This window comes from Salvelinus sp. IW2-2015, linkage group LG19 (genome assembly GCF_002910315.2).
Source record: "Salvelinus sp. IW2-2015 linkage group LG19, ASM291031v2, whole genome shotgun sequence".
Lineage (NCBI taxonomy): Eukaryota > Metazoa > Chordata > Actinopteri > Salmoniformes > Salmonidae > Salvelinus > Salvelinus sp. IW2-2015.
The window spans coordinates 25,747,853-25,819,941 of record NC_036859.1 but is presented as its reverse complement, the minus strand read 5'-3'; the positions used below and the strand labels follow the sequence as shown (position 1 = coordinate 25,819,941).

At 42.3% G+C, this 72,089-nt stretch overlaps 1 protein-coding gene, 2 long non-coding RNA genes and 1 pseudogene across 3 annotated transcripts; 3 read left to right on the top strand and 1 right to left on the bottom strand.

Moving 5' to 3' along the window:
• The first annotated feature begins 12,312 nt into the window (after window positions 1-12,312).
• Window positions 12,313-33,459, top strand: LOC111979050 (zonadhesin-like). The gene is made up of 24 exons (XM_070449032.1): window positions 12,313-12,480; window positions 13,106-13,146; window positions 13,514-13,770; window positions 16,668-17,220; window positions 17,430-17,626; window positions 17,915-18,295; window positions 22,167-22,468; window positions 22,646-22,911; window positions 23,314-23,367; window positions 23,485-23,622; window positions 23,911-24,173; window positions 24,284-24,368; window positions 24,478-24,549; window positions 24,661-24,798; window positions 25,394-25,656; window positions 25,852-25,936; window positions 26,017-26,485; window positions 27,466-27,818; window positions 28,023-28,231; window positions 28,336-28,492; window positions 28,744-29,123; window positions 30,263-30,392; window positions 32,425-32,593; window positions 32,882-33,459. The coding sequence occupies exons 1-23, from the start codon at window positions 12,404-12,406 to the stop codon at window positions 32,556-32,558; spliced, it is 5,004 nt and encodes a 1,667-aa protein (XP_070305133.1). The 5' UTR covers window positions 12,313-12,403; the 3' UTR covers window positions 32,559-32,593; window positions 32,882-33,459.
• A 243-nt stretch (window positions 33,460-33,702) lies between these two features.
• Window positions 33,703-37,173, top strand: LOC139029352 (uncharacterized). Its single transcript, XR_011481666.1, has 4 exons — window positions 33,703-34,032; window positions 36,351-36,608; window positions 36,760-36,894; window positions 37,047-37,173. It is a non-coding gene; the product is annotated as an uncharacterized lncRNA (long non-coding RNA).
• A 1,220-nt stretch (window positions 37,174-38,393) lies between these two features.
• On the top strand, window positions 38,394-40,531 carry LOC111979796 (uncharacterized). Its single transcript, XR_002879371.2, has 4 exons — window positions 38,394-38,589; window positions 39,440-39,634; window positions 39,780-39,868; window positions 40,048-40,531. It is a non-coding gene; the product is annotated as an uncharacterized lncRNA (long non-coding RNA).
• A 20,824-nt stretch (window positions 40,532-61,355) lies between these two features.
• LOC111979364 (paired box protein Pax-3-like) overlaps window positions 61,356-72,089 on the bottom strand; it is a 43,868-nt pseudogene continuing 33,134 nt past the window's right edge.

Below are 72,089 nucleotides of genomic sequence, written 5' to 3'. Positions count from 1 at the left end.
ATCAACCATGTGCAGTTAACTAGTGATTATATTAAGATTGATTGTTTTTTATAAGAAACGTTTAATGCTAGCTAGTACCTTACCTTGGCTCCTTGCTGCACTTGCATAACAGGTAAGCAGCCTGCTACGCAGTCTCCTCGTGGAGTGCAATGTAATCGGCCATGATCGGTGTCCAAAAATGCCGATTAGGACCAGTTTAAAAAGAAGGGTTGGGGGGGGGGAACACAATGCAAATAGTCCAGGTAGCCATTTGGTTACCTGTTCAGGAGTCTTATGGCCTTTTTGTCCAAGACTTTGCACTCCGGTACCGCTTGCCATGCGGTAGTGGAGAGAACAGCCTATGACTGGGGTGGCTGGGGTCTTTGACAATTTTTGGGGCCTTCCTCTGACACCGCCTGGTGTAGAGGTCCTGGATGGTAGGCAGCTTAACCCCAGTGATGTACTGGGCTGTACGCACTACCCTCTGTAGTGCCTTGCGGTCAGAGACCGAGCAATTTCCGTACCAGGCAGTGATGCAACCAGTCAGGATGCTCTCAATGTTGCAGCTGTAGAACCTTTTGAGGATCTCAGGACCCATGCTAAATCTTTCTTAGTTTCCTCAGGGGGAATAGGCTTTGTCGTGCCCTCTGCACGACTGTGTTGGTGTGTTTGGACCATTCTAGTTTGTTGTTGATGTGGACACCAAGGAACTTGAAGCTCTCAACCTGCTCCACTACAACCCCGTCGATGAGAATGGGGGCATGCTCGGTTCTCCTTTTCCTGTAGTCCACTATCATCTCCTTAGTCTTGGTTACGTTAAGGGATAGGTTGTTATTCTGGCACCACCCGGCCAGGTCTCTGACCTCCTCCCTATAGGCTGTCTTGTCGTCGTCGGTGATCAGGCCTACCACTGTTGTGTCGTCTGCAAACTTAATAATGGTGTTGGAGTCGTGCCTTGCCATACAGTCGTGGGTGAACAGGGAGTACAGGAGGGGACTGAGCACGCACCCCTGTGGAGCTCCAGTGTTGAGGATCAGCGTGGCAGATGTGTTGCTACCTACCCTCACCACCTGGGTGCGGCCCGTCAGGAAGTCCAGGATCCAGTTGCAGAGGGAGGTGTTTAGAGAGCTGTAGTTGCAGAGGGAGCTGTAGTCAATGAATAGCATTCTCACATAAGTGTTCCTTTTGTCCAGGTGGGAAAGGGCAGTGTGGAGTACAATAGAGATTGCATCATCTGTGGATCTGTTTGGGCGGTATGCAAATTGGAGTGGGTCTAGGGTTTATGGGATAATGGTGTTGATGTGAGCCATTACCAACCTTTCAAAGCACTTCATGGCTACGGACATGAGTGCTACGGGTTTGTAGTCATTTAGGCAGGTTGCCTTTGTGTTCTTGGGAACAGGGACTATGGGGGTCTGCTTGAAACATGTTGGTATTACAGACTCAATTACGGACATGCTGAAAATGTCAGTGAAGACACCTCCCAGTTGGTCAGCACAGGCCTGGAGCACACGTCCTGGTAATCCGTCTGGCCCCGCAGCCTTGTGTATGTTGACCTGTTTAAACGTCTTACTCACGTTGGCTACGGAGAGCATGATCACACAGTCATCTGGYACAGCTGATGCTCTCATGCATGCCTCAGTGTTGCTTCCCTTTGTAGTCTGTAATAGTTTGCAAGCCCTGTCACATAAGACGTGCGTCGGAGCCGGTGTAGTGTGATTCAATCTTTGCCTGTTTGATGGTTCTTCGCAGGGCATAGCAGGATTTCTTGTAAGCTTTCGGGTTAGAGTCCCGGACCTTGAAAGCGGCAGCTCTACCCTTTAGCGCAGTGCGAATGTTGCCTGTAATCCATGGCTTCTGGTTGGGGTATGTACGTACAGTCACTGTGGGGACAACATCCTCTATGCACTTATTGATAAAGCCAGTGACTGATGTGCTGTACTCCTCAATGCCTACGGAAGAATCCTGGAACATGTTCCAGTCTGTGATAGCAAAACAGTCCTGTAGTTTAGCATCTGCTTCATCTGACCACTTTTTTTTAGACCGAGTCACTGGTGCTTCCTGCATTAATTTTAGCTTGTAAGCCGGAATCAGGAGGATAGAGTTGTGGTCGGATTTACCAAATGGAGGGCGAGGGAGAGCTTTGTACGCGTCTCTGTGTGTGGAGTACAGGTGATCTAGAATTTGTTTCCCTCTGGTTGCACATTTAACATGTTGATAGAAATTTGGTAGAAATGATTTAAGTTTCCCTGCATTAAAGTCTCCGGCCACTAGGAGCACCGCCTCTGGGTGAGTGGTTTCCTGTTTGCTTATTTCCTTATACAGCTGACTGTGTGCGGTCTTAGTGCCAGCATCTGTCTGTGGTGGTAAATAAACAGCCACGAAAGTATAGCTGAAAACTCTAGGCAAGTAGTGGCCTGCAATTTATCACAATATACTCTACTTCAGGCGAGCAAGATTTGTTTAGATTTGTTTAGATTTCGTACACCAGCTGTTGTTTACAAATATGCACAGACCCCCCCTTCCCATCTTACTGGAGTGCACTGCTCTATCTTTTGACATCACATTGTTGTTTTGCATTTTGAATGTTTTCAGTATTTTGAATGTTTTCAGACAATGAGATTAATCACGATTAAGGGCTGGATTCAATCCGTATTGCAGAAATATTGCAGAGGATCCACGTTAAAATGTATCGGTATTTTCCGATTGAGCATGCAGTGTTAACCGTGAATGAACGCCATTGCCATTACATTTCTATTGAGTTGTAACGCGGATATTCCTCGATACTTCTGCTATATGGATTGAATCCAGCCCTAATACAAAATAATCCACTAAAATTACACAATGTTAACGTAAATTAACTGATCAACTCTGACAGCCCTAATTCAATATGATCATGATGAGACATCATTTTAGGGTATCAATTGATTTGATATTCAGTTTCACACTTATATAACAGTAATTGTCTGTTAAACATTTTTATTCAGATGAATAGATTCAGATTAATGGGCAGAATCATTTGTAAGATATTATAAAAATAGTATATACTTGTGTAACGCTCGTCGGAAGAAGTGGACCAAGGTGCAGCGTGGTACGTGTTCATGATTCTTTATTTAATCAGAAACACCAAACAAAACAACAAAAGAATAACGAACGTCACGTTCTGTAGGCTTCACAGAGCTAACAAAAAAACAACATCCCACAAAACTAAGGTGGCAAAACAGGCTAGCTAAGTATGATTCCCAATCAGAGACGATAGACAGCTGTCCCTGATTGAGAACCATACCCGGCCAAAACATAGAAACACAAAACATAGAATGCCCACCCCACATCACACCCTGACCTAACCAAATAGAGAAATAAAACGGCTCTCTAAGGTCAGGGCGTGACAACTTGTGAGCTTTCATTTACTTAATATCAGAAACTATGAATGTTTGGACTAATTAATCAGAGACAGTATAATTAATACAAATAATTTTGGTACGCATACCTCACAATTATATTTCAAAGACTCTAGCCCCATCTAAAACCGTACCACGCAGCGGAAACATACTGTATGTGTACAGTCAGTGCTTTAGTTACATTTCTGTGCTGCACCAATTAGTAATGGATAAGAAATGTAGTTCACATTGGTGGCTCACTTCCTGACACCAATAACAATAATAATAATACCAATAATCAATTATCCTTATTTCCAGTCTGGTCCACACTTCATGCATGAGAATTTGCGTCATACAGTCATCAGAGCGCCCTCCACCTGATTTGCTAGGTCGACTTTATAACTTGATAAAGAGACTGAGAAGACGGTGCAAGGCAGTGCTTGTCATGACTATTTGGTCACTCAGACCCATATCGATTGACAGCCAACACCCTTCCAAGGCATTAAGACTGGGCAAAGGGCAAGATTTGGCCGTTTTACCATCAATCCATGGCACAAATCCAATGGTAAAATATATTGATAATATCATAATTACAAAATAGAAACTAAATTGTTACGTGGTTCCAATGACCAACAGATCTAAGTGGTCTCATGCAGGTAGAACCCAGTCAAAAGAGAATGTTCTAGATTTAAAATATCATGCTCTCTTGCTGTACTATTTTAACATGCTACTGTTCCTTACAACCAACAATGTGTTGGCATGCCTTAGCAACCATTAGGCTCCAAACTACAGCCAGGCCCCATTAAGATGCTGGAATGTATTCTGATAAATTCCTGAAGAGGACACACCTAAAATGGATGTGAAGATAATCTGTGATCCATCTGTTGAGAACCATTATAGATTTCATTGATTCTTATACTGTACATACAGTAAAATCAGACACTCTCTCTGAGACGCCAACACACACATGTTATCAACGGAGCAGTTAAAAACAGTGTTAATATTTGTTTGTATTGACAGAGAGAGAGAGAGAGAGAGAGAGAGAGAGAGAGAGAGAGAGAGAGAGAGAGAGAGAGAGAGAGAGAGAATAATTAGAGGGAGCACACTTAAGTTGACACAGGACACCAGATAAAACAGGAGAATTTCACCAGATATATCAGATAGACCCAAGCCCCCAGGCAACTAGACAGCATTGATAGTGGAGGCTGAGGGGGGGCCAACAGGGAGGATATTACCCTGCCCACTTTGCCATAGCACAGCCCCCGCAACTACAGGGATATCAACAGACCACCAACTTACTACCCTGAGACATGGCTGAGTATAGCCCACGAAGATCTCTGTCACCGCACGAGCGTGAGGGAGGGGGCGCAAAACAGAACAGGAAGATCACGTCAGTGATTCAACCCACTCAAGTCGAGTGCAGCGGAAAAGCCTGGCACGACGTGACCCCTCCTAGGGACGGCATGGAAGAGCACTAGTAAGCCAGCCCCCGTGATAGGGTCAGAGGCAAAGAATCCCAGTGGAGACAGGGGAGAGACGGGAGCCTTTCAGGCAGAGACAGCAAGGGCGTTTCGTCACTCCAGTGTCTTGCCATTCACCTTCACACCCCTGGGCCAGACTACACTAAATCCTAGGACCTACTGAAGAGATTAATCTTCAGTAAAGTCTTAAAAATAGAGACTTTTAAGTCTTTACTGAATGTTGCTCTGTAGGAGAAAGCCCTGCCTCCAGCTGTTTGCTTTAGGGACAATAAGGAGGCCTGCGTATTGTGACCGTAGCGTACGTGTAGGTATGTACGGCAGGACCAAATCGCATAGATAGGTAGGAGAAAGTCCATGTTAAGCTTTGTAGGTTAGCAGTTAAACCTTGAAATCAGCCCTAGCCTTAACAGGAAGCCAGTGTAGAGAGGCTAGGACTGGAGTAATATGTTCAAATTTTTTGCTTCTGGTCAAGACTCTAGCAGCCGAATTTTAGCACTAACTGAAGTTTATTTAGTTTTTTATCCGGGTAGCCAGAGAGTAGAGAATTTAAGTAGTCTAATCTAGAAGTGACAAAAGCACAGATTAGCTTTTCTGCATCATTTTTGGACAAAAAGTTTTTGATTTTTGCAATGTTACGAAGATGAAAAAAAGCTGCCCTTGCAATATCCTTGATACTGTATGTTTGTTAAAAGAGATATCAGGGTCCAGAGTAAGGCCGAGGTGCTTCACAGTATTAGTTGAGACGACTGAGACAACCATCTAGTGTATTGTCAGATCAAACAGCAGATATCTTTGTTTATTGGGACCTAGAACTATCATATCTTGTTTTGTCAGCGTTTAAAAGTTTAAAAAATGTGCCGCACCCCACTTCCTTATGTCTGAAACACAAACTTGCAGGGTAGGAKATTTTGGGGCTTCACCATGTTTCATTGAAATGTATAGCTGTGTGTCGTCCGCATAGCAGTGAAAGTTGACATTATGTTTCCAAATGACATCACCAAGAGGTAGAATATATAGTGAAAACAATAGTGGTCCTAAAACGAAACCTCGAGGAACACCGAAACTTACCATTGATTTGTCGGAGGACAAACCATCCACAGAGACAAACTGATATCTTTCGGACAGATAAGATCTAAACCAGGCAAGAACTTGTCCGTGTAGACCAATTAGGGTTTCCAATCTCTCCAAAAGAATGTGGTGATCGATGGTGTCGAAAGCGGCACTAAGGTRWAGGAGCARGAGGACAGATGCAGAGCCTTGGTCTGACGCCATRAAAAGGTCATTTACCACAGTACAGTCTCAGTACCTATGATGGGGTATAAAACCAGACTGGAGCGTTTTGTATACATCATTTGTATTCAGGAAGGCAATGAGTTACTGCACAACAGCTTTCTCTAAAATATTTGAGATGAATAGGCCGATAGTTCGATATAGGCCGATAGTTTTTTTAATTTTCTGTGTCAAGGTTTGGCTTTTTCAGGAGAGGCTTTCTAACTGCCACTTTTAGTGAGTTTGGTGCACATAGGAGGGCCAAGCACAGAAGTAGCTCTTTCAGTAATTAAGCTGGAATAGGGTCCAGTAGGCAGCTGGAAGGTTTAGAGGCCATGACTATTTTAGTGAATGTGTCGAGAGATACAGGATTAAAAAAAACATTGATGCCATAATTTGTTTTCTAATGATCATGATCTTTTTGTCTAAGAAGTTAATGAATTCATCACTGCTGAAGTGAAGGCCATCCTCACTTGGGGAATGATGCTTTTTAGTTAGCTTTGCGACAGTATCAAAAACACATTTAGAATTGTTTTTCTTCTCCTCAAATCAGGTTGTAAACATTTAGATCCCCGATATTTATTCCACGGGACAAAACTAGATCCAAGGTATGACTGTGGCAAAACCCACCCGAGTCAATGATGGCTCCGAAAGCCTTTTGGAGTGGGTCTGTGGACTTTTCCATGTGAATATTGAAGTCACCAAAAATGTGAACGTTATCTGCCATGACTACGAGGTCCGATAGGAATTCAGGGAACTCAGTGAGGAATGCTGTATATGGCCCAGGAGGCCTGTAAACAGTAGCTATAAAAAGTGATTGAGTAGGCTGCAAAGATTTTATGACTAGAAGCTCAAAAGATGAAATTGCAGTCTTTTTTTTGTAAATTGAAATGTGCTATTGTAAATGTTAGAAACACCTCTTCCTTTGTGGAATTTGCGGGGGATATGGTCACTAGTGTAACCAGGAGGAGAGGCCTCATTTAACAAAGTAAATTCATCAGTCTCGAGCCATGTTTCAGTCAAGCCAATCACAATAWGGTTATGATCAATCATTAGTTATTTGACTATGACTGCCTTGGAAGTGAGGGATCTAACATTAAGTAGTCCTATTTTGAGATGTGAGATATTATCACAGTCTATTTTAATAATGACAGGAATGGAGGAGGTCTTTATTCCAGAGAGCTTGTTAAGGCGAACACCGGCATGTTTAGTTTTGCCCGAACTAGATCGAGACACAGACACAGTCTCAATGGGGATAGCTGAGCTGACTACACTGACTGTGCTAGTGGCAGACTCCACTAAGCTGGCAGGCTGGCTAACAGCCTGCTGCCTGGCCTGCACCCTATTTCATTGTAGAGCTAGAGGAGTTAGAGCCCTGTGTATGGTGATAGATAAGATGAGAGCACCCCTCCAGATGGATGGAGTCTGTCTCTCCTCAGTAGGTCAGGCTTGGTCCTGTTTGTGGGGGAGTCCCAGAAAGAGGGCCAGTTATCTATAAATTCTATATTTTGGGAGGGACAGAAAACAGTTTTCAACCACCGATTGAGTCYTGTAAATCTGATGGAGAGCTCATCACTCCCTAACTGGGAGGGGGCCAAAGACAATTGCTCGATGCCAACACATCTTTCTTGCTAAGTTGAAGGCTTTGCATGGTCAATCCGACATCTGCATTGGCCGTGCAACATTTACGGTGATATGGCCTCTAGAGAAGTCAGGGCATTCATACTTCTTGCGCTTCGCAAAGCAGCGCAGAGCTGCTGTGAAGGAAGTTGTCAAGGAAGTGAGTTTGTGTTTACACAGGACCTCCCACAACATCCTTATACCATCTACACTCGCCAGTTTTAGCCTCAGCCAGCACCATCTTCAGATGAGCTTTTACGTCAGTAGCCCTGCTCCCTGGTAAACAATGTATGATCGCTGGATGATTCTTTTTAAGCCTAATATTGCGGGTAAAACAGTCGCCAATGACTAGGGTTTTCAATTTGTCAGAGCTAATGGTAGGAGGCTTCAGTGGCTCAGACCCTTTACCTAATGTTCCCTCTAAGTTGCGCGTTGGCGGGCATCTCCCCCGGGAATGCCAGCAGAAGAAATATGAGCCCCCACAGAGAAGAACGAGATTGAACTTCACTCAACTTTCTAAAGTTTTCCCCGTTAGTTAACACTATCAACATTTCCTTTTACTGTGGGAATTGTGATCGAATCAACGCAATATTAGCCACTTTTAGTGCAACATACCAAAACAAAACAAACTATGCAAGACTAACTATGGAAGCGATTTTGTTGTAGGTAGAATGCATCAGAGTAGGAGTCTATTGCATTGACATGCACGACTCAGGCCCGTACTCTACACAGACCGGTGCGCCATAACCAATCAGAGCTGCAGTAGGTCTACTGTATATGCAAATAGACCACTGCCAAATATAGATCTGTGCCATTCACTTTGAACTGGACTGTGTATACAGCATGAGCGGTCATGAGCGTAGAGGTGCATGTTTTGAGCTACATGTAGCCACGTGTGCACATTTGTTCATATCCTTTGCTGGTTAGTGAGTTATTAGTCCAGTTATAGATCATTTGTTGTCGGCAATGGGGGAGTGATTGCTTCCTACATGAGCACAAAACGTGCATTTCTAGAKATTTTTGAAAAGCCAGTCAGGTAAAGAGCTTTTTTTTGTCTTAAAGGGGCAGTGTTGTATTTTGAGACAAGCTTGAATAAACTAAGTAGTCAATAGGCAGAGGTTGCATAATTTGATAAACAGGGTAATGTTAAGCCCTGTGTATTTCTTTCAAAAAGTCTCATGGAACTCATGGAGTTTACATACACCTTAGCCAAATACATTTAAACTCAGTTTTCACAATTTCTGACATTTAATCCTAGTGGAAATTCCCTGTCTTAGGTCAGTTAGGAACACCACTTTATTTTAAAAACGTGAAATGTCAGAATAATAGTAGAGAGAATGATTTATTTCAGCTTTTATTAATTTCATCACATTCCCAGTGGGTCAGAAGTTTACATACACTCAATTAGTATTTGGCAGCATTGCCTTTAAATTGTTTAACTTGGGTCAAACGTTTCGGGTAGCCTTCCACAAGCTTCCCACAATAAGTTGGGTGGATTTTGGCCCATTCCTCCTGACAAAGCTGGTGTAACTGAGTCAGGTTTGTAGGCCTCCATGTTTCGCACACGCTTTTCAGTTCTGCCCACAAATTTTCTATAGGATTGAGGTCAGGGCTTTGTGATGGCCACTCCAATACCTTGACTTTGTTGTCCTGAAGCCATTTGGCCACAACTTTAGAAGTTTGCTTGGGGTCAATGTCCATTTGGAAGACCCATTTGAGACCAAGCTTTAACTTCCTGACTGATGTCTTGAGATGTCGCTTCAATATATCACATAATCTATTTTGTGAAGTGCACCAGTCCCTCCTGCAGCAAAGCACCCCCACAACATGATGCTGCCACCCCCATGCTTCCCGGTTGGGATGGTGTTCTTCGGCTTGCAAGCCTCCCCCTTTTTCCTCCTAACATAATGATGGTCATAATGGCCAAGCAGTTCTATTTTTGTTTCATCAGACCAGAGGACATTTCTCCAAAAAGTATGATATTTGTCCCCATGTGCTGTTGCAAACTGTTGTCTGGCTATTTTATGGCGGTTTTGGAGCAGTGGCTTCTTCCTTTCTGAGTGGCCTTTCAGGTTATGTCGATATAGGACTCGTTTTACTGTGAATATAGATACTTTTGTACCTGTTTCCTCCAGCATCTTCACAAGGTCCTTTGCTGTTGTTCTGGGATTGATTTGCACTTTTCGCACCAAAGTACGTTCATCTCTAGGAGGCAGAACGCGTCTACTTCCTGAGCGGTATGACGGCTGCGTGGTCCCATGGTGTTTATAATTGCTTACTATTGTTTGTAAAATAAACGTGGTACCTTCAGCGTTTGGAAATTGCTCCCAAGGATGAACCAGACTTGTGGAGGTCTACGATTTTTTTCTGAAGTCTTGGCTGATTTCTTTTGATTTTCCCATGATGTCAAGCAAAGAGGCACTGAGTTTGAAGGTAGGCCTTGAAATACATCCACAGGTACACCTCCAATTGACTCAAATAATGTCAATTAGCTTATCAGAAACTTCTAAAGCCGTGACATAATTTTCTGGAATTTTCCAAGCTGTTTAAATGGGAGCACAGTCAACTTAGTGTATGTAAACTTCTGACCCACTGGAATTGTGATACAGTGAATTATAAGTGAAATAATCTGTCTGTAAACAATTGTTGGAAAAATGACTTGTGTCATGCACAAACTCGATGTCCTAACCGACTTGCCGAAACTATAGTTTGTTAACAAGAAATGTGTGGACTGTTTGAAAAACGAGTTATAATGACTCCAACCTAAGTGTATGTAAACTTCCGACTTCAACTGTATGTGTGATGATTGTGAGGCGCTAAACATATTCGACAGTCACAAGACAGGGCTTCAAATAGGCCTGTAGCATGTCAAGGGAACTGTAACCTAGTGTTCAGATGGGTTAAATGGAAACTGAAATCTGGACACTGACTGTAGGTCTATAACCTCTCACACAGTTACAATAACTCCTGCAGAATTAAGCATTTCTTGTWGTAAATTGATACACCAAATGCAGGCAAAATGTGGATTTGGGAACAGGAGTGGAGAAATATGATTGATTTATTTCTGCATCTTGATAGAAGGTAATGCTCAGTTAGAAACCATCTGTAGAGGTTCAATCTTCATCATAAAAGCAACATAAAAGCTGATTGTATTTCAATCACATTTTTCCTACACATAAAATAAGAAATTGTTCTTAACTGACTTGCCTAGTTAAATAAAGGTTAAATTAAAAATAAATAAACATAAAATATTCGTCGAACTGAAATCTTATCAGAAACACGTTGGGTCGTTTTCAAAGCTTTCTTTTTRATTACAACCGATAAAACTGACTTTTGTTTGTTGCATTATTGTATTTTCTCCCCAGTCCTGAAACGCCTTTGCCCCGCGAAAGATGAGAGAGAAAACTGTCCCAAGGTCAACTAGATTAAAGCATTCATTCTATCGATCTATTACATTATTATGTGGATAAAGGGTTTATTTAGTCTTCCAGAGCAACATATAATGACAAAAGAGAAACTACATGAATCTAATTATAGACAAGTTTACTAACCAATATGTCGGGAATTAGAAGCAGAAACATCTGAATCGTTCTGCTGTCTTTGACTGTAGCATATAGCGCATGTTCTATATTTGCGTGTTAGGGTTGGGTACGGGCCTTCAGATTTTTTTGTGATTGCGGGCGAACAAACAGCTGACCCACGCACCACTATTGCACATAACCGGTGGAGAGACCTGCAAAGGCTCAGGCTCTGACTTCAACTCGTTGCTTAGTGGGGGAAATTGGCAGACAGTTTCTATCCGCTGAACGAGCTACACCGGTTGAGCGTGCAGACAGCATTTCTCTCCAGAAGCAATGAAAAAATTGTCCGACTTCAGGGACTGTGCACTACTACCTGTATTTACTGGTGTCACAGACGCTTTATCATCCTTTCCTACACTTAAATTGCCTTTGCCTAACGATTGCGTCTGAAGCTGAGCTTGCAACTCGGCTATCCTCACCATAAGGTGATAGTTCTGCTGTATACAGTGACTGCAATGGATCATGAGGTGTCCGAAATAAGCAAATAAACAAACTTTAGCAATGTCGTTTTCCAATAGAAAAATGTCTAAGCCAGGAGTGGAAATGGGGGGAAAATCACTCTGGGAACCCGATTCCCCTGAATTTTCCCCTCATTTCCACTCTTGATCTTATCAATAAATACATTTTAAATTCTCAGTGATTGTCCTCACTTTTTCCTTGTGCTTTTTATATGGTCCTAGCTCCTAAGAAGTGAAAAAAAGCATAATAAAACAGCATATTTTGATTATCATCAATCTCTAATCAGCGTGGCGTAGTCTACTAGCCATGCCATAGCTTTGATCCTATACTAAATCCCTGACCTGGAGACTGACACCCTTTATAGTAACTGTTTCTCAATCAATTCGGCAATTCAATGTCTGTTTGACGCCATACACCTGACCACCCCCATTTTCTACTTTACCCGCCCACTGCTCTGGGTTTTACCTTATCAGGTGTGTGCTTCCCCCTTATAAAAGCCTGCCTGCTCTCCTCTTCCCATTCAGAATCAGAGTGAGACCTGACAACACTCGGAGACTCAGTACTCTCCACTCTCTCTGTACAAAGAGTGTTTTATCTCTAGCCTCCATAAGGGACCACAGCAAAGAGAAGAGCCATGCTAGGAGGCACCTACACTGGGTTGGTGGCTACAGCAGCCCTCCTCTGCCTGCTACAGGCAGGAACCAACGCAAGGTGGGTCTCACTATCATACTGTATCTCTTGGTCTAATGTCTAGCATCTAGCATACTTTTAGTTACTCTCTCTCTATCACTTTCCCTTCTTCTCCAACACACTCCCTTCCTCGCTTCCTTCCACCCTCCCTCCATCCATCTGCCTTGGCATAGGTATCGGACACTGGGGCTCTATGTGTTTGTGTGTCTCTTTTCTGCCCCCTCTTCCCTCCCCTCTCTCTCTCTCTCTGGCTGCATCTCAGTCTTTCACTTCTATGATTACTGTCTAAGTCCTTATTATGTCCACATTAGTATTAATAATACTAATATGTGTATTAAAGTAGTAAAAAGTTTAGTATTTGGTCCCATATTCATAGCACACAATGACTTGTGACCACAAATTTGTTGGATTCATGTGCTGTTTGTTTTGGTTGGGTTTCAGATCATTTTAGATACTTTTAGATCATTTTAATAATAGTATTAATAATACTAATGCTGAACTTTTGTTTGCAACTTGTTCTCTGATAGCACCATGACATCGAGGTTATGATGTTGATGTATTGACAGGCAAACAAAGTGTTTTATTTTGATATCCATTTCTCTTCCAATGTTTTGATTTGATCCTGATGTTGTTTTTCTTCCTTCAGCATTGAAGGTGACGGCTCATCAGTTACCAGGACAGATGCAGGTGCGGAATAGTTTTAAAAACAAATAATGCTTTGCATTGTTTTGCTGTTTTTTTTCCAAACAACACAATGATTGCTAAAGGAGAAATGGGATTTGTCAGTAGAACTAGCAACCTATTCATCAGTCTGGCTTATAGGCTACACTTGTGTGCAGTTCACGTCCTTAATTCCACTGTCATCCACACCACCAATTTCTTGCTACAGTAACTTTGGAGAGAACACACCTTTATTAAAAGCCAAAACACAGAATAGTGTATTAAAATTTTTACATTTTCTCTCTCTCTCTCTCTCTCTCTCTCTCTCTCTCTCTCTCTCTCTCTCTCTCTCTCTCTCTCTCTCTCTCTCTCTCTCTCTCTCTCTCTCTCTCAGGGACCTGCACTGTCCACAGCAACCCCCACTACAGCACCTTTGACGGGGCCAACTTCCGCTTCGTGGGACCCTGTACCTACGTCCTGACCCGGGTGTGCTCGCCCTTTGCACCCTCTGAGACACCCCTGTCCCACTTCAGTGTGGAGGTGAAGAATGAGCTGAGAGGGAACTCCTCCGTGTCTGCTGTTCAGCAGGTCAAGGTGGAAGTGGAGAACCTCAGGGTCTCCCTGCACAAGAAACAAAACCATCGGGTCATGGTGAGTACCTTGTAGGTTGTTATTATGAAGTTTCTGCATTATAAAATGGGTTATAATGGTTTATTGGTTATAATCACTTTCACATGTGATTTAGTCTTGAAAATTCCAACTGACCACGTTAATGTTACATAATGTATCTTGAGGCAGAAAAATATCCTGACTTTAGTTGTGCTATTTGTAATTGAGTCACTGCATAATAGTGCTAAACAAAGTCACTGGGTCTAAACGTAGATATACAGTGAGCTCCAACATGTTTTGTGGTTGTTTTGCCTCTGTACTCCAGCACTTTGGATTTGAAATGATACAATGACTACGGGGTTAAAGTGCAGACTCTTAGCTTTAATTAGAGGGTATTTTCATKTTTTTGTACATAGTCCCCCCATTTTAGGGGAACAAAAGTATTGGGACAAATTCACTTATATGTGTATTAAAGTAGTAAAAAGTTTAGTATTTGGTCCCATATTCATAGCACACAATGACTTGTGACCACAAATTTGTTGGATGCATGTGCTGTTTGTTTTGGTTGGGTTTCAGATAATTTTGTGCCCAATAGAAATGAATGGTAAATAATGTATTGTGTCCTTTTGGAGTCACTTTTATTGTAAATAAGAGTATAACAGGTTTCTAAACACTTCTACATTAATGTGGATGCTACCATGATTACAGATAATCCTGAATGAATCGTGATTAATGATGAGTGAGAAAGTTACAGATGCACAAATAGCATACCCCCAAGACATGCTAACCCTCTCACCATTACAATAACAGGGTTGTAGGTTGGTGGAAATCCCCATCGACTGAGGATGAGTGGTCACCATTATGTAGATGTATAAAAATTATCCAACCATTAAGTAGAAATTATGTTTAATATTACTAAACTACAGTCATCAATCTGACTCCAATATGATGTGAATGAATGCAACAGGCCCTGTGGGTRRCTGGAGGATCTAGCAAGATAGCGAATCATTGCATCACCGACTCAGTATGACTATAATGTCTAACTTGCAACGTTATGCAATTATTAAGACTAGATTCAAATAGCTAATCCTGGCAACCAATGTTCTAGCATTAAGTTATTGAGGCCAGCAGATCAGGGATGTCAAGGTGGTACCCAAGCATGTGATATGTGTTTAGTGTATATAACCACTATCAATAGACCTATTACATTATAGGCTTATAGTCAATCAAATAATTACTCTGTAAAACGAGGAATGCATTTACMCAATTCAACAATTTGAATTTATTAGTCACAAAATAACTGACAATCAAACAATTACAGTGTACATGAAATACATGATACATTAGAGAATAACACAGAGTAAGTAACTATCACCAATAGGTTAAGACTTAAAGTTGTTACGCGTGTCTTCAGGTCAGAATAACCTATAAGAGAAGAAACGATGTGTGTCTGATACACACAGGAGCTTGGTAGCAAGTTCTCAAAGTATGAGCGAATTCACTGCCCTTTTAACCAAATTCAAGCGGGAACCCATCCCCAACCTGAATTAACATTTCTGAGCTCTTTGCTAGTGAAAACAAAAGGCAGGAACAACACACCCAGATTCTAATCTAATCAACTGAATTGGAATGTTCTGACCAGACAACAGGAATGTGCCTGATAACCAATCAACCCAACATACAATTTCAAACCAGTCACTTTAAAAATGCATCAACCAGAAAACATACAATGCAGTTAGACATATCCAAATGTGCAGCCCTTTATGAGCTCTTGAAACAAACCAAACACGACAATTTAATTCACACAGTAACATTCATTTAGTCAATTCACATTTTCATCAGTCATCACACGTCTCCTTGTGTCAGTGACCTCAGGACTTCTGGGGGAACATCTCTTCATTGAGATTGCCACAGATAAGGTGTGTTTCTCTCCTGTGAAATGCAAATATGCAGCCATTTATGCAGACAATGCCAATGACCCTCTGTAACTTTCTCAATCATCATTATTCACGATTCATTCAGGATTACCTGTAATCATGGTAGCATCCACAATGTAGAAATGTTTAGAAACATATTCTATTATTATTTACAATAATAAGGTGTGTTTCTCTCCTGTGAAATGCAAATATGCAGCCATTTATGCAGACAATGCCAATGACCCTCTGTAACTTTCTCAATCATCATTATTCACGATTCATTCAGGATTACCTGTAATCATGGTAGCATCCACAATGTAGAAATGTTTAGAAACATATTCTATTATTATTTACAATAATAACTCCAAAATAACACAATACAGTATTTACCATTCATTTCTATTGGGAACAAAATCGTCTGAAACACAATCAAAACAAACAGCAAATGCATCCCACAAATGTGTACAGTCACAAGCTTGATGTAGTCATTGTGTGCTATGAATATAGGACCAAATACTTCACTTTTTACTACTTTAAAATACATAGAAGTGAATTTGTCCCAATACTTTTGGTCCCCTAAAATATGGGGACTATGTACAAAAAGTGCTGTAATTTCTAAACAGTTAATCCGATATTGATGAAATACCCTCATAATCATTATATTATTGCAAATCCAAACTGCTGAAGTACAGTGCCAAAACAATAAAACATTTTTCACTGTCCCAATTCTTTTGGAGCTCACTGTATCTGCTGTTTCCATGAACTGATATCTTAAAAAGTATTTACAATACAACTAAGTTCAGATGAGTTCAAAGTTCTGTTACACAATAATGTACAATAATATGAAACCTTATCAGGTTTTTCAAAGTTTTATGGGCCATTAGGGCATTAGTATTTTGTCCCCTATTCCAAAGTATTGAACACCTTGAGCCAGTAAATATTTACTACATACTACCATAGATGTGCGAACGGCAAAGAAAGACCAAAGTCTTTCAAGCACACTAATCTGTATCATGTTTTCAGGTCAACGGTATTTGGAGGAAACTCCCTCTGAGCCTCAATGGTGGCACTGTCAACATCCAAGGCACCGCCGCTTCCATCGTTGTGGAGACAAACTTCAGCCTGTTTGTATCCTACAACGACGCCGGTGCTGTCCATATCACCGTTCCCGTATCGTACTCCGATAAAGTCTGTGGCATGTGTGGGAACTTCAACCACCTGAGAGACGATGATTACCGCACACCTGGCAGTTCCGAGGCCGAAGACTCTGCCACATTCGGACAGAACTGGCAGAGCGAGGCCTGTGACTTGACCGTCGTCCCCATTGAGTGTCAACCAACTGATGAGGCGGAGTATGTCAGCGAGCCATACTGTGGGTCCCTGATCTCCAGGCATGGGCCTTTCTCTGGCTGCCAGTCTGTTCTGGGAGCAGAGAGCTACTTCCGGAGCTGTGTGGCGGGGATGTGTGGAGCGGATGGTGACCCAGAGGTGCTGTGTGAAGCCCTGCAGTCCTACTCCGATATGTGTCTCAAGGCCGGGGTGCTGGTACCAGCCTGGAGGAACTCGACTATGTGTCGTAAGTTGTTTTATGGTTTCCTCTTTCAACCTTCTTGTTGTAGAAAACAGTTTGCTCTTATTAACTGGTGAAGTTGGAGAGAACTTGATGATGATGATGACGATGATGATGATGATGATGATGTTGGTGGTGGTGATGAGGATGATGATAGCCCTCTTTTACACCATGACCAGACTTTTGTCTCATCTCTCTCTCTCTTCCTCCCCCAGCCCTGGAGTGTGGTGCGAACAGCCACTACAATGCCTGTGCTAAGGGCTGCCCTGAGGTCTGCTCCAGCATGGATAATCAAGGGGCGTGTGGGAGGTGTGAGGAGAGGTGTGTGTGTGACCCAGGCTTCAAGCTCAGCGGGGGGAGTTGTGTACCTGCAGAGGACTGCGGCTGCTGGATAAAGGGAGAACACTATGAAGTAGGGAATGGTAACACGCAGACAGACAGACAGACAGACAGACAGACAGACAGACAGACAGACAGACAGACAGACAGACAGACAGACAGACAGACAGAAACACAGACAAAGACAGACAGACAGACAGACAGACCAGACAGACAGACAACAGACAGAACAGACAGACAGACAGACAGACAGACAGACAGACAGACAGACAGACAGACAGACAGACAGACAGACAGACAGACAGACAGACAGACAGAGAATGTTGGTGTTCATCAATCTCTTTTCTTCACCCTTTTCTAGAGAGGAGAGACGTTCATGGAAGGTGAGTGTGATCGTGTGTGCCAGTGTATGGGTGGGGACAGACTCCAGTGTGCTGCTTCCTCCTGCGCGGCCGACGAGGTGTGCAAGGTCAAGGAAGGGGTCAACGGTTGCTTCCTCTCCAGCCCGGCAACCTGCCACGTCTACGGAGACCCCCACTACATCACCTTTGACGGGAAGGCATACACCTTCCAGGGGGGCTGCAGCTATACCTTAGCCAAGACTTGCGGCGGACACACACCCGTCCAGTTCTCAGTGACGGGCCAGAACTGGAACCCCAGAAACGAGAGCAGTGCCAAGCTGGGCACAGTGGTTCTGGAGACAAGCGGTCTGCATGTGAAGATGCAAAACTACAGTGCCACAGTAAGCATGAAAACTACAAAATTCTGAATAATCTTTCTTTACTTGTTGTGATTACATTAGCATGCATTGCTGACCCACTGGATTCCCACTAGCCCTCCCCACTGTTCTGTATTGTTTTGGCATGACAGGTCAAATAAACTTGATGTAGACTAGTAGTACAGAATCTAACTATGCCTATCCATTATATGTCTTCATTTGTATTTGTGACAATTCAGTGTACTTTAGTATCTACCATTTGTCCTGTGAGATGGTGGAGACATACAGTGCCAGTCAAAAGTTTGGACACACCTACATTCTACATTGTAGAATAATAGTGAAGACATCAAAACTATGAAATAACACATATGGAGTCATGTAGTAACCAAAAAAGTGTTAAACAAGATTCTTCAATGTAGCCACCCTTTGTCTTGATGACAGCATTGCACAGTCTTTTTTTCTTATTATTTATAATTGTAAATATATATATATATATATATTTAGGGGGTGGATCGGCTTTAATATTGAGGATAGACTGTTTGATTTGATTTGGATCTCTTTTAGTCCCCATTTGGACTAATCTTCAAAGAGTCCTTAAACATTAAAATACAATTTATAATACGAACACATTTTCACATATAACACACTATTACAAACATACATAATATACTAACATAATGACCCAATAAATACTAAATCTAAAAAATATTGATTCTTCATCTACTATAGTCCCACAACATTTTTATGTATTATATTTAAATCGTTTTAAAATAATGTTTACATTTATATATTGAAAGGTTTCTAGTTTGCTCAGTTAATTTATTCAATTTCTTTATTGCTCTAAATCGAAATGTTCTTTTGCCTATTTCTCTTTTCTGTTGCTTCCATCAATGTAATTGTCTGCATCATTTCCAATCACCCATATATTTTTGGGGTAAATCTATATATATACGCATACATACACARATATATATACAGTTGAAGTCCGAAGTTTACATACACTTAGGTTTGAGTCATTTAAACTCGTTTTTCAACCACTCCACACATTTCTTGTTAACAAACTATAGTTTTTGCAAGTCGGTTAGGACATCTACTTTGTGCATGACACAAGTAATTTTTCCAACAATTGTTTACAGACAGATTATTTCACTTTGTGGGCAGAACTGAAAAAGCACATGCGAGCAAGGAGGCCTACAAACCTGACTAAGTTACACCAGCTCTGTCAGGAGGAATGGGCCAAAAGTCACCCAACTTATTGTGGGAAGCTTGTGGAAGGCTACCCGAAACGTTTGACCCAAGTCAACTTGGTGTGTGTAAACTTCTGACCCACTGGAGTTGTGATACAGTGAATTATATGTGAAATAATCTGTCTGTAAACAATTGTTGGAAAAATTACTTGTGTCATGCACAAAGTAGATGTCCTAATCGACTTGCCAAAACCATAGTTTAACAAGAAATATGTGGAGTGGCTGAAAAACGAGTTATAATGACTCCAGCCTAAGTGCATGTAAACTTCCCACTTCAACTGTATAAACATCCATACATATACACATATATACACATACACACGTACATATATACATATATACACATACATACGTACATACAGTATATACATATATACACATACACACGTACATATATACATATATACACATACACACGTACATATATACATATATACACATACACATACATATATACATACTCACTTTTTATAAGAATATACCTTCCTTTATTATTCCCCGCAAACCCTACCACCCCTCCCCCAACTGGAGTAAACTAATAAACAATAACACTTAGGCTTCTACTTCCAACTTATACATACTGTACACATTTTACAGACACAATCTATTTTACAGTAGTTATATTTTCTTTGTTTTTAGTCCTGACCTTCCTCTATTTCTGATGTCCATCCAGTTTGATTTCTATTTGCCATATATTTGTAACTGTGCTATTTCACAAAAGTTCTGAACCTATATACATTTTACAGACCCCGTATGTTTTACATTGGTTATCTTGTTGTTATTAGTCCCACCCATCAGCTCCATTCAGCCCCTCCCATATATCTCTTAAAACACCATCCATATTGGATTTATATTTGCCATATATTTTTCAACTGTGCTGTGATGCTTCACAAAAGTACTGAACATTTCTATTCTCATAGTTTCTACAGATTGTAAATTAAAGATAAACATTTTTGCTAAAATAATGATTATACTGTATTATTGATCGATTGACTATGACTTTTCAAACCACCCAGTATTGCTATCTGCAGCGTTAGCTCTAGGTAAATGTTGCAATTCTTCAGCCATTCCTGGACCTGTGACCAAAAACGAGCTACATATGGGCAGTACCAAAATAAATGATCTAATGACTCTGCATCCTCGCAGCAAAATCTGCAGACCTGGGAAGATTGTATCCCCCATATATAACACACTCTTGGCATTCTCTCAACCAGCTTKACCTGGAATGCTTTTCCAACAGTCTTGAAGGCGTTCCCACATATGCTGCATACTTGTTGGCTGCTTTTCCTTCACTCTGCGGTCCAACTCATCCCAAACCATCTCAATTGGGTTGAAGTCAGGTGATTGTGGAGGCCAGGTCATCTGATGCAGCACTCCACCACTCTCCTTCTTGGTCAAATAGCCATTACACAGCCTGGAGGTGTGTTGGGTCATTGTCCTGTTAAAAACAAATGATAGTCCCACTAAGCTCAAACCAGATGGGATGGCAAATCGCTGCAGAATACTGTGGTAGCCATGCTGGTTAAGTGTGCCTTGAATTCTAAATCAATCACTGACAGTGTCACCAGTAAAGCACCCCCACACCATCACACCTCCTCCATGCTTCACGGTGGGAACCACATATGCAGAGATCATKCGTTCACCTACTCTGCATCTCACAAAGACACGGCTGTTGGAACCAAAAATAGCAAATTTGGACTCATCAGACCAAAGGACAGATTTCCACCGGTCTAATGTCCTTTGCTCGTGTTTCTTGGCCCAAGCAAGTCTTTTCTTGTTATTGGTGTCGCTTATTAGTGGTTTCTTTGCAGCAATTCAACCATGAAGGCCTGATTCGCGCAGTCTCCTCTGAACAGTTGATGTTGAGATATGTCTGTTACTTGAACTCTATGAAGCATTTGTTTGGGCTGCAATTTCTGAGGCTGGTAACTCTAATGAACTTATCCTCTGCAGCACAGGTAACTCTGGGTCTTCCTTTCCTGTGGCGGTCCTCATGAGAGCCAGTTTCATCATAGCACTTGATAGTGTTTGCGACTGCACTTGAAGAAACTTTCAAAGTTCTTGAAATGTTATGGAATGAATGACCTTCATGCCTTGAAGTAATGATGAGCTGTTCTTGCCATATTTGAGCTGTTCTTGCCATAATATGGACTTGATCTTTTACCAAATAGGGCTATCTTCTGTATAACACCCCTACCTTGTCACAACACGACTGATTGTCCCAAACGCATTAATTAACTTTTAACAAGGCACACCTGTTAATTGAAATGCATTCCAAGTGACTACCTCATGAAGCTGGTTGAGAGAATGGCAATAGTGTGCAAAGCTGTCATCAAGGCAAATGGTGGCTGCTTTGAAGAATATAAAATATAAAATATATTTTGATTTGTTTAACACTTTTTGGGTTACTACATGATTCCATATGTGTTATTTCATAGTTTTGATGTCTTCACTATTTTTCTCCAATGTAGAAAATAGTAAAAATAAAGAAAAACCCTTGAATGAGTAGGTGTGTCCAAACTTTTGACTGGTAGTGTGCATTACTCCAACAACAATTCAATTTAATTCAGTTCAGTTCTACTGTCATCTATTTTACTTGGCTCCACTCCACCTTACTCTACTCTACCCTTCCCTACTCTCCACTGTAGGTGAACCATGTTTGGCAGCATCTTCCTGTTACAGTAAACGGCACATACGGCGAGGTGAAGCTGTATAAGAAGAAGCAGTACACTGTCATGGAGACGACTTTTGGCCTCCGGATGCTGCTGGACGACCAGAGCAGGCTTTTCCTGCAGCTGGACGAGCGCTACAAGGGTAAGATGTGCGGCCTTTGTGGTACCTACTCCGATGACCAGGGGGATGACTTCCTGACCCCTAACGGCACCAAACCCGAGACCAACGTGGTCACGTTCGCCAACAGCTGGAGAGTGAATAGTCCGGAAGACGATCGGTGAGTGTGTTAATTGTTTTAAACCATAACGGTAACGTACAATGGTCATTCGGTTTGTAGTTAATGACCATATCCGGTGCATAATCTGAAATGCGGAACCATGGTTGTGTCATCAACACTATTCTATGAACAAATCCAGTCCACCACTGATCTCCTCTCCTTTCCCTTCTACCCTAGATGTGTTGCCTCCCCCCCTGCCCCCCAACCATGTGACTCCCATTTGGATGAACAGGGCTACCGGGAGTGTTCCAAAATGCTGCGCGAAGCCTTCAAGCACTGCCACCCCTTCGTCCACCCCACACCCTACATCGACAGCTGTATGTCCGACCACTGTGCCTCCGGTGGGAACATGCATGTGACATGTGACTCCCTGAGGTCCTATGTGACCACCTGCGAAGTGGCCAATGTGACCCTGCCTCCCTGGTGGAACGACACCGCCTGTGGTGAGTGTTTTTTGATGGTGTTGTTTTGGTAATGATGATGATGATGATGATGTATTGGGTTTAGAGGCAATCTTTAGGTTTTAATCTAATTTATATTTGGTTATGGACGCACTACTACGGTGAGGCCATCCTAATATGAACACCGTACCATGATTGTATGGAGTTTGCTCACCCCATCCATCATCGTACACTTAGCTTTTTGCTGTAGTCTTCAACTTGGATCCTTCATTCCTTACTCCATTCTTCTTTTCCTTCCTCTCTTTCATCCCTAATTCCTGCCCTTTTTTTCCTCCTCCCCTTCACGCTACTTCTCTGACATTGCCCTCCCTCACATCCACCTGAACCTGAGGCTTGTCCAATGTGTTCCTGTGAAAAACCTTGCTGTCTGTCTTATCATTGTAGATAGTCTACCTGGACCTCCCACAATACCACCAGTTACTACACCTGACAAGGAACGTAAGAACCTTGACCACATTACTTTTGTATCAAATTGATCAATGGCAGCATTTCCATGCCTTTTATACCAGCTGGTTCATTTGATGACAGATTTTTCTATGGTTCTGCCTCCTACAGTTTGTCCTCTAGACTGCAACTTTGACAACAGCGAGTGTGGGTGGGAGCAAATTATTCAGGACAGTTTTGATTGGAGGAGACTGAGAGGCCCAACCCCATCTGACCTCACAGGGCCAACCCAAGACCATACCACAGGAGGTGAGAGGTTACATGGTTGTGACAAAAACATATCTGAAATGACCAATATCTTACACACCCAGATCCAATCTCAATGTTCAAATGTGTATCAGTCACTGTTTCTGAGATTGCACATTATTCAATGAATGCGTCAATACATGGTTGTAGCCTATCGACTTGTACAGATAGTGATATATAAATACCTGTCTACATAGAAGATACCATAGACACCATGGAAGCAAGTCATTTCAGAGCTAATATGCTGTGAGTCGTGATGTTAAAGAGTGTCTGTGTGTGTTTGTTGGTCAGGTGGCTCCTACATGTACATTGAGGGTGACGGTGTTTATCACGGAGACTCTGCTCGTATGATGAGCCCTAAGTGCCAAAACGGGCCGGGCCAATACTGCCTGCGCTTCTGGTACCACATGTACGGACAGGCCACAGCCATGGCTCTCAATGTCTACCAGCTTGACCAGCACAACGGAAACAAAAAACTGTGGTCCAAAGCCAACAACCAGGGCTCCACATGGTATCCGGCAGAAGTGGATATTATAATCGATGGGTCATTCAAMGTAGGAGAAGGTCACAGAGGTTTTAGAGGGTTAACTAGTGCGAAAAGATTGTGATTTTATAAAGAGAGGGGAGATTGTTTTTCATCCAACACAAAAGGTCTCTGTTTCAGATCATCATGGAGGGAATACGAGGCTCTGACCCTCGGTCTGATGTAGCATTTGATGACGTCTCCATCCACTATGAATCATGCTCAGGTGAGCTTTTAATTATCATAGGGACACATGCTTTATCTAATCCCTGAATGTCAGATAAGAAAACGTTCCGCCTTTATGACTAATGCCGTTCCTTTGCTTCCTCTGGCAGGTTCTTCAATTGGTGGTATTAGTGGAGCTTCAGTTCCTTCCTCAGTTGATGGAGGAGTGGCCCCACACCCAGGTACATAACATCTATAGACACATTTTCTTATGGAAAGATATTTCAGAATAATATGTTAACATTTTAGACTCATGTTGACATTTACAAATGTTCCCAATGTTCCCCGTTCAGTCTGCAACCTTGATTGCGCTTTCGAGCAGGACCTCTGCGGTTTTACCCAGCTGATGACAGACGTTTTTGATTGGACAAGGCACAGTGGCTCAACCCCCACTGCCATGACTGGGCCATCAGCTGACCACACAAAAGGAAGTAGGTGTTTGTTGGATGTGTTTGGCTTGACAGTCACTGGACCCAGGTTTCAGTCCCGGTCGGGGCTACCGCCTGAATGTGCGCCAATATGCTTATTGTTGGACATTGTAATGCTTTTTAATGCATTGTAATGGTTGCAAAATCTCCGAAACTCAAACAACAGACCTGAAAGTCCAAATTGGATTGAAAGACTTACCCTCAACTATTATTTTTGCTCAATTAACCGCAATGGCTATATCGTTAGACCTACACCCTTACATTAACAATCTAACCTGTACCATTGCAGTTAGAAACCCTAATAAAATCTAAAGGAATTTCATGTGAACCCATCTCTTTTTTACTTATTTTTTACCCCCTTTTTCAATCTTGTCTCATCGCTGCAACTCCCCAACGGGCTTGTGACGCAAAGGTTGAGTCAATGGTCCTCTGAAACATGACCCACCTAACCGCGCTTCTTAACACCCGGGATTGAACCAGGGTCTGTATTGACGCCTAGAAGCACTGCGATGCAGTGCCTTAGACTGCTGCGCCACTCAGGAGGCCCTGTGACCCCATCTCTAATCTTATCTAATCTACTCTCACCTATAATCTGCAGGTCCATTTGGTCACTACTTGTACATCGAGGCCAACAGTGTGTCTAACGGAGACACGGCTCGCCTCCTTAGCTCTGAGTGTTCTGACCCCGGTCCTCAGTGTCTGCAGTTCTGGTACCACATGTCTGGCTCGGCCGAGACCATGGGTCTGCACGTCTACCTGCTCCAGGGCCGCTACGTGGATGGGGTGTGGGGGAAGAGGAACAACCAGGGAGACTCATGGCAACGGGCTCAGGTGGATCTGATGACCACTGGAACTTTCCAGGTAGTGGTGTGACCTTGGTCTTGGTGTAGCCAATGGGCTTTTCCACCCTGTATGTTGTAATTTAAAGACTAGCTCGGACTTGTGTACTACCGTTCATCCAGAGGTCCTTTTGACAAAATGTGTTTACTTTACCTGTTTGTTATATATCAATTTGCTATTATGAATTTTTCCCCTTGGCTATTACTTTGATCTCAGATCATCTTCGAGGGCCACAGAGGCACCACTGATCAGTCCGACGTGACTATAGATGATGTATCTCTGCATCGTGGACGATGTGCAGGTAAGGGTCACTCCCTCTATAGTTCATATTGGTCAAAAACACAACCATTTTCATAATGTTGATATTATTTTATCTTCTAGACTTGATTAAGCCACCAACACCAACAGAGAAACCTGTACTCCCTCCAGTGGACAAGGCCACCACTGCACCAGCTCCAACTGCTACAAGACCTGAACCACCCACAACAACTAGGCCACAACAACCAACAACTGATAGACCAGAAACACCAAGACCAACAACTGAAAGACCAGAAACACCAAGACCAACAACTGAAAGACCACAACCACCTAGACCAACAAATGAAAGACGAAGACCACCTAGACCGACAACTGAAAGACCACGACCACCTAGACCAACAACTGATAGACCAGAAACACCCAGACCAACAACTGCAGAACTAGGAACACCAAGACCAACACTGGGCAAAACCAGAAACACCAAGAACAACAACTGCAAGACCAGAAACGGCCCGAAGACCAACAAACTGCAAGACCAGAAACACCAAGACCAACAACTGACAGACCAGAAACACAACAAAGACCAACAACTGCAAGACCAGAAACACCAAGACAACAACTGAAAGACCAGAACACCAAGAACAACAACTGCAAGACCAGAAACACCAAGACAACAACTGAAAGACCAGAAACACCAAGACCAACAACTGAAAGACCCAGAAACACCCAAGACCAAACAACTGAAAAGACCAGAAACACCAAGACCAACAACTGCAAGACAGAAACACCAAGACCAACAACTGATAGACCAGAAACACCAAGACCAACAACGCAAGACCAGAAACACCCAGACCAACAACTGCAAGACCAAACACCAAGACCAACAACTGCAAGACCAGAAGACACCAAGACAACAACTGCAAGACCAAACACCAAGACCAACAACTGAAAGACCAGAAACACCAAGACCAACAACTGAAAACACCAAGACCAACAACTGCAAGACCAGAAACACCAAGACCAACAACTGAAAGACCAGAAACACAAGACCAACAACTGATAGACCAGAAACACCAAGACCAACAACTGAAAGACCAGAAACACTAAGACAACAACTCAGACCACGAACACCAAGACCAACAACTGCAAGACCAGAAACACCCAGACCAACAACTGCAAGACCAGAAACACCAAGACCAACAACTGCAAGACCAGAAACACCAAGACCAACGACTGATAGACCAGAAACACCAAGACCAACAACTGAAAGACCAGAAACACCAAGACCAACAACTGCAAGACCAAAAACACCAGACCAACAACTGATAGACCAGAAACACCCAGACCAACAACTGCAAACCAGAAACACCAAGACCAACAACTGCAAGACCAGAAACACCAAACCAACAACTGCAAGACCAGAAACACCAAGACCAACAACTGCAAGACCAGAAAACACCCAGACCAACAACTGCAAGACCAGAAACACCAAGACCAACAACTGCAAGACCAGAAACACCAAGACCAACAACTGAAAGCCAGAAACACCAAGACCAACAACTAGTAGACCAGAAACACCAAGACCACAACTGCAAGACCACACCACACTAGACCAACAACAGAAAGACCACAAACCCTACAACCAACAACTGAAAGACCTCGACCACCGAGACCAACAACTGAAAGACCACGACCCCCAAGACCAACAACTGAAAGACCACGACCCCCAAGACCAACAACTGAAAGACTACGACTACCTAGATCAACAACTGAAAGACTAGGTCTACCTAGACCAACAACAGAAAGACTACGACCACCAAGACCAACACTTGAAAGACCACAAACCCTACAACCAACAACTGAAAGACCACGACCACCAAGACCAACAACTGCAAGACCACAACCGCCCACCACAGCAAGACCAAGTAAGTCTTTGTGTCCTTCGATAACACAAAGTTACAATCTTCATTCATTACATACCCCTCCTTTAAAACAAGTTTAATACAATCTGTCTTTTCCAAATGGAAAAACACTAAGTACAAGGGAAATGTAATCTCTGTACTTATACTTGCAGTCAGTGTGATACATATTCTTTACACTCAACATCGTATTTGTTATTTTCTCTCTAGCGCCATCTTGCCTAAAGAACAGCCATTACATCTCCTGCATCTCCGCCTGCCAGCCCACCTGTAAGCACCTCCACGGCCCTCCCGACTGCAGTGCTGACGAGCCCTGTGTACAGGGTTGTGTATGTGACGACGGCTTTGTTCTCAAACAGAGGGTGTGTGTCCCCATCCAGCAGTGTGGCTGTGTGGACAGCAATGGCAACAGTCATAACGTGAGTAACCCAGCACACAATTCTTAACTGTTTTTAGATGTAGCTACCTAGTTATATGTGTAGCATGTGCAGTGTAATTACTTTAATGATCTATTTGATTTCAGTTTAAAGAGAACTGGTACACTGAGCACTGCCATCAAAAGTGTGAGTGTGATGAAGGCGATGGTGTGGGGGAGATTGACTGCGACGATGAAAATGGGTGTGATGAGGATACCGTCTGTTTCCAGAATGAAGCCGGACAGTATTTCTGCAAGTCAACAGGTATAGGCCACACTTGACTGGTTCAATGGGCTGGACTAATGTTTTCCCATGCTACAGACGGCTATATCTTACTCCAGGCCCAGTGCACTACTTCTGGGAATTTTAATTTWAAAAAAATAAGTTATTTAAATATATCTCTATATAGTTAATTGTTTTATTGTGATTTTTAGGGGGTGCTGCAGCACCCTCAGCACCCCTACTTCCCGTGGCTATGCCTATGCACTAATGATGTCCCTACTGTTGCCTTCCAGACTTCAGCGAGTGCTCTATCAATGGAGAGCCAGAGTACAGAACTTTTGACAACATGAAGCACGACTTTGAGGGCAGAAACTCCTACATTCTGGTCCAGACCACAAGCCTGTCCAAGAACCAGCCAGACGTCTACATCGAGGCCATCATTGAGATCGTCAACCAGGATGGTGTTGACAGTCATAGGGACAGTAGGCATGGTGACAGTGGTCATGGTGACAGCAATGATGAGGATGACAAGCATAAAGACAACAAGGAAAGGGACAGCAATGAAGACAGCCATGATCACAGCAAAGAGAACGAKAGCCGTCTGCGACTCAGAGGACTGAAGATCAGAGTCTATAACCACACAGTGGAGTTCAGAAACAACAGGAAACTTGTTGTAAGTATTCTGGACATATACGTTACGTAAAATGACAAGTACAGTATAAGGCAATTCATAGCCTGTACTTCTCTTTCTACATTATTTATAGCGGTCTTTCTAGGGTTTTTCATCCTCAGCGTTTTGTCATCAGTTGCCCCATGTCACATTGAACACCTCTCTAAAACATTATCTCTGTCTAGGTGTTAGAATTGTTACAAATTAAATTGTATTGGTCACATACACATGATTAGCAGATGTTATTGCGGGTGTAGTGAAATACTTGTGCTTCTAGCTCCAACAGTGCAGTAATATCTAACAAATTACACAACATACAGTATACCCAATACACACAAATCTCAGTAGGAAGGAATTAAGACTATAGACATACAGAATGGACGAGCGATATCAGAGCAGAACAGACTAAGACACAGTAGAATTARATAGAAAAAACAGTATATACATATGAGATGAGGAATGCAAGATATGTCAGCATTATTAAGTGAATGAGATACCGTAGAATAGTATAGAAAACAGTAAATACACATGAGATGTGTGAGCGCGTGTGGCAAAACCATGCACAGCCCATTGGGAGGGCAGGTGCTCAAAATAAAAAAGGTAAACAAAAACTAAATTTGACTTGATTTCATTTAAGTTTGTTCTGTTGCTGACATCTGCGTCTTACTAACAAGCAGTCAGATTGCCCCATTCTTTGTCCCTAACAGTGGGAAACAGACCCAACTCTAAAGTAGCCTCCTATCAGTATTCAAGTCTCCCCGTCTGGTGCCTGCAGCCGGTAGCCACAGCATGCAAGTCAGACGAGTGCAATCTGGGGCGGGAGGGCGGGGAGGGGTATAATATTCTGAGATTCAAGAGTTTGAGAAATGATCTACATTGATGTGCAATTCGTTACATTTAAAATTTTAACTAAAAATGAAGAGACTCAAAATATAATTCAAAAGTAAATCCTAAAATTCCAAAAATCCACAAGCTGCAAGGGCACTTTTTCATAGGAGGGCAAAAGGGCAGTCGCTCAGGCACTGGTTGAGCCTTATCTGTGTAGTATCAAATGAATAGTTCATGACAGGGTTGTAGTACACTCTGAACTTCAGAGAAATGCAGGACTAGTCATGTATAATATTTTCTCTCCCTCTCTCTAGCTGGACGGTAGGAGCACCCGTGCCCCTGTCTCACCAGCAGGTGGTCTGAGGATTCTGGAGCGTTCCTCTCGTATCTACCTGAAGACAGACTTCGGCCTCTCCGTGGAGTTTGATGGAGACAGCAGAGCAGGTAACACCACTGTTATAGTACAGCCAAAGGAGAGTTTAAATAAGTGGTATCTCAGTAGTCTCTCTAATGATAGGACAGTAAGACAGCTGTACAGACCACACAACATGGCTTTATCTGTGGACAGATAATATAATCATACTATTATCGGCATCATTGACACCTTTTTTCATATCTTGGTGAAAATGTGGTAACAAGACAACATATCAATCCAAACACATCTGTGTAATGTTTATGATATGCTATAGATGTGCAATGTATGCTTTATGACATGCGGTAAACTGCTTTATGATATAACTGATTTATACTATACAGTAAACTGCTTTATGATATACAGTAAACTGCCTTATGATATGCATTAAACTGCTTTTGATATATAGTATACTGCTTTATGACATGCGGTAAACTGCTTTATGATATACAGTAAACTGCTTTATGATATGCAGTAACTGCTTTATGATATAAACTGATTTATACTATACAGTAAACTGATTTATACTATGCAGTAAACTGCTTTATGGTATGCAGTAAACTGCTTTAGAATATACAGTAAACTGCTTTAGAATATACAGTAAACTGCTTTTATGATGTACAGTAAAACTGCTTTATGATATGCATTAAACTGTTTTATGGTGTAAACTACTTTATGATATGCAGTAAACTGCTTTATGCTATGCATGAAACTGCTTTTGATTGCAGTAAACTGTTGTATGATATGCAGTAAACTGCTTTATTGAGGTAAACTGCTTTATGATATGCTGTAAACTGATTTATGATATACATTAAACTGCTTTTGATATATAGTATACTGCTTTATGACATGCGGTAAACTGCTTTATGATATAAACTGATTTATACTATACAGTAACTTGCTTTATGATAACAGTAAACTGCTTTATAATATGCAGTAAATTGCTGTTATGATATGCAGTAAATTGCTTTAATAATATGCAGTAAATTGCTTTATGATATGCAGTAAATTGCTTTAGAATATAGAGTAACTGTTTTATGGTGTAAACTGCTTTATGATATTCAGTAAACTGCTTTATGCTATGCATGAAACTGCTTTTGATATACAGTAAACTGCTGTATGAATATGCAGTAAACTGCTTTATGATATGCAGTAAATTTGCTTTATGATATGCAGTAAAACGTTTATGGTATGCAGTAAACTGCTTTATGGTATGCAGTAAACTGCTTTATGATATACAGTAAACTGCTTTATGACATGCAGTAAACTGCTTTATGATATGCAGTAAATTACTTTATGATATGCTGTAAACTGATTTATGATATACATTAAACTGCTTTTGATATATAGTATACTGCTTTATGACATGCGGTAAACTGCTTTATGATATAAACTGATTTATACTATAACAGTAAACTGCTTTATGATATGCAGTAAATTGCTTTATGATATGCAGTAAATTGCTTTATATATGCAGTAAATTGCTTTATGATATGCAGTAAATTGCTTTATGATATACAGTAAACTGCTTTATGATATGCATTAAACTTGATTTATGGTGTAAACTGCTTTATGATATGCGGTAACTGCTTTAATGATATAAACTGATTTATTATTACAGTAAACTGCTTTATGATATACAGTAAACTGCCTTATGATATGCATTAAACTGCTTTTGATATATAGTATACTGCTTATGACATGCGGTAAACTGCTATGATATACAGTAAACTGCTTTATGATATGCAGTAAACTGCTTTTGATGATATAGTATACTGCTTTATGACATGCGGTAAAACTGCTTTATGATATACAGTAAACTGCTTTATGATATGCAGTAAACTGCTTTATGAATATAAATGATTTATACTATAACAATAAACGAATTTATACTATGCAGTAAACTGCTTTATGATATGCAGTAAACTGCTTTATGATATGCAGTAAACTGCTTTATGGTATTCAGTCAACTACTTTATGATATGCAGTAAACTGCTTTATGACATACAGTAAACTGCTTTATGTATTGCAGTAAACTGATATCCATGTGCTTACTTTCTGTAGAGATCATCCTGCCCCACACCTACAAGAGGAGGGTGGGCGGCCTGTGTGGCAACTTTGACGGCAAGAAGAAGAACGATATGACGAAGCCCAACAGCAACCAGGCCAAGAGCATCAAGGAGTTCAGAGAGAGCTAGAGAGTGACGGAGGACAGACTGAGCATAACATGGAAGTATGTAGTCACAGAAACCACTACTAGTTGCCACTAGCATGTTATTGTCTGCCATATCGTGTGTGGAGTGTATAGTACGGCATCCATATTAGGAACTCCCCCAGTTGTCACTCCTTATTTAACTTTTTTAGAATTTCAAGTTTCACTTTAATTGCCTCTCTACCAAGCAGAGAGATTTGATTTATTGGGGAACAATGCTAGTCATTCTTATTTTTTATTGATTGCATATGTTACATATTTAAAGAGTACCAACACCAAGACTGACTGCTCGTTCTTTTATGTTTTCAGAGGATCGTCTTCCCTTCGTAACGTTGTCTATGGCCAGTGACCTCACCTCCATGCATCAAGACCATTGATTGTGTAATATTCTTCTCATAGGCAGACTTTCCTTCCTACAATGGACACAGTGTATTTGAAAGTACTTGGGTTAAACAAAAAAAAGCTTGTGTTTTTGTGGACTGTATGGAAAATAGATCAATGAAGTATTCTACTTCTTCTATATGACTGTTGGTTTAAATCCTGTTGTTACTGCGGCTTATGACCCACCTGTATGCCTTCTGAGATCTCTTTCAGTCTTACTATAGGTTCTTTGCACAGTTTACCTAGTGTATGAATCAATGTACACAAGTTACATATTTGTGTATTACTGCTAATGTGTACTATATATTCAAAAGCCCACATTCCTTTAGATTTAGGCTGATGTCCAATAGTTCAGTGACTGTAATGTGCAATATTACTGTATGATAATAGAAAACTATGTAAACAAAGGATGCAAGTGTTTTAGCTGATGTTTTATCCCACTGAATGTATGTTTTATTTCTTGAATTATATATCTATGATTGATATGAATTTTATGAGATCTTATAAATAATGAATAATTATTCACACTGCACCGATTCTGTATGTGTTGAAAGCAATAGGGCAGTCCAGTTTAGATAAGGGATAACAAAGAGGCCGTGGTTGTAACTCACGTGACTTGAAAAACTTTGGGTCCTGGTTATGGTGTATTATTTATTTCCTCAATCAGTCTGGTCATGTGTGTCTCCATTGGTCTAGTCAGAGGAAATACACACCATTCCTCACATGTCAAACATTAACCAATAATGAAAGGAATGTTCTTGTTACTAAACCATTAGACGCCACTGTGACTTTTAGGGAAACATATACAACTGTGGTGTCAAGTCTGAGGTAATAGGATATTACCAAACTCAAAGGAAAATATGTGTTTGTGCACCTAGCAAACCATGGGATTACTCATTCTGTGTTTYTCTGCATACGTGTGCGACCGTGTGTATGATTGACAGTGTATTCATTCATACTCACATAAATGAACGTTCACCACATTTGGCTGTAAGACAGTAGGATGGATGGGTCTACCGTACACATCGTGCTTCTGATGCTGTTTCTGCTTCACTATACACAGGGGACCTTYCCAACAGGTAGGGAACAAAGGGAAAGGACAGTTATTCACATACAATCTYTTTGATGTTGATTTTATTTCGAATATTGGGCTAAATTAGACATAATTTTGAAATGTTTATTGTTTGTTGATGGTTCCTCCTAAAGATATGATGGTGTGGGCAGAAAGTATGATTTAACTTGATAGCCAATGTTGAAATTCTAAAAAGATTGATATGAAGTTTACAATGTTTCAAGGTCCAAGACATACGATACTCACATATCAAAAGTGTAGTCCATTATTGCATGACGTAAGATAACATCGTTTTGTGTTTTAACAATAATATATCACTTTTCTCTTACTGATCAGATGTATCTGTCACCATATCTCTATAATTTACTAGGCAAACATCTACAATCCTATGAAAAATGATTTGCCCCCTTCCTGATTTCTTATTTTTTTGCACATTTGTTACACTTAACTGTTTCAGATCATCAAACAAATGTTAATATTACACAAAGATAACCCAAGTAAACACAAAACACAGTTTTTAAGTGATGATTTTATTTATTAAGGGAAAAAAGCTATCCGAACCTTCATGGCCCTATGTGACAAAGTAATTGCCTGCCTTGTTAAATCATGTATTTACTGTGGTTAATGGCATTTTTTTGGAAAGCTGAGTTCAATTTCACTAGCCACAGCCAGGCCTGATTACTGCCAGACCTGTTGAATCAAGAAATCACTTAAATAGAACCTGTCTGACAAAGTGAAGTAGGCCAAAAGATCTCAAAAAGCAAGACATCATGCCGCGATCCAAAGAAATTCAGGAACAGATGAGAAACAAAGTAATTGACATCTATCAGACTGTAAAGGGTTACAAAGCCAGTTCTAAAGCTTTGGGACTCCAGCGAACCACGGTGAGAGACATTATCCACAAATGGAGAAAATTTGGAACAGTGGTGAACCTTCCCAGGAGTGGCCGGCCTACCAAAATTACCCCAAGAGCGCAGCGACGACTCATCCAAGAGGTCACAAAAGAACCCACAACTACATCTAAAGAACTGCAGGCCTCACTTGCCTCAGTTAAGGTCAGGGTTCATGACTCAACCATAAGAAACAGACTGGTCAAAAATGGCATCCATGGCAGAGTTCCAAGGCGAAAACCACTGCTGACCAAAAAGAACATAAAGGCTCGTCTCACTTTTGGCAAAAAACATCTTGATCCCCAAAACTTTTGGGAAAATATTCTGTGGACTGACGAGACAAAAGTAGAACTTTTTGGAAGGTGTGCGTCCTGTTACATCTGCTGTAAAAGTAACACAGCATTTCAGAAAAAGAACATCATACCAACAGTCAAATGTGGTGGTGGTAGTGTGATGGTCTGGGGCTGCATTGCTGCTTCAGGACCTGGATGACTTGCTGTGATTGATGGAACCATGAATTCTGCTCTCTACCAAAACAATCCTGAAGGAGAATGTCCGGCTATCAGTTCGTGACCTCAAGCTGAAGCGCACTTCGGTTCTGCAGACAATGATCCAAAACACACCAGCAAGTCCACCTCTGAATGGCTAAAATAAAACAAAATGAAGGTTTTGGAGTGGCCTAGTCAAAGTCCGGACTTGAATCCGATTGAGATGCTGTGGCGTGACCTTAAAAAGGCGGTTCATGCTCGAAAACCCTCCAATGTGGCTGAATTAAAACAATTCTGCAAAGAAGAGTGGGCCAAAATTCCTCCACAGCGATGTGAAAGACTCATTGTCAGTTATCGCAAATGCTTGATTGCAGTTGTTGCTGCTGAGGGTGGCACAACCAGTTATTAGGTTAAGGGGGCAATTACTTTTTCACATAGGGCCATGAAAGTTTGGATAGCTTTTTTCCCTTAATAAATAAAATCATCACTTAAAAACTGCATTTTGTGTTTACTTGGGTTATCTTTGTGTAATATTAAAATTTGTTTGATGATCTGAAACATTTAAGTGTGAGAAATGTGCAAAAATAAGAAATCAGGAAGGGGCAAATACTTTTTCACAGCACTGTATGTTCAGTCCATTTTTCATCTTCAAAATATGAGATCATAGTGAAAGTGCAAATCAGTGCAAGGAATGTTGACTAGTCTGATAAGTGAATAGCTTGATACTTGAGACCTCACGTCTAGACAGAAGAATGTCACTATAACACTGAACTTGTTGTTGTCACATCTCTTTAATATAGCTTGTGTTGTGTGGGTGTCTGTCTGGATGTCAGCCCATCTGTCAGTCAACTGCAATTACTATACAATGGGCACACACTACTAACACAAGATATGATTTAAAGGGATGTGTCATCATTTAGATTGTGTTCACTGTCTTCTCTCTTTAGTTACAGCCATCTCTCCAACCCATACGACAGCTACGCAGACTGACTACAGCCCTGTGAACGCATCCCACTCAACTACTCCTTCTACCCCCACCTCTGCTCGACCCAGCATGGCTACTTCCACCCAGGACCCCAGCAGTAGTCTGAACAGCCATGTTTCAGGCACCACAGCCAGGCCCCAAGAGGGTGACTCCACCTCTAATACCACCATGAACACCTCAAGCCTATCTACCACACCAACCCAATCGACTCCATCACAGGGTGAGTAAATACCCCACTTACCTGTTCAACGGGAGTCCCTAAGTGATATTAACGCAATACGAAGACCTGCAGTATAATGATCACTTGTAAGAAGTGTGGCTAGCTTTTTACAAGGTGAAGCCTCAGTGTTCACTATTCCATTGTTTTTCAGACAGATGCTCGTCCCCTCCAGTTCTGTGTTGTTTGGGGCAGAGTAGCAGCTGTAGAAGAAGAAGCTGTTTCTGTGACCAGGCCTGTGTGCTGTATGGAGACTGCTGTCATGACTACAGGAACACCTGCACACAACGTGAGGGACAGATAGAATACCAGTCCTATCAGTACATACAAAAGCAACCAGTTGAAATGATACTTATTTCATAACATATGACATGTTTTCTCAACAGTCGGTTGTTTGAATTGTGACTTTCTAACTGCCATCATTTTCCTTGTTTTCTAAAGCGTTCACCACTCCAAAGCCAGTCACACAAGAGCCAAGAACAGTAGAAAGCAATACTACACCTTCACCATCTAGCACAGTAGACAGCAGTACTACACCTTCACCATCTAACACAGTAGACAGCAATATTACACCATTTCACCATCTAGCACAGTAGACAGCAGTATACTACACCTTCACCATCTAAACACATAGACAGCAATATTACACCTTCACCATCTAACACAGTAGACAGCAATACTTACACCTAAACCACTCTAACACAGTAGACAGCAATACTACACCTAAACCATCTAACACAAGTAGACAGCAATATTACACCTTCACCATCTAGCACAGTAGACAGCAGTACTACACCTTCACCATCTACACAGTAGACAGCAATATTACACCTTCACCATCTAGCACAGTAGACAGCAGTACTACACCTTCACCACTAACACAGTAGACAGCAATATTACACCTCACCAATCTAACACAGTAAGACAGCAATACTACACCTAAAACCATCTAACACAGTAGACAGCAATATTACACCTTCACCATCTAACACAGTAGACAGCAGTACTACACCTAAACCATCTAACACAGTAGACAGCAGTACTACACCTAAACCATCTAACACAGTAGACAGCAATATTACACCTTCACCATCTAACACACGTAGACAGCAATAACTACACCTAAACCATCTAACAACAGTAGACAGCAGTACTACACCTTCACCATCTAACACAGTAGAAGCAATACTACACCTAAACCATCTAACACAGTAGACAGCATATTACACCTTCACCATCTAACACAGTAGACAGCAGTACTACACCTTAAACCAACTAACACTGTAGACAGCAGTACTACACCTTCATCATCTAACACAGTAAGACAGCAATTCTAGTAGTACTACAACACCATCTAACACAGTGGATCTCAATACTACACCTTCGCCATCTAACCAGTAGACAGCAATATTACACCTTCACCATCTAACACAGTGGACCTCAATACTACACCTTCACCATCTAGCACAGTAGACAGCAGTACTACACCTTCACCATCTAACACAGTAGACAGCAGTACTACACCATCACCATCTAACACAGTAGACATCAAATTACTACACCTTCACCATCTAACACAGCAGACAAGCAATACCCACACCATTCACCCTCTAAACACAGTAGACAGCAATACTACACCTTCGCCATCTACACAGTTAGACAGCAGATATACACCTTCACCATCTAACAACAGTTGGACCTCAATACTACACCTTCACCATCTAGCACAGTAGACAGCAAGTACTACACCTTCACCATCTAACACAGTAGACAGCAGTACTACACCATTCACCATCTAACACAGTAGACATCAAGTATTACCACCTTCCACCATCTAACACAGCAGACAGCAGTACTACACCTTCACCATCTAACACAGTAGACAGCAATACTACACCTTTACCATCTAACGCAGTAGACAGCAGTACTACACCTTCAGCAGAAGATGGCAGCACACTAGAAGTCACAACGTCCACTCCTATTGGTGAGTGTATGATGATATTCAAGTAGTCTATTCCGGCAAAAAACGACAGACACAACAGCGCCAATAACAGGAGACAGCAATACTACACTGTCACCATTAGAGGGCAGTACAGTCACAAAAGTCCCAGCCTTCACTACTCTGGATTAGTATCAGTACTGAAAAAGCACCCAATTGTCATACTTGAGTAAAAGTTAAGATACCTTAATAGAAAATGACTCAAGTAAAAGTGAAAGTCACCCAGTAAAATACTACTTGAGTAAAAGTCTATTGGTATTCGGTTTTAAATATGTAATTGCTAAAATATACTTAGTATCAAAAGTAAAAGTATGGATAATTTCAAATTCATTATATTAAGCAAAAGACAGCACAATTTTCTTGTTTTTTAAATGTATGGATAGCCAGGGGCACACTCCAACACTCAGACATAATTTACAAACAAAGCATTTGTGTTGAGTGAGTTCGCCAGATCAGAGGCATTATGTATGACCAGGAACGTTCTTTTGGTAAGTGTGCGAATTGGACCGTTTTCTGTCCTGCTAAGCATTTAAAATGTAAAGAGTACCTTTGGGTGTCAGGGAAAATGTATGCAGTTAAACGTACATTGCTTTATTTAGGAATGTAGTGGAGTAAAAGTAAAAGTAATCAAAAATATAAATAGTAAAGTACAGATGCCCCAAAAAAACGACTTAAGTAGTACTTTAATGTATTTTTACTCAAGTACTTTACACCACTGTTTAGTATCTGAACTGTCAAACAACATCTAGTCACACCTATCCCCTAGTTGTATGGACCAAGAATGAATACAGCAGTTTCATGACAAAGTGTTAATCATATACATGGTATATTTCAGAACTTGGATCAACATCGACTCTTCAAGCCACACATACCGTCCCTGCTGTGTCTAACCTAGTACAGACCATTACCAGTCATTCTGATGACACAACTGGTAACACAACACCACCAGTCACAACAACCTTGTTCCACAATACTGTCTCCAAGGAAACAACTGAGGCAGACCAWAAGAACATCATAACCTCTCACAAAGGTATGCATTAGTTCCCACTGCCAAGTTGCTCAAGAATCATGGCATTAACATGATTGATTTTTGTTAAGGGCATCATTTACAGCTCAGTATGGCTAGGATCATCATCTCAAAACGGATCAWGTTACATTGTGATTTTTTCAATCAGATACCCAAACTCTAATCGCCCATTTGAGGGTCTCTATAGTTTCGGCTGGGGACATAAGTAAGGAGGAGATCATTGAGGCGTTGCATAATGTAAGTGAAGCTCACATTTATCAACTCACACTTTTACACGGCTTAATGTTTCTAAAACATTACTACATAACCAGTATCAACCATTTAGAAGTAGGCTTCTAGGCTATGTTATATCAACCTGTTGAGATAACAGGCAGGAGAGCCTTTATTCCTTGCTTGATTCTACTCTTCCTCTCCAGCTTGCAGCGCAGGTCCAAGCCTTTCTACAGAGAGAGTACTGTAACAACTGCACACTACGCATCAGAAACGTCAGAGGAATATGAGACCAACATTTAATCCAAACCAGGTCTCTACACTAACCCAAAGAATCTTATGAGATTCCTGGAACTAACCCTCATCATATAACCCTAATATAGTCTGGAACACTGTCACGACCTGAACATAGAGAGCCCTTGGTTCTCTATGGTGTAGTAGGTCTGGGTGTGACTAGGGGGTGTTCTAGGTTATATATTTATATGTTGGTGCTCTTGGTATGGTTCCCAATTAGAGGCAGCTGATGTTRGTTGTCTCTAATTGGGGATCATACTTAAGGTTTCCCTGTTCCCACCTGCTTTGTGGGATATTGTTTTTGAGAGAGTGCATGTAGCACCTCAGTACTGCACGGTCGTTGTTTGTTTCTTGGTTTGTTTTAAGTTTCACTTAATAAAGATGTGGAACTCCAATCATTTTGCGCCTTGGTCCGTCTCTCCACACGTTCGTAACAGAATATCCCACCAAACAAGGACCATGCAGCGTGCAACGATGGGAGAAGTAAGTTGGACCTGAGAAGGAGATCATGGGAGGACATGAGACCCTTCCTTGGCGGGAGTTGCCAAGGAGCATGGAAGGACAGCGACGACGCCGGGGACCACGGCCACAGAAACCCAAAGAGTTTTTGTTTTGGGGGGGGGGGGGGGGGAACATGGAGCTGTGCGGTCGAGCAGCGGATGAGTGCCAGCCTGTTTGGAGTCGGGGGAGGAATTTGATGAAAGATTCCAGAGATGGTAGCGATGAGAATGCTGCAGCACAGGCGTGCTGAAGAGCGTGACACCAGTCCGGTGCATCTGCACCGGTTTCACGCATCTGGCCTCCAGTGCGCCTTCCCAGTCTGGTACGTCCTGTGCCAGCTTCCTGCACTAGCCCTGAGGTGCGTGTCACCAGTCGGTGCCACTGTGCCGGCTCCACGCACCAGGTCTCCAGTGCGTCTCCCCAGTCCAGATCCATGGCAGGAGCCGTCTACTCGCCAGTGCCCAGTCCAGGCACGGCGTCCAGTCCTGCTCCATGACGGGAGCCTTTCCTCTGCGCGGTGGCAGTCCAGGCACGGCGTCCAGTCCATCTCCAGGGCAGGAGCCTTCCTCTGCGCCGATGCCCAGTCCAGCACGGTGTCAGTCCTGCTCCATTGCCGGAGCTTTCTACTTTCCAGGACTCAAGTCCAGGCACGGCGGCCAACGCTAGCTCCATGGCAGAGCCTTCCTCTGCGCACCGGTGTCCAGTTCAGGCATCGGCTTTCCGAGTCCGCCTGCTTCCATGGCCGGAGTCTTCTTCTGCGCCGGTGCCCAGTCCAGGCACGGTGTCCAGTCCTGCTCCATGGCCGGAGCCCTCCTTTGCGCCGGTGCCCAGTCCAGGCACGGCGTCCAGGCACGGCGTCCAGTCCCGCTCCAAGGCTGGAGCCTTCCTCTGCGCCGGTGCCCAGTCCAGGCACGGCGTCCAACCCAGCTCCATGGCCGGAGCCCTCCTTTGCGCCGATGCCCAGTCCAGGCACGGCGTTCAGCCCGGCGCCATGGCCGGATCCGGGGTAAGGGCGGGGGCTACGACCTGCACCGGAGCTGCCACCGATACTAATCACCCCCCCTACCCTCCCCATTTGGTTTCAGGTTTTGCGGCCGGAGTCAAAAAGTCATGGCGGCTACAAAAGGCGACACTACAGGTGACATTTTTACCCGGACTCGAGCATTAGCGACGGAAAAAGCCTCCAAGAAGCAGCTAGCTTCAGAAAAAGCTAGCGCCATTAGTCAGGAGCAAGAGGACCCGTTCCCCCCCGAGGCCCAACGAATGCCAACCTCACACTCTGTCGAAGACATCCTTTCTGAGTTGAGATCCCAACGTACAGAACTCAACATTAAATTAGATGTCATTAACTCTCCGCTCAGTGCGATAGGGGGCACGGTGACAATCCTGGAAAATGCTTTGCCTGACATCAACAACAAGATAACCATAAACGCGGGGCACCTGGACGAGGCAGAGGAGCGAATCCTATCCACGGAAAACTTATTGACAGACGCCATGGAAACAATAGCATATGCTAAAAAAAAATAGAGCAGCTGGAATAGAAAACAGAGGACCTAGAAAACAGGGGGCGAAGGAATAATTGTGTTCTATTAAATRTGGGCGAAAAAGAAGAGGGAAACATGCCACTGATCCGCTACCTTCAAGACAAACTTCCCGAGTGGCCCCACCTGTCCACCGACAGGCCCATAGAACTCGAGAGAGCTCACCGAGCACTGAGGCCCCKACCAGCAGCCAGACAACCACCGCGCCCAATCACCATACGTTTCRTGAGATTCACCGACAAGGAACGAGTCCTACAGGCGGCGAAAACCAACACCATTACAGTGGGAAACGCCAAACTCACCTTACWCCAGGACCTGTCAGCTGGAATACGCCGAAAGCGCCGAGWGTTTGACGAGGTGAAGAAATACTCCATTGACCGAGGCATCTTTAGGGGATTCAAATACCCAAACGAGCTCAGGATTCTTCACCAAGGAGCCCTGCGACACTTCAAAACTCCCGAAGAGGCAAAACGTTTTTTGAAAGACAATCCCGGTCAATGAGAAATGGACCAATGACTAAATGCGATTACTGTTATTACTAAAGGAGGTAAGACAACATATAGCCAATATCCAAAGACCCACCCGCCCCGCTAAATGTCATTATAGCCGTCTAATTTATATTTATGTTCCTTTAGCTGAGAGGGATAGGCTCTATAGCATAACCTAGGGCTACTAACGTTTCAGCCTACTTTTATTTACCTTTTTTTTTGTTGCTACTATTACTTGTGGTTCCCTATGTCCCTTGGGGGAGGTATATGTAGGCTGGGCTATTGATTCTATTTTCTCCCTCTTTTAATGTGGTCTGGACGGGGGCTACGTTGTCATTTACTCAATGCGGGGCGGAGAGGATGAGGCATTTCTTTGGTGGGGAGGGGGAGACGTTGTGCGTTGCTAACTGTTCCCGTTTGTTTTTTTTGGAACACAGAATTGTGACTGAGCGGGGGGGTAATAGATCCAACGGGATATGTCGAGTTGTTTGGGAACTCGGCTGGGGTGTTCAGAGATTGTTATTTTATGTAAACCATTTATTTTCCTTTTATGTGAACGCAGCTGTAACTACTATCCACCTTTACCCAGAGATGACTTGCACTAAAGTTCGATTACTGTTCGATGACGATGACTAGTACCTTAAATCTATTGACATGGAACTGCCATGGTCTAGGTCATGCAATAAAACGGAAAAAGATACTATGTGCTCTAAAAAAGGAAAAAGCAGACATCGTGCTATTAKAAGAGACACACCTCTGTGATGCCGAACATGCCAAACTCCGCTGAGCTTGGGTGGGACAGGTGTATTTCTCATCTTTCAAATCAAAAAGTAGAGGTACAGCCATACTTATCCATAAGAATGTTCCATTCATAATTGACAAAAACATATCTGATCCGGAGGGGAGATTTATTTTGATAACTGGGTCACTGTATGGGCAACCAATTACTATCTTAAACATATACGGCCCTAACACAGATACTCCTGCTTTCATGTCGAAAATGATAACCCTGTTCAATGAGTATTGTGTTTCCTTTAGAGTGCTGGCTGGAGATTTTAATTGTACCCTTAACACAACCCTAGACAAAACATCTCAAGTCCCCACCACAAATCCTAGATCTGCAAAAATGTTGAACTCTCTTACTAAAGAGATGGGACTGATAGATATCTGGAGAGAGACTAATAGCTAATCTATGGACTATACATACTACTCTAATGTCCATAACACCTACTCCCGTATAGATTACATTTTTATCCCAAAGAGTTTCATAAATTCATCCACGTGTACAATCGGACCCATAGCACTTTCGGATCACGCCTTTGTCCACCTCCGCTTTGACCTCTGCAAAAACATCCCGAGGTCAAAGAGCTGGAAATTCAACACCTCCATGCTATCAAACGAAGCATTCCATACATTGGTAACTACATGGATAGACAACTACACACAAGACAACAAAGATTCTCCTGTTTCTCCGGCCACAATGTGGGACGCTGCTAAAGCCACATTAAGAGGTCATCTAATTGCATATGCTTCCTCTAAGAAAAAAGCAATGGAAGCACACAGGCTAGATCTTGAGAGGGAGCTGGAACGCTGTGAAAAAGTACATAAACAATCCCCAGACAGCACCTCCTGGAGTCAACTTAAAGCCGCCAAAGCCAAACTGAATTTGGACTATACTTGGGAGATTTTAAAAAAAGTTTTCTTTACTAAACAGAAATACCATGACTTTTTAAAAAAGAGCAGTCAGAGTGTACAATTATGGCTATCCGAACAGCAGAGGACGAGGTCACATATGACCCAAAAAAGATCAATTTAACTTTTCATGATTTTTACTGCAAACTATATATCGCTGAGAGAAAACACACAGAGGCAGAACTCCACTCCTTCCTAGAGGGAATCTCGCTACCTAAACTATCAGAGACCGACCAAGAAGATCTCAACTCCCCCTTCACTCCTGAGGAGATCCTGGAGGCAATTACCTCCATGCCACCTAACAAGTCCCCAGGGCCAGATGGATTCCCCAGAGAGTTCTACAAAGCTTTTTTGGCCCAGCTTAGCCCTATTTTCATGCCAATGCTGGAGGATTTTAGCAAAAACGGAGTTCTCCCAGACTCAATGCACACAGCTCGCATTACAGTGTTGCTCAAAAAAGACAAGGACCCCCTATCCTGCTCCTCCTTCCGGCCCATACGCTTGTTGGATTTCGACTACAAAAGAATTACCAAATTGCTCGCCAAAAGACTAAACACTCTTCTTCCCAAAATAATAAAAGTGGACCAAACTGGATTTATTAGAGACAGATACTCTTCTGATAACATTCGCCGTCTTTTTGATATTATTGATCAAGTAAACGCACAGAAGACCCCTGTCCTGCTGGCTTCACTGGATGCTGAGAATGCGTTCGACAGGATGGAGTGGAGCTTTCTGTTCTCAGTCTTAGAAAAGTTCATTATGGGCCCAAACTTTATTAAATGGATCAAATCACTATACTCTCATCCAAAGGCCATGGTGACTACTAACGGACTGAACTCTGACAGATTCCCTTTGGGACGGGGCACAAGACAAGGGTGCTCGCTGTCCCCCATGCTCTACTTGTTGGGGGCGGAGCCTCTGGCAGTGTTGATAAGGAGCAATTCAAGTATTATAGTTGTTTCTGCAGGCGGCCTGCAGCACAAGATTTCGCTTTACGCGGATGATGTCTTGCTCTACATATCCAACCCTGAGAAATCCCTTCTTCCCATTTTAGACACAATTGCTCAGTATGGCAAGTTTTCAGGTTATAAGATCAATTTGAACAAATCCACTGTCTGCCCTCTCAATATTACACTCACCAGCTCTATGAAGACACTATGTCCATTCCAATGGAAGACACAGGGGTTTCAATACCTTGGGATCTTCATAACACCAGATCTGAATAGCCTTTCAAGGAGAATTATCTTCCACTCCTGGATCGAATCAAGAACGATCTCCAAACCTGGATCTCCCTCCCAATTAGCTTAGTAGGAAGAATTAATGTCATCCGTATGAACATCCTCCCTAGACTGAACTATTTATTTCAGATGCTCCCATGCTATCTCCCAGCTTCCTTTTTCAAAACAACTAACCAAAGCATCACCAAATTTATATGGGGCAATAAAAAACCTAGGATCAAGTTCTCCACTCTATCGAAACCTGAATCTAAGGGCGGTCTTGCCCTTCCCCCCCTTCAATTGTACTACTGGTCTGCCCAAATCCGCAACATGCTAACATGGATCACAAACAGACAAGAGTCAACGGGGATTCAGATAGAAGCCCAATCCTGTGGTTCATTGCCACTAAGCTCAATTATATTCATTAATAACTTTAGTGAAGTGGGCAACATAGCCAAAACCTTTGTGATTTACAGCACCCTACTAGCGTGGAGGGACTGTAAGAAATACCTGGGCATRTCCTCCCAAAAATGTTCTCACTCGCCTATAGTAGGCAACCCAGACTTGCCAAAAGCCCTGAGGGATGCCAACTTTAATCTTTGGCATACTCTAGGAATCAGGACCTTTTCAGACCTATTTCATCAGAAGACCACTACACTGAAATCCTTTCAAGAGCTCTGCAGTGAATTCAATGTGCCAAGATCCCATTTTAAAAAATATCTTCAAATTAGTCATTTCCTCATTTACTTCCAAGAGGYGGTTTAGAACTCAGTTGAATGAAGTTGAAACCCTTCTTGTCACAGCACAATCCATTAAAGGCAAAATATCTTATATCTATAGACTCCTTTCTGAGAAAGGGGGCTCCTCCTTTACTCCTTTGAAAATAATCTGGGAAAAGGACCTTGGTCTGACTATCAGTGATGAGTTATGGGCGGAGGTTTGCGACAGGGTATACTGCTCCTCTACTAATGAAAGAATCTAATTACACATTTTTGTACACATTTTATTACACTCCCTTGAGACTCCATAGAATGAAAACAGACATTTCTCCTAACTGTAAAAGATGTACCTCTGAAAGTGGAACCTATATGCATGTATTTTGGAGCTGTAGAGAGATTGCCAGATTTTGGCAATCTATACATACTGCTGCACAGAAAATACTAGATGTACAGTTTGATATGACCCCGTGTATCTATCTTCTTAATGCCCAGCAGGACTTTGTTCTTGATCCTGACAGAGAAAATTTGCTTATGACCATTACATACTTTGCTAAGAAATGTATTCTTCTATTGTGGGCCTCTAATACCTCTCCTACATATAAAATGTGGATTGACCAGATTGTTGACTTTCTCCCTCTTGAAAAGCTCACTTATGACCTCCGCAAGAGACAGCCCAAGTTTGATAGACTCTGGTCTCCACTACTCAACTATATTTCAAATTGGACAGAGTGAATGGGGTGATTAGGGAGATGAGCAGATGCATGTTGTGTAAGGTTGTACAAAAATCTCTGAAACTGGAAACACTTATCTCCCTCACTAGCTTTAAGCACCAGCTGTCAGAGCAGCTCATAGATTACTGCACCTGTACATAGCCCATCTCTGAATTAGCCCAAACAACTACCTCTTTACCTACTGTATTTATTTATTATTTTGCTCCTTTGCACCCCATTATTTCTGTCTCTACTTTGCGCTTTCTTCCACTGCAAACCAACCATTCCAGTGTTTTTAGTTTTTATTTTACTTGCTGTGTATTTACTTCGCCACCATGGCCTTTTTATATTTTTATTATATTTACATATATTTGTTTGCCTTCACCTCCCTTATCTCACCTCACTTGCTCACATTGTATATAGACTTATTTTTTTTCACTGTATCATTGACTATATGTTTGTTTTACTCCATGTGTAACTATGTGTTGTTGTATGTGTCGAACTGCTTTGCTTTATCTTGGCCAGGTCGCAATTGTAAATGAGAACGTGTTCTCAATTTGCCTACCTGGTTAAATAAAGGTTAAATAAATAAAATAAAATAAATAAGGTGCTGTAAAATCTAAAAACAAATTATTTGCTCGTTGTCTCAGCTAAGCTGAAAATAGCTAATAAGAACCTTGGTAGTGCTGCTGCAAGTTTTATACTTTAAATGTTGTAATAATTATTCTTTGTGTGTATGTAATATATATATTTAAAAAATTTAAGTCTGTCACATCTGTGAATGTGGAATGTGTTTTGTAGGTTGATTGAAAACAAGAAAACTTAATAAAACTTTAAATTGAAAAAATAAAAAATAAAAAATAAATAAAATAAAAAACAAATAGTAAAGATGCATCTAAGGGGCTACAAAAGTTGGCTACAAAACAAAAGTTATTTTGGAAATCTGCGCAACAATTGGATTGTCAATATATATACTGTATATACAGTATATACTGTATATATATTATATACACATATATACACACACACACCACAGTCGAAGTCAGGAGTTTACATACACCTTAGCCAAATACATTTAAACTCAGTTTTTCACAATTCCTGACATTTAAATCCGAGTAAAAATTCCCTATCTTAGGTCAGTTAGGATCAGCCCTTTATTTTAAGAATGTGAATGTCAGAATATAGTAGCGAGCATGATTTATTTCAGCTTTTATCACATTCCCAGTGGGTCAGAAGTTTACATACACTCAATTAGTATTTGGTAGCATTGCCTTTAAATTGTTTAACTTGGGTCAAACGTTTTGGGTAGCCTTCCAAAGCTTCCCACAATAAATTGGGTGAATTTTGGCCCATCCTCCTGACAGAGTTGGTGTAATTGAGTCAGGTTTGTAGGCCTCCTTGCTCCACAGGCTTTTTCAGTTCTGCCCACAAATTTTCTATAGGATTGAGGTTAGGGCTTTGTGATGGCCACTCCAATACCTTGACTTTGTTGTCCTGAAGCAATTTTGCCAACACTATTGGAAGTTTGCTTGGGGTCATTGTCCATTTGGAAGACCCATTTGCGACCAAGCTTTAACTTCCTGACTGATGTCTTGAGATGTTGCTCAATATATCACATAATTTCCCCCGTCATGATGCCATCTATTTTGTGAAGTGCACCAGTCCCTCCTGCAGCAAAGCACACCCACAACAGGATGCTGCCACTCCCATGCATCACGGTTGGGATGGTGTTCTTCAGCTTGCAAGCCTCCCCCTTTTTCCTCCAAACATAACGATGGTCATTATGGCCAAGCAGTTCTATTTTTGTTTCATCAGACCAGAGACATTTCTCCAAAAAGTACAATCTTTGTCCCATGTGCAGTTGCAAACCGTAGTCTGGCTTTTTATGTCGGTTTTGGAGCAGTGGCTTCTTCCTTGCTGAGCGGCCTTTCAGGTTATGTCGATATAGGACTCGTTTTACTGTGGATATAGATACTTTTGTACCTGTTTCCTCCAGCATCTTCACAGGGTCCTTTGCTGTTGTTCTGGGATTGATTTGCACTTTTCAAAGTATTTCATCTCTAGGAGACAGAAACATCTCCTTCCATGATCCATGGTGTTTATACTTGCGTACTATGTTTGTACAGATAAACGTGGTACCTTCAGGCGTTGGAAATTGCTCCCAAGGATGAACCAGACTTGTGGAGGTCTACAATTTCTTTTCTGAGGTCTTGGTTGTATTTCTTTGATTTTCCTATGATGTTCAAGGGAAAAGGCACTGAGTTTGAAGGTAGGCCTTGAAATACATCCACAGGTACACCTCCAATTGACTCAAATGCCTATCAGAAGCTTCTAAAGCCATGACATCCTTTTCCAAGTTGTTTAAAGACACAGTCAACTTAGTGTATGTAAACTTCAGACCCACTAGAACTGTGATACAGTGAAATATAAGTGAAATAATCTGTCTGTAAACAATTGTTGGAAAAATTACTTGTGTCATGCACAAAGTAGATGTCATAACTGACTTGCCAAAACTATAGTTTGTTAACAAGAAATTTGTGGAGTGGTTGAAAAACGACTCCAACCTAAGTGTATGTAAACTTCCGACTTCAACTGTATATATAAATGGACAAGCATGTTTTCGTTTTGAGGTTCTAGAATTTTAGCAGTTTTTAACTAATACAGATTGGTATACGTGTAAAGAGGAAGAAAAASTATCCGCCAGAGCAGAGTTGCATGTTTTTTTCATTGGAGTAGCTGTGGCACATGTTCCAAACTTCAGATAGGTCAACAGGCGCTAAAGTGAGGATAGGAGCACGGCTCAGAAATCGAATTATGACTGAGGAGAAACGATATTCCTCCGCCCCAGGGACATCGATGTCTTTTATAACTAGCTACATAGATCATATAAGGGCAGCAGGATGCTGCTCCCTCTGACCCGGGAGATTCGGTTGTCCTCAAGGCCTACTCTCACCGCCTTTGACCGAGCTGTCATGAGCCGACAGTAATGGGGTACCAAAGGCTATTATGGTTACTCTTACACCACTGAAGACACTGAACTAGGCTAAAAACCAACTGCTCTGCCGATTTATTGTAAAACACATACATTTATATATATTATTGCTGCGTTTGCAACTTCATAGACCAAATTCAACAAGGATGTTATTGTCGTTTCCACTGGGATTTCTAAACGTTCTCTGTGAGCCAAGAACGCATGTCAAATGATAGGCAAAATCTGACCATGCTGAGAGGAGAGAAAATAATACGACGGGAAAGGGAATCTACTATCACAATGGGCCATGCACGCACGTTTGATTTTATTTCAAATCAAATCAATTGTATTGGTGCCATACACATGGTTAGCAGATGTTAATGCGAGTGTAGCGAAATGATTGTGCTTCTAGTTCTGACAGTGCAGTAATATCTAACAAGTAATCTAACAAATTCACAATGACTACCTTATACACACACAATGGGATGGAATAAGAATATGTACATATACATATATGGATGCGCGATGGTCGTGCGGCATAGGCAAGATGCAATAGATGGTATAAAATACAATGTATATCTATATGAGATGAGTAATGTAGGATATGTAAATGTTATTAAAGTGCCATTATTTAATGTGACTAGTGATACCATTATTAAATCCAGTGATTTGAGTTTGTATGTTGGCATACAGATTTGCTTCAAAGGCCACGGTGAAATGAGATATGATATGAGCCTCGTGTCACGGACTCAGGAGGAGGCGCTAAAAGTAGAACTGAAAACACACGTTGTTTGCCCGCTCCTCAAAATTATAGGTCTTTAAGCTATTTTCCCCCCTATCCTGGTTGCTTCGTTCTAAGCATCGCTATAGCTGTACGTGGTGCAAATGGATTACGTATGTTCTCAAGCACATCTCCACAATCCTGCTAGATGCAACTGATGTTAATTCTCTTGATTGATAGCCTAAGGGTTCGCCTTTCGCCATCTAGGTTTGGTTTGTAAACTCAGATCATATGGGGTCACTTAGGGGTTGAAATCAGACCAGAGCTTTTTCTCTGAACATTTTAGCTTGATGCTCTCAATGGATCAGTTCCCAAGGCAATGGCATAGGAAGGCCACTGAGGCCATCCTCTGAATAGGAGCATGTAACTTTGGGCTTGATTATGCCCAACTCAAGCGTATGACATAAGTTACCAAACCATGAAAAACAGCCCCAGACCATTATTCCTCCTCCACAAAATTTTACAGTTGGCACAATGCATTCGTGCAGGTAGCATTTTCTTGGCATCTGCAAAACCCAAATTCGTGCTTCTGACTGCCATATGGTGAAGCTGATTTTATCACTCCAGAGAACGCGTTTCCACTGCTCCAGAGTCCAATGGCGGCGAGCTTTACACCACTCCAGCCGATGCTTGACGTTGTGCATGGTGATTTTAGGCTTGTGCGCGTTTGCTCAGCCATGGAAACCCATTTCATGAAGCTCCCGACGAACAGTTATTGTGCTGACTTTGCTTCCGGAGGCAGTTTGGAACTCAGTAGTGAGTGTTGCAACCGAGGACAGATGGTTTTTACGCGTTACGAGCTTCAGGCCTACCACTTCGCAGCTGAGCCATTGTTGCTCCTAGACATTTCCACATCACAATAACAGCACTTAAGGTTGACCGGTGCAGCTCTAGCAGGGCAGTAATTTGTTGAACTGACGGTGTCATGTTGAAAGTCATTGAGCTCTTTAGTAGGGCCATTCTACTCCCAATGTCTATGGAGATTGCATGGCTGTGTGCTCAATTTTATACACCTGTTAGCAGCGGGTGTGGCTGAAATAGCCATCTCCACTAATTTGAAGGGGTGTCCACATACTTTTGTATATATAGCGTAAGAAAACCATTATTTTGTTGAAATATAATTTGATCTCTGAAAAATTGATTTCACCCAAATTTGCCATTTAAATTTTTAGGATTCATATAATATTCAATAATTATACTATCTAACATCAGATTTAGACTAAACTTTTTTCTATCAATGAGTAAGACATGAGGAATCCAAAGAAGTAGTCAGGGACCACCACACCCCACGCCAATCCCACCGCAACAGTATATAGTATCAGTTCTCTATGTTTGTTTGACAAGTAGTATGGATCTGCGGCTTAGATAATTGTTTCTTTGTCCTATGTAATGAATTCTCAGTGAATTTGATGTTGCCCCCCCCCCCCCCTGTTTTGAGAACTTTGTCATTTAAATTGTTGGGTTTATGTCCCATCCTAAATCATGATATTAGAAGGTTCTGACCACTAGATGGTGRTGTTCCTGCTATTAGGGGATTATCGTTAAAGGAATAGTTCAACCAAATTACACAATTACATTTTGGGTTTCTTACCCTCTAAGCAGTCTATGGACCAGGTACAAACCCATTGCAAGTCAGTAGTCCCCATAATAGCATCTTCGAGCTTCATATCCAAATCATCTATAAGTAACACCATTGAGTTACATAATACATCTTTAGATACTTTAGGATGATTTGGACATGAAGCGTGCTAATATAGGTACCCTTGACTTACATTGGATTTGTGACACAAATAATTTGCATTTGAAACAATGGCCTTGTAAACCAAACCAAAGCATAGGTTGCTGTCATACTAGAGGGGCAAGCTACATCTACTCAGGGTTTTCTAAAGCTAACCAGCTTCAGTTAGCTTCACATTCCAATTCAGGCTTCATCCATACTACAACGGTGAATATTGCTTGTCTGCCTGCCGCTAACTGTAGCAGGCTTGTAACTGCGCATGCATGTTGCACATGGCTAGTCGAACGCCAAACATTGACACAATGCTGAAACATAAATTCATGGGCGAGTCAGTGCCACATTTTAATTTGGGTAAAAATCTAAATGAAAGAAAAGTTATCTTTCAAATTCAGCAGGCTATGGTGTGAAATAGGCTTTTAGAAATGACATCTTTATTGTATTACTTCTTGGTAATGCTGACTCTGTTGACAGTTGACAGACATATTCAATCTCTCCCTATCCCTGAATGCTGTCCTCACATGCTTCAAGATGTCCACCATTGTTCCTGTACCCAAAAAAGCAATGGTAACTGAATTAAATGTGCTTTGAGAGACTAGTCAAGGATCATATCACCTCTACCTTACCTGACACCCTAGACCCATTTCAATTTGCTTACCGCCCCAATAGATCCACAGACGATGCAATCGCCAACGCACTGCACACTGCCCTATCCCATCTGGACAAGAGGAATACCTATGTAAGAATGCTGTTCATTGACTATAGCTCAGCATTCAACACCATAGTACNCGCACTGCACACTGCCCTATCCCATCTGGACAAGAGGAATACCTATGTAAGAATGCTGTTCATTGACTATAGCTCAGCATTCAACACCATAGTACCCTCCAAGCTCATCATTAAGTTCGGGGCCCTGGGTCTGAACCCTGCCCTGTGCAACTGGGTCCTGGACTTCCTGACGGGCCGCCCCCCAGATGGTGAAAGTAGGAAAAGACACCTCCACTTCGCTGATCTTCAACACAGGGGCTCCACAAGGGTGCATGCTCAGCCCCCTCCTGTACTCCCTGTTCACCCATGACTGRGTGGCCACGCACGCCTCCAACTCAATCATCAAGTTTACAGACGACACAACAGTAGTAGGCCTGATTACCAACAATGATGAGACAGCCTACAGGAAAATAACCTGGCACCACAATAACCTGGCATCAACAAAACAAAGGAGCTGAACGTGAACTTCAGGAAACAGCAGAGGGAGCCCCCACCTATCCATATAGAGTAAAGAAGGTGGAAAGCTTCAAGTTCCTTGGAGTACACATCACTGACAAACTGAAATGGTTCACCCACACAGAGAGCGTGGTGAAGAAGGCGCAACAGTGCCTCTTCAACCTCAGGAGGCTGAAGAAATTTGGCTTGGCACCTAAAACCCTTACAAACTTTTACAGATGCACAATTGAGAGCATCCTGTCGGGCTGTATCACCGCCTGGTATGGCAACTGCACCGCCCGCAACCATAGGATTCTCCAGAGGGTGGTGCGGTCTGCCTAACGCAAACTACCTGCCCTCCAGGACACCTACAGCACCCGATGTCACAGGAAGGACAAAAAGACCACCCGAGCCACTGCCTGTTCACCCGGCTATCATCCAAAAGGTGAGGTCAGTACAGGTGCATCAACGCTGGGACCGAGAGACTGAAAAACAGCTTAAATAGCCATCACTAACACCTTAGAGGCTGCTGCCCTATATACATAGACTTGGATAGATAATGGAACACTAATCACCTTAATAATGTTTACATATTTTGCATTACTCATCTCATATGTATATACTGTATTCTATTCTATTCTACTGTAGTTTAGTCTATGCCGCTCCGACATTGCTCGTCCAAATATTTATATATTCTTAATTCCATTCCTTTACTTTGGATGTGTTTGTATTGTATGTATTGTTGTGAAATTGTTAGAGATTACTTGTTCGCTATTGCTGTTCCTGCTATTAGGTGATTACTTTTAAAGACCCCCCCACCATCATGTGTTAATGGGATAGATCACTGTTGGAGCTAGAAACACAAGCATTTCACCTACACCTGCAATAACATCTGCTAAACATGTGTATGTGACCAATCACATTTGATTTGATTTGATTTGAGAAAGTGATATTGACTCAGAAAAGGTTTGTGACCACTGGCTGACAGGGTAAGACAACCAATATGTCATTTGGGTGATCTATCCCATTAACACATGATGGGGGGGTCTTTAAAAGTAATCACCTAATAGCAGGAACAGCACCAGCTAGTGGTCAGAACCTGGTAACATTAGGATGTGGGATGGAACATAAATCCAACAACTTCAATGATACATTTTTCTGAACAGTGGGAAAAAAACATCACCAAATTCACWGAGAATACATTACATAGGATGAAGAAACAATACTCTGAGCCGCAGCTCCATTCTACTTGTCAAACATAGAGAACTGATACTCATTGTTTGGGTGGGATTGGCTTGGGGGATTCCATGGGGGGGCTTTTGACCATTTCTTTGGATTCCTCATGTCTAACTCATTGTTAGAGAAAAGTTTGGCCCWAATCAGATGTTACGTATTATATTTATTCAAGATTATATGAATCCTGTAAATTAAAATGGCTAATTTGGGTGCAGTCAATTAGTTTAATTTCTCAGAGATTAAATTATATTTCAACAAAATAATGTTGCTGCAATGCTAATCTTAGCTGTTTCTAACAACAGAAACGATTTCAGAACAATCTGAGATGTTGGGTGTTGAAATCATCTTTCTTGTGCTTTTTCAGGTGGAACGACCCCTATATGATTTGGCACCTCAAATGCAATCACTCTTTATGTCTTTATTGTTCTTTATTTCATATGCACATATMAATTGCTGTTTAATGGTAGCAAACTGTGACATAAATGTCTAACGCAAACAAACCTCTTATCATTTTGTTGAATAAAATTCCCCACACATTGTTTCTTTACCCATGTTTGTCTTCATAATATTCAAGATTATATATACAATTATTTAATGGTTTGTCTCTTTCTACATACACACATACAGTGGGGAGAACAAGTATTTGATACACTGCCGATTTTGAAGGTTTTCCTACTTCCAAAGCATGTAGACGTCTGTAATTTTTATCATAAGTACACTTCAACTGTGAGAGACGGAATCTAAAACAAAAATCCAGGAAATCACATTGTATGATTTTTAAGTAATTAAATTGCATTTTATTGCGTGACATAAGTATTTGATCACCTACCAACCAGTAAGAATTCCGGCTCTCACAGACCTGTTAGTTTTTCTTTTAGAAGCCCTCCTGTTCTCCACTCATTACCTGTATTAACTGCACCTGTTTGAACTTGTTACCTGTATAAAAGACACCTGTACACACACTCAATCAAACAGACTCCAATCTCTCCACAATGGCCAAGACCAGAGAGCTGTGTAAGGACATCAGGGATAAAATTGTATGACTGCCAAGCTGGGATGGGCTACAGGACAATAGGCAAGCAGCTTGGTGAGAAGGCAACACTGTTGGCGCAATTATTAGAAAATGGAAGATGTTCAGATGACGGTCAATCACCTCGTCTGGGGCTCATGCAAGATCTCACCTCGTGGGGCATCAATGATCATAAGGAAGGTGAGGGATCGCCCAGAACTACACGCAGGACCTAGTCATGACCTGAAGAGAGCTGGGACCACAGTCTCAAAGAAAACCATTAGTAACACACTACGCTGTCATGGATTGAAATCCTGCAGCGCACGCAAGGTCCCCCTGCTCAAGCCAGCGCATGTCCAGGCCGCGTCTGAAGTTTGCCAATGACCATCTGGATGATCCAGAGGAGAAATGGAGAAGGTCATGTGGTCTGATGAGACAAAAAAAATAGAGCTTTTTGGTCTAAACTCCCACTCGCCGTGTTTGGAGGAAGAAGAAGGTTGAGTACAACCCAAGCAACCCTCCCAACCGTGAAGCATGGAGGTGGAAACATAATTCTTTGGGGATGCTTTTGCAAAGGGGACAGGACGACTGCACCGTATTGAGGGGAGGATGGATGGGGCCATGTATCGCGAGATCTTGGCCAAAAACCTCCTTCCCTCAGTAAGAGCATTGAAGATGGGTCGTGCTGGATCTTCCAGCATGACAACGACCCGAAACACACAGCCAGGGCAACTAAGGAGTGGCTCCGTAGAGCATCTCAAGGTCCTGGAGTGGCCTAGCCAGTCTCCAGACTGAACCCAATAGAAACTTTGGAGGGAGCTGAACGTCTTCAGCCCGAAACCTGAAGGATCTGGAGAAGGTATGTATGGAGGAGTGGGCCAAAATCCCTGCTGCAGTGTGTGCAAACCTGGTCAATAACTACAGGAAACGTATGATCTTTGTAATTGCAAACAAAGGTTCTGTACCAAATATTAAGTTCTGCTTTTCTGATGTATCAAATACTTTATGTCATGCAATAAAATGCAAATTAATTACTTAAAATCATACAATGTGATTTTCTGGATTTTGTTTTAGATTCGTCTAGCTTCACAGTTGAAGTGTACCTATGATAAAAATTACAGACCTCTACATGCTTTGTAAGTAGGAAAACCTTCAAAATCGGCAGTGTATCAAATACTTGTTCTCCCCACTGTATGTTCTCACACACATACACACACACTATCTGTTGCACCGGGCAGTTTAAGCGTCCCTTGTGTTCTGTGGCGTGTGCCATGTAAAAGGCTCCTCTGGAATTTATTCTGATAGGGCCTCACAGGAGAAGAGTCTGAATTCTGATGACCCACAGTTCTACATGTTTCCACCCCCCCCCCCCTACTGCTCCCCCCTGATCCCCCTCCTGCTTTCAGTTTCTCATTTTTGAATGGTGGAGAAAAAAATAACTTTGCAGCTAAAGGTTTTGCAAAATCACTAGCAGGTCCGTGAAAAGTTCGTATTGACATTTTCCTGGCTTTGGCAACTGTCAAAACATCTGCATGCAGCATTGCCTCACAGCCAGCCCACCAGCCAACCCAACTCCGGGGCTCAGAGTCCACTCTCCTCCTCTCCTCTACTCTTCAAAGTTAAACCGCCCCATCGTCGTTCAAATTCAAGTCAAAATCATCTGTGCTCAATTTTTCCTTCCCTCCTCCTCCTTCGCCCATGAACTCCTCATAAGGGTCCTTCTTCTGTGAACTGTTGACGAAGCTCTTGAAGAGGGCGATAGCCAGGAAGGAGTAGAAACCCATGACGAAGAGGATGTAGAAGTAAGCATTGTCGTAGGAAGTTCTGGGGTCCACAGCCGGCTGGCTGGGGGTCAGGATGGGCACGGGGAGGGATGATGATGATGTGGTGTTGGTGTTGAGTTGGTGGACACTGTTGCCACCGTTGGATTCCAGTTCTTCTAGGATGATCTTCCTGCATCGGGAGAGTAGGGCAAGAAGCAGGGTTCGGTTCATGACGAAAGAGATAAAGAGGAGTTTGGAATGAGGCAGAGAGAGAAATACAGATGGAGGGAGAGGAGACGTAGAAAATAAAAATGGTATCCAAAAGTATTCAACGATGGAATGAGAGAGACGATGAAGAAATAGAGTCCTAGAGAGAGAAAGACATTGGAGAAAGATGTGTAGAGCCAGATTGAGAAAGGGAAAAATGGAGACAGAGAGAGAGGGAGAACGGACGACACTTAGCTGCATTGGGAAAGGAATGTTGTCCCTAACCTAGCAACTATCTGACACTGGATAAAAAGACATTGCTGAGATAAAGACCACTTACCACCCTTACCAGTAAAAGGCCATGGCAGCTACAGGGCAAAGATACTCTCTGCAAAATATCAGAGAGAGTTCAGTCTCTCAACTAAGTTATAAACATGGTTGAAATGTCATACTGATAAAGTTAATGTCACCAGGCTAAAATAACATACATGCACCATTGTCTATGCAGTCAAATCATGTCAGCTCAATGTATCCCTTTCAACGTTTTGCCTTGAATCAAAGCTGTGCATTACCCAAAACATATTTTTTATTTTGCCCTCTTCTCTAAAATCAACTATTTTTCACACCTCCCTCCCTCCTTTTCTCTCTCCCTCCCTCTCTCCTGAAACACCTCCTCCCCTTCCTTCACTTTCTATTGGAGGGCTTGGAGGCTGCAAGAGACTGGGGTTGTTGTCAGCTCTGGTCAAGTAGTCTACTCATTTCAAAGAGTGTTGGGTCAAGGGTTAAGTTGTCTCCAGTGTGTGGCTGCTTGAGTGGCACTTTGCTTCAGAGGAGGCTTTTTCTCCTACTTCCATTGTGTTCAACAAGTTAAGCACTTTAAAAAGAGTTTGCTGAAAGACTTAGAAAACAGTGAAATGATATCTGGCCTTGATCTCTCAACGTTTACCTCAGAGCTTGGACACACAAGCAAACATCAACACACAATCACACAAACACTATTTCAAGTAAATACACAATGTAGGAGCACATGCACACATATAGAGGAAGATGTATGAACCAGTGGAGGCTCCTCAGAGGAGGAAGGGGAGGACCATCCTCCTCAGTGAATTTCATTTTTTTTTTTTAAGTTAAACATTAAGAAAGTTATCCTTTTTAGATAAAATTCTACCAAATATATTCACCTCACCAAATGATTGATTAAAACACACTGTTTTGCAATGAAGGTCTACAGTAGCCTCAACAATACAATGCAGCTAGCTAGTTTAGCCCACTCAAATGCCATGCTCAAACAGAGGGATGCTATGTTAGCTAGCTGGCTATGACTATCCAACACAAAACTGGAACTCTTCCAAGTCAAGGTAAGCTTTTGGTTTTACTAATTTATTGCCACTGGGGCCCGCTTGTGTAACTGCTAAACTGCTTACTGACTATACAATGTAACGTTACTGCAGGATTGTAGCAGGTTTACTATGGCGTTAGTTCTATTAGCTGTGTTGACTATGACGTTACTTTAGCTAATATGGTGACATCTATGTAGGCTGTGTGTAGAGGTTATGATATGGTTTGGCTTGGAAAGTATTTTTTCACCTGGTCACATACAACTGATGGGTTGTGCATTGAAGTACCCAAACGAAAGGAAAAGGTGAGAGGAGGATAGCACATAGATGCGAGAAGGAATACAACGTGGCTGCTATAAAAGTGAACTGTGTTTTTACGTGATATGGGGTGTATTTATTCKGCCGATTCTGTTGAAAAGCGTTTCTTAAAAGGAAACAAATGGAATGAAACGGGGATAAACAMACCTGAACTTGTCCAATAGAAACACTTGTTTGCAACTGTTGGACTAATGATTACACCCAGATGCAGGCAAGAGTGTGCAGGGCAGTATTGAATGCGTCACTGTCTGTCAATGTGTCACTGTCTGTCACCTGTGCATCTATGTTGTAAACTTTCATTCATAGGCTAGGTTGTACAACCTCATGATGGGTATAGAGAAAATGAGAGTATCGTGTAGTAGTCTAAACCTATCAATGTTACATTGAACTAGGTGAATGGAATATGAATGACAGTCACCCAATAGGAAATAAGACCATGCTTACGGAGAAAGAAACGGCACCGACCGCCACTGGTGTGAATTTATACATGGACACACACACATACACACTTACACACACACACACACACCATATAAAATGAGTGACACTACCAGCTGCAAACACCTGATCCCCAGATTCCCCCCTTCACAAAGAGAAAAAAAGAAAGAAAGAAGAAGAGAAGAATGAGAGAGTGATAAAAACACCGATATCCATAACTTGTGAAGTGTCAGACAACTGGCTGAGTGTTTTTCTTTCTGCCGGGGCGKTGGGATCGGGACGTTTAGCCCTCTGAACCCCATGTGTGTCAAAAATGGTGTCCTATTCCCTACATAGTGCACTACTTTTGACTAGAGCCCTTCGGGCCCTGATCAAAAGTAGTGGACAATATAGAGAATAGGGTGCCTTTTGGGACGCAATTTCAGTCTGAACCCCAATCTGAACCCCAGAGAGACAGTGGCAGTGACTAATGTCCCAATGTGTTTGTGGTGTTGTGTTTAGATCGTTTACAGGGAGATCTGCTTTAATCATTACGGGTGTGAAGGGTCCCCCGGGGAGCAGGAATTTGTCTGAAAGCGGTGTTTATGAAAAAGGATATATTTATGAATGAGTCTTTAAAGTGTTGGGGAGCCGCTGGGCTGCAGCGAGAGAATACATGAGAGGATGAGAGCACCAACTGTCGGTCCACCATCAGTCATGGCGAATGCTTGTTCTTAGGAAGACCACAATTTGGTTAACTTCCTGAAATGACTGGAACTGAAATTGAATTGACCCCAACCCTGGTGAGTGCATGAGTGCGTGCTTACAGTGATGGGGTTGGTGGATGGCAGATTCTTTCACTTATTTTCTTGGAAAACAAACATATCCTATTGCAGGGAAAACATTTAACCTTAAACATTGAACATTTGAAAAGAAAGAAAGATTATCTTTGTTCTGAATTTCGGTAAAGATGTGTCATTTTCCAGTAAGTCATCCAGTGGATGGTCACTTGGGACATTGCCATCTTGTCTTGTCTGTGTCATTGCTCTTTTAGCTGCCTTTCCCTTTGTTTAATGCAAGTACGGTATCTAAATTAGATGTAACTAATGTAGATGTACTGAATGAGCTTGTAATCTGTTCTCATCAAGTATATTGCCCCAAGTTCAGAACTGGTTTACAGCATATCCTAACTCATAGTTAACTCATAGCTAACATTTTCCATTTCCATTTTTKCATTTCAGTAATTTAGCAGACACTCTTATCTAGAGCGACTTACATTACTCTTAAGATAAAAAATTATATGTCAATACATAATCAAGATTGTAAAGACAGACACACATTGGTTTGAAATCAATTAAAACACTTCAGCCTGTAGACATTTTTTTATATTTTATTATAAATAGTAAATAGTGCTGCATTTGACACAAGACATATTCCAACAAAAATCATTTTATGCAGTCATAAATGAAAATTATATATGTATACAAAAGAAACAAGGCAGACAAATATAGGTGTACAGATGTAGGATCTTAATTTGAGCCAGTTTGATACAGTTGGAAAATACTGCTGCAGCAACCGCAAATGTGAATTATTATGTGGATTATAATTAATAGACATTTATGTAGGGGTTGATACATTTTTCGTAATGAAAAACAAGTCTGAAGTTTCAAAGTGGAAATTATAAACTTCAGAAGCCTTTTTAAAAACAAAAATACACTACAAGTTTAACATTTCCTGTGTTTAAGATCCTATATCTGTAATTTCCATCGCTGTTTAAGATTTACGGGTCAGCACCACTGAGTGCTAAGACCAGAGATATTAACAGAGGTGGACTGAATAAATACTAAATGAACAGGAGTGGTATGTTTCATCAGGTCCAATTAACACTTGACTGGACTGTGTGACTGGTAGCCTGGTCCCAGATCTGTATGGGCAGAATCTTAACTTGAGTGTATATAACTCAGATTTATACTCAAATCTCCCATCTGCAAAAAAAATCGAAGTTACCTGTACATGCATGGATCTTGTGTTAGGATTCTTATTGCTTTAAAAGTGATCCGAGCCTTCCAGTCTCCAAAGTGCCCTTTTCAGTGGTGGTATATATTATTATTTTTGTATACATTTTTTTGTCGTTGTTGTTCTGAGTGCGCTCAAATCGGTGGTAAATTCTCATCTATGCTTCAGAACCAAAAAGTTGTGCGTCTTCATTTTTGACCAATGACCAGTCATCAGCATTGGCACGCAAAGGCAGGCGCACATATCCAGATTAATGACCAGAACACTTGCTTATTTTCCTGCAGTTCTACGTGGCAAATACAGAGTAGGCCTATGTTTATCATCCATATAAAATACAGTTTAGCAATCTACTACTGACTCATATTTACCAGAACAATAGGCTAGGTGGCGATTTGATTGTTAATTTTCAAATTTCAGATAGGGCTAGTTTGGGTGGCTCCTGCTGGCTATATGTCTAAAGATAAGCAGCTGTAACGTCGCACTGCCTTCAATATTATGGAATGAAGATGTAACATTTTCTAGTGAATTTGTTACAATAGTTGTCACGAAGAACCGGGCTACAGGGCTGACAACGAACACTTTGCAGGCAGGTAGCCCTCCAAAGTGGCATCATTTTCCATACGATCCTGCAACCTCCTCTACATGTAGGCCGTTTGACTTTGCTTGCTCTGGACTCCAGAGAATCGACATGATATATCCCTAGTACATATTGGCTGCAAACATGAATGACTTTCAGCCCCAAATTCAGCTGTAAAACGCAGTTTATTTCTGTAGCCTTGCGTTTTGAAAATGCGTCACCATTTATGGCTGTAATGACATGCTACATTTGCGTGCGCCTGGGCTTACATGTTTTGTGGGCTGACCACTCATTTTTGGGGGTCGCGGGTCAACAAATATGAAAAACACTGGGATACATGATCGTGGCAACAAATGGAGTTGATTTGGATTTAGTAACGGTAGGCAACAGTATTTCTTACCATCTTCTATTTTGACTAGAATTGTGTGGGTCATTAATTTTAATAAGTGCAGCATTAATTCCAGTTCAAAATAGTTTAGGAAAATACTTTACTCATCAGATTGTGCTGCTTTTGCCTCTTGTAAAAATTGCAGCTGCTGCGGGAATTTCTTTGAGGGGGCACCCTTTTTTTTGTTTGAGCACATGCCCCCCAAAAGGTCTGTGCACTGCCCTGCAAGCAACCCAGCTATCTTTGTTTTTCTCAATACAATATAGATTACAAAAAGAATGTAGTAGGCTAGTTGAGGAGATGTGTCAGTTCATTTCATCTGAGGCACTTCTTTGGGTTGAAGCAGCTTCCATCTATGACTGTATGTCTCTATCTCTCTGTCTCTCTACTATCAACCTAGATGGGTGAAAGACTGAGTCCGCTGTCCAGACTGTTACTTTACTTTAACCCTACAGTCATGTTACGAATCAAATTTATGGCAGTTTTTCTTCTTCTGATAGAACCCATTTCATTTCCCCAAATCATGTGAAATAATACATAGTATCAGTGTACAGTATAAGACATTTCCCTAAGACATTGTGAGTGCCATAAATAAAGCATTGTGGCTGAGTGAGCGGTGTGCCTATTGCAGGTCCATAGATAGATCACCGTTAGCCTCAGGATCGTGCCTTAAAACCTTATTTTCCTCCCATCATATTGGCCTTGAAGGCGCATCCATGGAAGATAAACAGCAGTCAAAGTCCTCTCCCACTCTCTCCCACTTATTACAAATCAAAGGCAGAATCTTGACTGAGTGAATTTTGTTTTATTCACCCTTTTTTCGTTTATCCTCTGCCTCACCTCCTCTTCTTCTCCTTCTCTCCATTTATTTTTCTCTTCAAGCATGGAGAGCAAGGCGTGCTTGGTTTTCAGAGCATGACGTGAAGTGCGAGTGGGGCGAGAGCCAGGTAACTGGAGAGGGCTCCCCCTTTGGTTCTGATTATCCCATTGAGACTCCCCCACCCCTCACATCCCCAACCAGGGTACCCCATCCCAACCGAATCCCAAAACAACCCCCCTCCGTCCATTTCTCTGGGTTGTCCCTTCTCCTCAGGGGCTGGGTAGGGAATAGGCAGAGGGGGAGGAAGGGGGAAGGAGGGATTTCTCAGGAGTTGACTGTCAGGTTAGCCAGAGATCTCGTCCACTCCTGGCCATGTTGGGGTTTCAGATAATGAAAGGCACCTGAGAGAGAGAGCGAGAGAGAGAGAGAGAAGGATAAAGAGAGCGAGAGAGAGAGAAAGAAGGATAGAGAGAGAGAGCGAGAGAAAGAAGGATAGAGAGAGAGTGAGAAAGAGAGAGAAAGAAGGATCAAGAGAGAGAGCGAGAAAGAGAGAGAGAGAGAGAGGGGGAAGGGTTAGAACTGTTCTCCATTGGGTTTCATGTCAGTATCTCAAATCAAACTATTTGTCACATGCGCCAAATACAAGCGTAGACCTTACCGTGAAATGCTTACTTACAAGCCCTAAAGTAAGAAAATTATACAAAAGTAGCACAATAACATGACAATAATGAGGCTATATACAGGGGGTACCGGTACCGAGTCAGTGTGTGGAGTTACAGGTTAGAGGTAATTTGTACATGTAGGTAGGGGTGAAGTGACTATGCATAGATAATAAACAGCAAGTAGCAGCAGTGTACAAAACAAATGGGGGGGCAGGTAGCCTAGTGGTTAGAGCTTTGGCCCAGTAACCAAATGGTTGCTAGATCAAATCCCTGAGCTGACAAGGTAAAAATCTGCTCTTCTGCCCCTCAACAAGGAAGTTAACCCACTGTTCCTAAGCCGTCATTGTAAATAAGGATTTGTTCTTAACTGACTTGCCTAGTTAAATAAAGGTTYAAAAGTAATAGTCCGGTGGCCATTAGATTAATTGTTCAGCAGTCTAATGGCTTGGGGGTAGACGCTGTTTAGGAGCCTTTTTGTCCTCGATTTGGCGCTCCGGTACTGCTTGCCGTGCGGTAGCAGAGAAAACAGTCTAGAACTTGGGTGACTGGAGTCTTTGACAATTTTATGGGCTTTCCTCTTACACCACCTATTCCTGGATGGCAGGAAGCTTGGCCACGGTGATGTACTGGGCCGTATGCACTACCCTCTGTAGCGCATTACGGTCAGATGCCGAGCAGTTGCCATACCAGGCGGTGATGCAACCGGTCAGAATGCTCTCGATGGTGCAGCTGTAGAACTTTTTGAGGATCTGGGGACCCATGCCAAATCTTTTCAGTCTCCTGGGGGGGAAAAGGTTTTGTTGGGCCCTCTTCACAACTGTCTTGGTGTGTTTGGACCATGATAGATCGTTGGTGATGTGGACACCAAGGAACTTGAAATTCTCGACCCGCTCCACTACAGCCCCGTTGATGATTATGGGGGCCTGTTCGGCCCATCTTTTCCTGTAGTCCATGATCAGCTCCTTTGTCTTGCTCACATTTAGAGAGAGGTTGTTGTCCTGGCGCCACACTGCCAGTTCTCTGACCTCCTCCCTATAGGCTGTCTCATCATTGTCGGTGATCAGGCCTTCCACTGTTGTGACGTCAGCAAACTTAATGATGTTGGAGTCGAGATTGGCCACGCAGTCGTGGGTGAACAGGGAGTACAGGAGGGGACTAAGTACACACTCCTGAGGGGCCCCAGTGTTGAGGATCAGCGTGACAGACGTTTTGTTGCCTACCCTTACCATCTGGAGGCGGCCAGTCAGGAAGTCCAGGATCCAGTTGCAGAGGGAGGTGTTTAGTCCCGGGGTCCTTAGCTTAGTGATGAGCTTTGTTTGCACTGTGGTGTTGAACGCTGAGCTGTAGTCAATGAACAGCATTCTCACATAGGTGTTCCTTTTGTCCAGGTGGGAAAGGGCAGTGTGGAGTGCAATTGAGATTGCGTCATCTGTGGATCTGTTGGCGCGGTATGCGAATTGGAGTGGGTCTAGGGTATCTGGGAGGATGCTGTTGATGTGAGCCATGACCAGCCTTTCAAAGCACTTCATGGCTACCGACGTGAATGCTACCGGGCAGTCATCATTTTGTCAGGTTACCTTCGCTTCCTTGGGCACAGGGACTATGGTGGTCTGCTTGAAACATGTAGGTATTACAGACTCAGTCAGGGAGAGGTTGAAAATGTCAGTGAAGACACTTGGTCCGCGCATGCCAGTTGGTCCATGCATGCTTTGAGTACACATCCTGGTAATCCATCTGGCCCCGCGGATTTTTGAATGTTGACCTGTTTAGAGGTCTTGCTCACATCGGCTACCGAGAACGTTATCACACAGTCATCCAGAACAGCTGTTGCTCTCGTGCATGCTTCAGTGTTGCTTGCCTCGAAGCGAGCATAAAAGTAATTTAGCTCGTCTGGTAGGCTCGAGTCACTGGGCAGCTCGCGTCTGGGTTTCCCTTTGTAGTCCATAATAGTTTTCCACAACTCCACAACTCCTGCCAAATCCAACAAGCGTCAGAGCCGGTGTAGTAGGATTCAATCTTAATCCTGTATTGACACTTTGCTTGTTTGATGGTTCGTCGGAGGGCATAGCGGGATTTCTTATAGGCGTCCGGATTAGTGTCCCGCTCCTTGAAAGCGGCAGCTCTAGCCTTTAGCTCGATGCGGATATTGCCTGTAATCCATGGCTTCTGGTTGGGATATGTACGTACGGTCACTGTGGGGACGACGTCGATGCACTTATTGATGAAGCCGATGACTGAGGTGGTATACTCCTCAATGTCATTGGATTAGTCCCTGAAAATATTCCAGTCTGTTCAAGTAAAACAGTCCCGTAGTGTAGCATCCGCATCATCTGATCACTTCCGTATTGAGCGAGTCACTGGTACTTACTGCTTTAGTTTTTGKTTGTAAGCAGGAATCAGGAGGATAGTATTATGGTCAGATTTGCCAAATGGACGGCGGGGGAGGGCTTTGTATGCATCTCTGTTTGTGGAGCAAAGGTGGTCTAGTTTTTTTCCCTCTGGTTGCACATGTGACATGCTGGTAAAAAATTGGTAAAACTGATTTAAGTTTGCCTACATTAAAGTTCCTGGCCACTAGGAGCACCTCTTCTGGGTGAGCATTTTTTTGTTTGCTTATGACCTTATAGAGTTGGTTGAGTGCGGTCTTAGTGCCAGCATCGGTCTGTGGTGGTAAATAGACGGCTACGAATAATATAGATGAGAACTTTCTTGGTAGATAGTGTGGTCTACAGCTTATCATAAGGTACTCTACCTCAGGCGAGCACTACCTCGAGACTTCTTTAATATTAGACATTGCGCACCAGCTGTTATTGACAAGAAGCTTACCAGACGTAGGTTCTCTGTTCTGTTGGTGCGTTGAGAATCCCTCCAGCTCCATAGTATCAGTATCGTCATTCAGCCATGACTCYGTGAAACATAAGATATTACAGTTCTTAATGTCCTGTTGGTAGGATATTCTTAATCGTAGGTCATCAATTGTATTTTCCAGTGATTGCATGTTAGCAAGTAGAATTGATGGCAGTGGGAGTTTACTCGCTCGCCTACGGATTCTCAAAAGGCAGCCTGATCTGCGTCCTCTTTTCCTCCGTCTTTTCTTCACGCAAATAACGGGGATCTGGGCCTGTTCCCGGGAGAGCAGTATATATTTCTCATCAGACTCGTTAAAGGAGAAGCTTCTTCCAGTTTGTGGTGATTAAACCCAGTTCTGATGTCCAGAAGTTATTTTCGGTCATAAGAAATGGTAGAAGCAACATTATATTCAAAATAAGTAAAAAAAATAAGTTACAAACAAAGCAAAAAAATGAACAAAATAGCACAATTGGTTACGGGCATATAAAACGTCAGCCATCATCTTTGGCGCCACCTCCTGTGTCAGGGTAACATCATGTGGGTGTCTACCTCCTGTGTCATGGTAACATCATGTCAGTGTCTACCTCCTGTGTCAGGGTAACATCATGTCAGTGTCTACCTCCTGTGTCAGGGTAACATCATGTCAGTATCTACCTCCTGTGTCAGGATAATTATCCTCTTTGGGCTAGGGGGCAGTATTTTCACGTTCAGATGAAAAGTGTGCCCAGAGTAAACTGCCTGCTACTCAGGCCCAGAAGCTAAGATATGCATATTATTAGTAAGATAGAACACACTATGAAGTTTCTAAAACTGTTTGAATTATGTCTGTGAGTATAACAGAACTCATATGGCAGGCGAAAACCTGAGAAAAATCCAACCAGGAAGTGGGAAATCTGAGGTTTGTAGTTTTTCAAGTGATTGCCTATCCAATATACAGTGTAAATTTGGTCAGATTGCACTTCCCAGGGCTTCCACTAGATGTCAACAGTCTTTAGAACGTTGTTTCCTATTGTGAAAGGGGAGCGAATAAGAGCTGTTTCAACCAGGGGTCTGGCTGAAAGCCTTGAGTTGTTGATCGCGCGCGGCCGTGAGCACAAGCTCCGTTCCCTTTCCTTTCTAAAGACAAAGGAATTGTCCGGTTGGAATATTATTGAAGATTTATGATAAAAACATCCTAAAGATTGATTCTATACATCGTTTGACATGTTTCTACAAACTGTAATGGAACTTTTTTGACTTTTTGTCTGGACTTGTGCATTTGGATTAGTGAACTAAACGCGCAAACAAAAAGGAGCATTTTGGACATAAATATGGACTTGATCGAACAAAACTAACATTTATTGTGGAACTGGGATTCCTGGGAGTGCATTCCGATGAAGATCAAAGGTAAGTTAATATTTATAATGCTATTTCTGACTTTTGTTGACTCCACAACATGGCAGGTATCTGTATGGCTTGTTTTGGTGGCTGAGCGCTGTACTCAGATTATTGCATGGTATGCTTGCGCTGTAAAGCTTTTTTGAAATCTGACGCAGTGGTTGCATTACGTAGAAGTATATCTTTAATTCTATGTTTAACACTTGTATCTTTCATCAACGTTTATGATGAGTATTTCTGTAAATTGATGTGGCTCTCTGCAAAATCACCGGATGTTTTGGAAGCAAAACATTACTGAACATAACGTGCCAATGTAAACTGAGATTTCTGGATATAAATATGAACTTTATCGAACAAAACATACATGTATTGTGTAACATGAAATCCTATGAGTGCCATCTGATGAAGATCATCAAAGGTTAGTGATTCATTTTATCTCTTTCTGCTTTTTGTGACTCCTCTCTTTGGCTGGAAAATGGCTGTATGTTTTTTGTGACTAGGCGCTGACCTAACATAATCGCATGGTATGCTTTCATCGTAAAGCCTTTTTGAAATCGGACACTGTGGTGGGATTAACAAGAAGTTTAACTTTAAAATGGTGTATAATACTTGTATGTTTGAGGAATTTTAATTGTGAGATTTCTGTTGTTTGAATTTGGCGCCCTGCACTTTCACTGGCTGTTGTCAAATCAATCCCGTTAACGGGATTTGATCCCTAAGAAGTTGATAACATCATGTCAATGTCTACCTCCTGTATCATGATAACATCATGTCAGTGTCTACCTCCTGTGTCATGATAACATCATGTCAGTATCTACCTCCTGTGTCATGATAACATCATGTCAGTATCTTACCTCCTGTGTCATGATAACATCAGGTCAGTATCTACCTCTGTGTCATGATAACATCTGAGTCAGTATTCTACCTCCTGTGTCATGATAACATCATTCAGTTATCTACCTCCTGTGTCATGATAACATCATGTCAGTACTACCTCCTGTGTCATGATAACATCATGTCAGTATCTACTCCTGTGTCATGAATAACATCATGTCAGTATCTACCTCCTGTGTCATGATAACATCAGTCAGTATCTACCTCCTGTGTCATGATAACATCAGGTCAGTATCTACCTCCTGTGCATGATAACATCATGTCAGTATCTACCTCCTGTGTCATGATAACATCATGTCAGTATCTACCCCTGTGTCATGATAACATCATGTCAGTATCTACCTCCTGTGTCATGATAACATCAGGTCAGTTATCTACCTCCTGTGTCATGATAACATCAGTCAGTATCTACCTCCTGTGCATGATAACATCAGTCAGTATCTACCTCCTGTGTCATGATAACAATCATGTCAGTATCTACCTCCTGTGTCATGATAACATCATGTCAGTATCTACCTCCTGTGTCATGATAACACATGTCAGTATCTACCTCCTTGGTCATGATAACATCATGTCAGTATCTACCTCTGTGTCATGATAACATCATGTCAGTGTCTACCTCCTGTGTCATGATAACATCATGTCAGTCTACCTCCTGTGTCATGATAACATCATGTCAGTCTACCTCCTGTGTCATGATAAATCATGTCAGTATCTACCTCCTGTGTCATGATAACATCATGTCAGTATCTACCTCCTGTGATCATGATAACATCATGTCAGTATCTACCTCCTGTGTCATGATAACATCATGTCAGTATCTACCTCCTGTGTCAGGGTAACATCATGCCTGATGGGTGAGAGGGGTAAATAGTGGCTGAAAGTGTTGAAGAGAGCAGTGAGAGGTGGAGAGAATGGAGGATTTAAGAAAGAGGGCGAGAGGGAGTTGAAGAGAGGCAGATCTGGCGCTTTCCCCTTTGGCTGGGCTGTACTGTACTGGGGAGAGTTAAAGTTGGCCTGCCTGCCCTGGCTACGTTGGTCCTGGCTGTGGCTCTGCTCCAGTGATCAATAACAACTCAGACTGCATCTGACCTCCACAGGGACACATGTTTCCAATCCCTGCCTGCCAAAGGCCATTTCGCTCCCCGTTAAAAAGACCCCCTCTCAACCCTACCTTCCACCCAACTCTCTCTTACCAACAACCCCCTACCCCTGCCCTCACGAGCTGCTTGCACATGGGTCCCGAGCGTGGACCTCCCCAAATTAATGACATCAAGATGCCGCTACTGACGGGCCAGTCAACATGTGGTAGTGTGCCTCCCCCGCRCCTCACCCACCCCACTAACTCTCCCTCCTCCTCCCCCGCCTGTCAAACATGCTTTGGGGAAGCCGCTCCTTTGATTTGGGGAGGTATCTTCGTTACCTAGGGGTCATTACATGGCTAGGTGAACGAGCGGAGGGTTTGATGGTCCAGCTCATCACACAGGTTCGTGAAAGGTCACAGGCTGATGGTTATGGGGGCGAGAGGCCAACCGACATACTTCTGTATCTGGCCATGTAGATATATGGTGTGGGTAAATGCTCACAGGTAATAGTAATGGAAACTGAAGTGCCCCTTCGACTACTAGCCATGTCTCTGACATACGTGTAATGTCACCCCCTGATTCGTTGGCCTTTGCAATTAACATGGTTATTATTCTGAAAATCTAAACCTTGAGTATGGTCTTTAATCATGGGAGATTGTATACGGCTATGTAGAAATGAATGGAGTTAGTATACCTTTAATGCTAATCTAATGTGTCTTTCATAAAGATATTTTAGCAGACATTCTTTTCAGAATGAGTTACAATCAATGCATTCAAACCAAAAACGTGTCTAAAATAACCACAAACAAATACACATATATATATATATATATTTAATTCCTAACAGCCCCAGTGCTACAATAAAACATGTTACTAACAGTCCCAGTTCTACAATAAACAGTACTTAATATTCCTAGTTCAAAAACCGACCTTGCTCTGTCCGTACTGTCCATACTGGTAGGAGGGGTGGTGTTCCACGGCGTAGGCTGGCGAGCTGTAGGTGGGTGGGCAGTAGGACTGGGAGCTGGGCATGGTGGGCATGCTGGTCAGGCCTGGCAGACCCTCCAAGCCCCGTTGGGAGCCGTGGCAGCTGGCCGCCATGCCAACCCCGGGCTCCAGCCCTCCGGTCAGGGGAGAGAGGGCAAAGTCACTCTGGTGGCTGGGCTGGTGGGGCACTCCTCCTGGGTTCAACAGCCCCATTACCTAGTGAGACAGAGGAGAGAATGGAATGTAGTGAGGTGTGATAGAGTAGAGTAGAGTAGAGTACAGTAGGGTAGTGTAGGGTAGAGTAGAGTAGGGTACAGTAGGGTAGAGTAGAGTAGGGCAGAGTAGGGTAGGTTGGGGTAGAGTAGAATAGTGTGGGGTAGAGCAGTGTAGAGTGAGTAGAGTAGCGTAGAATAGAGTAGCGTAGCGTAGAGTTGAGTTGAGTAGAGTAGGGTA